The sequence below is a fragment of the Muscardinus avellanarius genome, assembly GCF_963383645.1.
Source record: "Muscardinus avellanarius genome assembly, chromosome: 1".
NCBI lineage: Eukaryota > Metazoa > Chordata > Mammalia > Rodentia > Gliridae > Muscardinus > Muscardinus avellanarius.
This window is the reverse complement of record NC_137786.1, coordinates 195,588,962-195,649,909: the sequence shown is the minus strand read 5'-3', so window position 1 is coordinate 195,649,909 and position 60,948 is coordinate 195,588,962. Positions and strand designations below refer to the sequence as shown.

The 60,948-nt window shown below is 46.0% G+C and overlaps 1 protein-coding gene across 1 annotated transcript; it reads right to left on the bottom strand.

Moving 5' to 3' along the window:
- Nucleotides 1-553: 553 nt before the first annotated feature.
- SLC6A5 (solute carrier family 6 member 5) lies at nt 554-57,502 on the bottom strand (the record flags this gene model as incomplete). Its single annotated transcript, XM_080701480.1, has 15 exons — nt 56,975-57,502; nt 54,294-54,432; nt 51,490-51,621; nt 50,993-51,166; nt 39,994-40,135; nt 36,104-36,236; nt 28,043-28,177; nt 26,051-26,154; nt 22,758-22,882; nt 16,276-16,388; nt 15,428-15,559; nt 13,974-14,073; nt 7,383-7,483; nt 3,098-3,265; nt 554-709 (listed from the first exon to the last, which is right to left on the bottom strand). The coding sequence occupies exons 1-15, from the start codon at nt 57,485-57,487 to the stop codon at nt 554-556; spliced, it is 2,367 nt and encodes a 788-aa protein (XP_080557606.1). The 5' UTR covers nt 57,488-57,502.
- Between the last annotated feature and the right edge of the window lie 3,446 nt (nt 57,503-60,948).

Sequence of the window (60,948 nt, the reverse complement as noted above, 5' to 3'; positions counted from 1 at the left end):
AATGGTGTCTGAATTTACTAACTTTGTCTTACATCCAAAACACTTTCTGGCCACTGCTGTCCATTTGTCTAATTGCACCCTGTCCTGAACATTTTGTGTCTGAATGAAATCACCACAATGCTCAGCCCAACTCTACAATGCCGACGAGTCCAAATAAACAGTCCTGAAATTCTGCCGCTCTACACATGCCTTACTGGCACCCCAATGACGACACACAGCGGATACTTCTCTACTGACCAAAGCACACATACCTGCCAGCGCTCACCTGGCTGACCTGCCCCTGGGTGGTGCGGCACAGGCTCAGGGAACAACCCTTCCAGAAACTGATGCCACAAACACAGGCAGACAGCGCTTCGAGTGGTCTGCGTAGCTCTCACTATAGCATGCGACACTATGTCCTACTTGTCTATGCAACCACCTCATGCATGGCTGTGAACCGAGATTGTGGGGAGAGAGAAGAAAAAAATGGGAGGAGAACTGGGGAAAATCTGAGAGGGAGGCAGAGAGGAAAACCAGGAGCAAATCTGGACTATCCCACCCCCATTGGACTGGACTAGCACTGGGTGCCCAGTTCCAAATCCTTTACTGGCAGTTTGAGTCCCAGGGAAGAGGTTCCCAAGGGGTCGATCATGTTCTTGTAACGCTCCCCACGGTGCTGAGCTAAGAAGGGGCCCCAGTCTGGCTGCGGCGAGCACACCAACTTCAGCCTCTGTGAAGAAATCAAAGACACACATGGTTATAAAAGTAACACTCCTTCCTCCCTGAGGGGCCACCCACCCACCTCAAAGTGCAGAGGACCTCATTTGCCAGCGTCCCTCCTTGAGAGATGGTCTGGAAGATCAGCCCCATTACTTAACGAAGACAGGGACAAATAAAGAGGAGACTCAAATTTGGTTCACTTGAAATTATTTACATCACCCTGCAAGCAATATTACAATTGCTTTGTGCTCGCCTTGAACAAGATTAATAGAGGATAAAGGGCCCAGATTTTAATTATACATTTTTTTCTTCTCCAAATGAAGAGAATCCATGAGCTTCTTTCTCCACTGCCATACACAATCTGCAAAGGGCATGCGCTCCATTACTTTTGTTCTGTCATCTCTACAGTGGGTTGCTACATCAAAATAATTGGATTTTGTTTAGCATATTTCCCAAAAGTATATAAATGACCGGGTTGGGAGGGGGGACCAACTCCAAAGATAGATGGCCAAGAGTGAGCAAAGATCTTAGTTATCTGTTGACAAAAATATATGCTTCTGACTTGGCTCAGCAGTGTGGGTTCTTGCAGGGGGATGAAACAGTAGGAGTGTCTCTACTCCTTCAACTGAAATTTTTATGGAAAACATAATTTGACTGGAACATTTTATAGAAAAAAGGGAAAGAAAACATATTTCTGACTACATAAGAGGGAATCATTATCTGTTTATTACCTATTAAAGTGAAGCTGCTTCTTATAGCTGTTAGTTTAATCTCCCCTTAATCATCGGCTTGCAACCTTTGAGTCCCAAATCAACCATAATAAATTTATATAGCCGACTCATCAGTTTAGAGAACTTCAGACTAAGACAACAGTGACAGAGGCTAAACCAGGTTCTGTTTCCAGGGAAAGAGAGTTGTGGGTGGGTCTGTGGGTAGGGAGGCTGATCTGGGCAGGATGGAGCCTCCCTGGGCATTAATGGGGCCACAGTGAAGTCACCTCGAGACAATGAAAACATTTTCTGAGCATGCAAACTGGAACACAGCTTCAATAAGGAGACTTCTTGCCTGGCCTCATCCGCTCTGCCTCCACCCAGTGAAAGCAAGAGCTGCCTCCCCACAAGGGGCATCTGTGCTGGGCACTTGCTTCATGCTTATTCCTATCAGGCTCCTGCCTTCTCAAGCCTCTTCCTTCCATCACGCTGGCTGCCCATAAGCAAAGCCCATGTAGCGGCTCCCTCCTTCCCTGTCCTGACAGGTGTTTCTTCTGCCTGGGTCTATCTAGTCCAGTGCTTCTCAAACTTGACCATGCATTTACATCTCTCAGAGGTGACCCCAGGGCTCCATTCCTTCAAGATGCTGGTTCCATGGAGCTGCCTGTGGCCTGACATTTACATTTCCAACAAGTTCCCAGGTAGTCCTCAGACCAAAACCTAAGTAGCATTGCCTAGGTCCAAAGAGCCAAATCCCTAGATCTTCAAGACTGAGGCAGGGCTGACTGTTTTCCCTGCTCACTAAGAGACTTCTCATAAAGAACAAAAACATGACTATGCTTCACAAGTTGAGCAAGTGGAACCCCCTTGCCATCCACTCTTGGTGAAGGTGGAGGCCCTGTGCATTACAACTAGGAATGGGTCCACCAAGGTATTGATTGGTAAAGCAATGCAAGTAGCTCTTCATCCTGCCATGTCCTGGAACTCTTACTACATTCTGTGAGACTAGTGACATGATCAGCTTGGACCTCTCAGTCCTTCCAACACAGAACAATAGGCAAGGGGGGGGGGTGCTTAGGGTTCAACCTAGAAGTATTCTACCTCTAAACAGTACCCCCAGCCCTTTTATTTCTTATGTTGGGACAAGGTCTCACTAAGTTGCTAAGGGTCTTGCTAAATTGCTAACACTGGCCTTAAGCCTGTGATCCCACTGTCGAAGCCTCCCGGGTGCTAGAATTATAGGCATGTGTCATGACACCAGGCTAGGTTAGTGATTTTAAGTTTAATGGTGACAGATGTTTAGAAGGGGGGAGATGTAGAACAGAACATCCAGAAAGGAAGAATCTGATGTGTGGTTAAAAACAAACATTGGGATTTCAATTGTGGATGCGGGGGAAGGAGGAGGGCGCTCCAGGAAAGAGGAAGCACTGATCATTTTTTCCCCAGAGCTGTCACCGCACTGAGGAATAGCATAATAACAGCTCAGCGCGTGGATTGGCTGAGCCCCTCCGTTTGAGGAATAATATATAATAAAAATGGGCTTAATAGAAACGGTGGCAACTGTAATCACTTAATCACCCAGTCTCCCTCTTGAATAAGTTTACTGAATCTTTTGTTTTTTAATGCACAGAGCTTTTAGGGGTATCCCTTGGGAGAGGAAGGCAGGGGAAAGGAATGAGTAGAATTACCTCAATAAATCTGCCAGGGGCCAGATGCATTTTTATCACAAACATAATTGGAATCCAGATAACGGAACAGGCGAGCATTAGCCAACCCAGCACCATGGACCAGTTAGGGTAGCGGTAAGAGCCATAGGTCATGGGCTCCCACTGGTAAAAGCTGAAGCAAAGGATAAACTAGGAAGAAAAGAGACACATATGCATTAGGGTGGAGATGTGAATTATTCATTCATTCAACAGGCATGCTCTGAGCCCATTATGAGTTAAATGCTTCTACATATCTATTATCTCATTTTATACCCAGGTCGGCTCTGAAATGGAATTTTCCAAATGAAGAAATGGAATTTCAGAGAGCTAAAAATGACACATGCTTAGCTGCTGACCTGCATTTGCTGTCCCATAGGGACTGAGCTAAGCACACGTGTGTACACACAGACAGGCTGAGACGACAGGTTGCAAGGATATTTGCCTGAATGACTAATGGATGGAGTGGGGGAAGGGCTGCCTGTACTTTCTGTAATGGTCAATCACACTTTTGTTATAAGAAAGGAACCTGTTAAATTTATATGTTTTAATTTTTTAAATTTGAAGACACTTGGCTTTCTCCTTGAGTGGGAAATGACCCACATCCAGGAGCTGCCTCTAAAGCTGGCTGAATGAGACCCGGTGTGGCCCCCAAGCAGTGGCTGAGCAGGAAACCTGATCCTATAAAAAGCTGTGGGACAGTGAGAGAGGATGCACAGCTGCCCTCTCAACCCACTTGTGAATGGGTGCATCACCAAATGGTGGTCCACAGCCCAGAGACCAACAGGATAATTTTGGCTCTACCACTAATTAGCTGAGGGACCTGTAGGTCTCAGACTTCTCTGCAATAAAATGGATATCACTCACAGTGTGTATATAGCACAGGAGTTTTCTGGGAACAACCGCCTAGTATTTATTCAATAGTCCTTTGAATTTAACACAGGTGGTGACTTATTCTCTGTCTGGTACCTCCTATCACTGCATCCCTCAGCTGGCAACAGCCATGAGATCCTGCAGGAGGCTTGGCTAGTGCAGCTGGAGAGAAACAAGGGATGCAGGTCCTGAAGACAGAGGCACCTGCAAAGGGGGAATGAGGCTTCTACCTGTGTTCCTTTCGGGAAGGCATTTCCCAAGAATCATGTGTACTCATCTTGCATCCACCTAGAATTATTTACCCACCTAAGTCCTTACCTCTTCTCCACCTTGTTCCTCCTATCCTAAGCTGAAAAAAATAACTGCCCAAAAATGACTGGAGAAAATTATGTAAGGAAAATGTTTTAGAAAAGCATGAAATACTACACAGATATAAAGCATCTATATTATCATTCCCAAGCCCAGGCTGCTGATCTCAGCGATGGCCTCGATTCAACAATAATTCAATGTATTGATTCAAAACAACATGAGCCTGAAGACAACTGTTGAAAAAAAAATGTTCCTATGGAAAGAGACATCTACTTTAGGCCCCCTTTTACACATTTGCCCCCAGAGTTATAAGCTTTATTAACCAGTCTATTGGAAATGTGGCCTAATGTAATTATGGAAAGCTGCTCCGTTTCATTTACTCTATAAATAGCAATGCATCTGCTTATGTGTGTGCATAACTCAGTAACGTGATCTGACTATGTATACAATAATTGCATGGAGAATATATATAGCTCTATAAATCCACCAAGGCACATAGAAAGATGATAAATTTTATTTCAGGGGCTCTGAAGTAATTGAAACTCATAATCTTAGCTTATTCTAGTGTACCATACAAATAGCCATTTTACAGAAGGTCAAATGTCCCCTCCAAAAAAAAAGTGTTGGACTTGGTCCTTTTCCCAGATATCACATCAAACTTGGTAGGCAAGAGCTTGTTCTTCACCAAACTCATTCCCTTTTCCAAATTAGCGTTGATAAAACCCTGTCCTGAGATGGGCCTGGCCATGAGAGATAGTGATTCAGTTACCAGGCCAGGCCCACCCTCACCTTTCCCTGATGACAGCCAAAGGAGGTGCCAGAGAGAGACTCACCCTTTGGTGATAATAGAACTGATCACTTCTAATTGCCCCTCCCTTCCAAACAACACAGATGGGGAATCTATTTCAAGATATCTTCTGGAGATGGCGTGGTGGCTCATGCTTGTAATCCCAGCATTCAGCATTCGGGAGGCTGAGACTGGAGGATCGCAGTTCACGGACAGCCTCAGCTACTTAGTGAGGCCCTCTGCAACTCAGTGAGACCTGGTTTCAAAATAAAGAATAAAATATAGGGCAGGGGGTGTAGCCCAGAGGTCAAATGCCCCTGGGTTCCATCCCCAGACCCACAAAAAAAAAAAAAAAAAAGATATCTTCTGGGACCTCGACACAACTTCCCGACATGAATTTTATAATGGTAAGCTCAGACAGCAGAACAGAGTTGAGGAACTTTCTCAAAAAATAAAGCAATCCCCAAAATTCCTCTTTCCTGACATTCTGCTCATAAGGACTAGGTTTTTTTTAATCCGAACTGGAGGAACTTCTGTCAGAAATGAGAGCCTGGCTTTTGAATAATATAGTAGACACATTCCAGATTCAGTCCTTGATTCTGCAAGCCTTGTGGCCTTGGGCCAGTTCATTCTCCTCTCTAAGCCCCATTGCACACATCTGTAAAATGGGCAGAGAATCATCCACCAGGCAGAGAGGTCATAAACTTTAGGGCAATGTTTGTAAAGTACCTGATTCATAATAGACTTCAATATATAGTAGTGCTGACTATTACTTTGTGATATGTTTCTACAAACCATAATGACATTCTCTGAAGCTCTTCTAGGACAGAAGGAAAATGGAGGGCAGAATCTAGAACAGATTCTATCTTTGACTCAGCCAAGAATAAATCATAAGGAGTAGTATCTGGGGAAATGGGGAAGCTCGACAGAGATCGGGAGCACTGATGTCCCAAGAGTCTCTGGCAGCAGAAGGCACTGTATCTAGCAGGCAACTTCCTCCCACCAATGAAAATGTACCAGCTCTTCAAACATATTTTAGTCCTAAGCCCGTGGTCGGAATCCTTTCATAATCCTTCTCACCTCTCCTGAATCACATCTAGTGGGGCTTTTCAGACTGATTACAACCTCTGAAACATGGGTATGGATGTAGGTATAATGTTTGTGTTCATGCAGAGAGAGATGTGTGCTGAATGGATGTTCCGTCTAAACCTTTCACTTTTCAGTAAGAAACTGAAACATGTCAATAAAACTCACTTTCTAGTGAAAGAAAGGAAGGGAAGGATAAAAGGAAGGAATGGGGGGAAAAAAAGAAAGGAAAGGAACATATTTTCTTTGTAGTTTTGCTTTTGTCCATCCTGTCATGGGATTCTTAGGTAAAGCTGGTATCCTGTAATACAACAGTCTTTATCTGGTTTCTACTGCCACCTACTGGGTCAAGCAAAAATTACAATTCCCTCCTGCCCAGCCAAAGGGACACCCAAAACTAGAGAAGGAAAAAGGCCAGATTCCCATTCATTACTGCGTTGAAGAGTTGAGTGAGGCAAAACTGACAGCTTACAGCACAATAACAAAGGTGGCAAGATGTGACTGTAAGTTCCTATGCAAATTTATCGACACATGAAAGGCTCTGATCTTTAAAAAGATGAATGTCAGATGATCCCAAAATGTCATCTTCACACTTGAGGTGGAAAAGATAATCCCCAATAGCAATAAAAATGAACAATAGAGGTCTAATTGATGCTTTATTATCTGTATGCTGCTGAATTGGGTAGCAGTTAGGAGTACAAGTTCTGGAGCCAGTCTGCCTGGGTTTGAATCCAGGCTGTTGTTAAGTATTAAGTGTACAACACTAGCAAGCACGTAACCTCTGGGCTTCCTTTTCCTCATCTGCAAAATGGATATAATTATAACACCTGCCTTGAAGAGCTGCCGTGAGACAAAAATGAGGCTGCACATATAACGCCTCCTGAACAGAGGCTGAAATGTGCTGGCATGTCATACATGTGGACTCTGAATTCTATCTGCTACCATGATAGAAGGCAGATAGATAGAATGAGAAATGTTCCAAGAACAAAGTGCTCCAAACACTTATGCATCAGTCCCAGCTCTGCACCTGACCAGCTAGGCACTTTTAAGAAAGTTGTTTCATCTTTCTGAACATCAATTTGTTTCACCTGAAACACTAGAATAATACCCATCCCACCAGCTTCCCAGGCTCACACAAAGACACACATTTTCAAACATAAAACATCACAGACACATGCAAGGTGCTATCTTCATGAAGAATCAGGGGATTCTTACAGTTAAGATGGTTGGTGTTACAAATGCCCAGCAGACTTTCCAGAAAATGTTGGGCTGGAATCCAATCATCATCTCTATATCTTCACAGAATCTTTGCAAACCTGCAACAGACGTGCAGAGATCAGTATGAGGTGCAGTGGCCGGAGGTGAGGAGCAGGGACAGATATCAGAGCCCTGCACCCAAGTACCACTGGCTAGGGATGTGCCAACGTAGCCTCGTGTCCACATAACCAGTGAGTCATACAAATGACTCACTGCCAGGCAGATAGGGCAAACTGAACATCTAAATAGGTATTAAATAATCTTGGCATTGAGGTTCCAAAATGTCAGCCCACCGTGACATCTAAAAAGCTCAGTTTCAGCCCACCCCAAGAGTCCTAGCACTGCCACAGACTGGCATATTTATGTGTAAGGCTGTTTTGCAAGGTGACCTTATGTGCTCAGTAACAAGTCAGGCAACACTAATTAGACTCGTGGTCAAAAAACAGAGTATACTGTGAAAGCATCAGAGTTTACAGTGAGAGTCACTGCGTATTGGCTTCTTGTCCCCCAACCTCCTGAGAGCACTCTTCCAAGGAGTCCATGTATCCTTGCTCTGTGTAAGATGGTCAGGACAGGCAAAACCCAATGTAAATTTTTAAGCCATTTCCTATTTTTTTTGGAGCTTAATTTCCATCTTCTTGGTCACTCAGTAACTTCACTGAAGTAAAACATATAGGACATAGTTATTCTGGTCCCAGAAACTACCATTCCCACACCCTCCTGATTTAGGAAGGTGTCTAAGCTACTTCTTGAAAGGAAAAGCCATCGAAGAATGTTTTAGGATTGAGCCATGCCCTGTGTTCTTTCCTGAGCTTGTCAGAAGTACAAGCTTCTCAGAACCGTGTGATCGATGCACTAAAGGGACCTGAACTAAAAGGTCCCCAAGTTTAAGTCTCTTTGTATTCAGCAGTTCTCAAAATTCATCCAGCTGTACATTCAAGATATGTGCTCCTTGTAGAGAGAAAGGAACCCTAGTATACTGTTAGTGGGAATATAAATTAGTACAGACATTATGGAAAACCTTCTGGAGGTTCCTCAGAAAAAAAATAGACCATAATATCTAAAAAATAGACTATAAGATCTAAAAGTAGACTATATGATATAAACATTAAAAATGGACCATATGATTCAGCAGTCCCACTACTGGGTATATAGCCAAAGAATCTGAAATCGGTATGTCAAAGACACAGCTGCACTTCCATGTCTATTCCCAGTAGCCAAATTGGGGCTTTTGCTGCTGGTCCAGTATAATTGTCACAGGGCTGCTCTCCCTCCAGGGACAGTTGCCTGGCCCTCCCATTGCACAGGTGCATAGTCCCTGTACTCAGATAGACACTGCCCTCGGCTTAATGCTAGGACATCACATTGATTTGTAGTTTTTGTAGTAGTAATAGTAGTAGTAGTAGTAGTAGTAGTAGTAGTAGTAGTAGTGGTGGTGGTGGTGGTGGTGGTGGTGATGGAACCCAGGGCTTTGTGCATGCGAGGCAAGTGCTTCACCACTGAGCCACATTCCCAGCCCTTTGAATTTTTATTTATTTTTTAGTAGTAGTGGGGAATGAGTCCAGGGGCATTCTACCACTGAGCTATGCCCCCATCCCTATTTATTCTTTATTTTAAAACAGGGTCTCACTAAGTTGCAGAGGGCCTTACTAAGTAAGGAGCTGAGGCTAGCCATGAACCTGAGATCCTCCTGTCTCAGATTAAAAGCATGTGCCACCACACCAGGCTCAAAATTCTTAATAATTTATTAACAACGGTCTCTGCATTTTGATTTTGTACTAAGTCCTATAAATTGTGTCTCTATCTTGCATATACCTGTGGACAAGTAAATCCTCAAGTTACTTCTTTATGGTTAATGTGAAAGACCCATCCTGGTGAGCCAAACCCTTCTATGTTGACGAAGTTTTTTCTGGTATAAATGTGAGTTCAGTTTAATACTCCCTAAGTCTCCGTGTCTGTTTCTTTTATATTATTTATCTCTAAGAATCCACCTTCTCAAGGCTTTCATGACTACTCAGGTTTTCCTTTATCTCTACACAGCAAAAGGGCTCCCAGCCAGGGGTACCCCAGCCAGGGGTATTCAGCTTAGCCCTGACCTTCTCAATATCTTAAGCATGTTTTCTTTGCCTTGGGAGCTAGTTGGCAAGTTCCATGAATGTCAGAAACTGCTCCTCCTCCCACACACATATCTTTCTGAGAGCACAGAGGGCATACAGTAAGCACTTAATAAGTACCTGTTCACTTACTCACACACATTTACTTGTGTGCGTTACTAATGGGATGAAGCCTCTCATTCTGAATAGTTGAGCTTGGAGACCCTCCATCCTGAAGTGGGAGGTGTATACAGTGTCCTTCTAGCAGAAAAACGAGTGAAAAAAGCTTAGGTAGAGGGGCCATGGAGCAGAAGACTCAGCTTGGATTTGTAGAGTTTCAGGTGGTGAGTAGGGGCTTAATTTTACTTCTTTATCTTTTATTTTGTACTTAAAAATCTTAGCTGAGTACAGTGGCACACCCCTGTAATCCCAGTATTTGGGAAATTGAAACAGGAGGATTGCAGTTTCAAGTCCAGCATGTGGTAACTTAGCAAGACCCTGTTTCAAAATAAAAAGGGCTGGGAGTATAGCTCAGTGGTAGAATGCACCTGGCTTCAATCCCTAGTGCCACACACACACACACACACACACACACACACACACACCCCTCAGCCAGGCATAGTGGCAAATACCTGTAATCCTAGTACCTGGGAGGCAGTGACAAGAGGATGGTAGGTTGGAAGTTAATGTATTGTAACTTTTTGTGTGTGTGTGGGTCTGGAGATGGAACCCAGGGGCATTCAGTCTCCAAGCTACATCCCCTGCCCTATTTTTTCTTTTTTATTCTTTATTTTGATACAGGGTCTCACTAAGTTGCAGAGGGCCTCACTAAGTAGATGAGGCAGTCCATGAACCATGATCCTTCAGTCACAGCCTCCACAATGCTGGGATTACAAGCATGCACTAGGACACCCGGCAATGTATTGTAACTTAATAAGACCTTGTTTCAAAATAAAAAAGACTGGAAGTATGGCTCAATAGGAAAACATAGAGCATCCTGGGTTCAAATCCTAGCACTGCTAGAAAAAAAATATTACTAAGCTTGGCCAATAGGACAGGTAACAAAGACTGAAGACATGGTCTTCCATCCCGAAAAAGCCACCACCAGTAGGAACCTCACATCCTCACAAGGGTGTGGCAAGGGACAGTCCAGACGTGGGATGTGAAACCACCAACTGACTCAAACAGAGAACAGATAGAGACCATTTCACAGAGAAGAAAGTGAAGAGTCACACACAGAGAAGAGTCAGGGAGCTGAGCAGTCAGTAGTCAGGACACTGTGGTGGGGGCTGGTCAATTGTCCCTCCAGCAGGATGGCCCCAGCACTGGCTCCAAGGGAGATGCAGCTCATTTCCTTCAGGGAGCCTACTTGGGTAAAGTCATTTAAGGGAATCACTTCTGCACCATCCTACTGGAGTCTCATCTTTGTGTTGTGGAGGAGGACGAACTCAACCTCTGAGCTACGTGCTCAGCCCTTTCGTTTTAAAACAGGATCTCACTAGGTTGCTAAGAGTCTTGCTACTTTGATGAGGCTATCCTCAAACCTGAGATTCTCCTGTCTCCGCCTCCCAAGTACTGGGATTACACCCACCATACCTGGCAAGAATTCTACTTTTTAATCTGGATCCTTCCAACCTGGCAGTTGGCTTTTAAGCATGTTAACTAGAAAACTTCAATTTTTTTTATTTTAACCCAATGATTAAGCTTGAACATTATACTCAACATATATCAAATGTTTAAATGGCATCATCTGCAATCTAGAGCTTATTAGAAATAAGGAGGAAGCACCAACCTGCAATTCACCTCCTTGAATTTTACTTCTGCAGCCAGGAAGGCAGCGCACCAAGCTGATCAGGTTCATGCTTCTGTGCTACTGATTTATCCTAATTGTGCCCGTCTCAGGCCTCATCATCTCTATAGTCTACTCTCCTTAGAGGTATAAATGACATATTGGTGCAGATTTTTCTTCTTCATCTCTAACAATTAGGTGAGCTTAACCCAACGATTTTTTCCTAAAATTGTGTGTGTGTGTGTGTGTGTGTGTGTGTGTGTGTGTGTGTATTACAGGGATTAAAACCAGGAACCACTGAACTACACCTCTAGCCAGCCCTTTTTTTAAAAAATTTTGAAGCAGTGTCTCACTAAGTTGTTAAGGCAAGACTCAAACCTTGGCCCTCCTATCTTCACCTCCCAAGTACTGAGATTACAGGAATGTGCCAGTGTGCCCTGCCTGGGATTTATTTCTTAAATCTTCACCTAGATCCAAATCTAACCTCAGCACAGGAGCAACCTGATTCTGAAGGCTACCCCAACACCAGCACCTCAGATACAAGGGGATTTCATGTCTTCAGTAAATTTAGCATAGCCTACAGACTAATGCCCTCGGGACTTATTTATTCCTTGAAAACCAAGATAGCTACTACCAGATTTATATGAGAGAGGGGGGAAGAAGCTATTTAATTTCTAAAACCAGAAACATTAAAAGACTTCTATTCTAATGGTGCTTTTAAACCACATGGAACAGATCTGTTTTACAGGCAAAAATTGTGCAAATGTACCTTTTGAGGCAATTAGCAGTGAGAAAACAGGTAAAGGAGGCAGTGTTGGGACAGGCACTGGGAACAAAGAGCTTTTCCTGCTTAACTGACAGACCATCTGGTAACTTTGGCTTATCTATGGACCCGCTAAGGGGTTGAGTTAGCACAGAGGGACCTCGGAGACCTCTTCTTGCCTACGTCAAGGCCTTTAGTACCTGGACAGGATGCTGAGAGTCACAGTGCTGGATTACACTGGGCGTCTGCCAGGATCTGCTTAGGTTGAAAGTACTTTGAAGCTTCGCCCTAACTCTGACATTGGATCTTCAATCACAGCATGACTGCAGGGTCCAGGCTGCCTTATCAGCCAAGTGTTGGCAACTTAGCTTCTGATCTCATCAGGACAGTTGGCAGGTCTGCCCAAAACTCTTTCCAGGAACTAAACTCTCTCTGCAGTGGGGATGTGATATCGAATCTGAGACAAATCCTCCCCCCAGCCAACACCCCAAAATGACTGCACTGCCTTCCTGTTTCTAGGGGACCTAAAATTTATATGAAAGGTTTTCTTTTTACATCTTGATTTCTTCCTGCCTCTGTTCGCCTCCATTTTCATGAGTTTTCCAGGAAAGTAAGAAGCTGTTGATCACCTGTTCGGTGGGAGGCTGACAGCTCCATTAAAATCAAGATGCTCATATCAGGAACACATGAAGATTAGGGTAGACTTTACTGGGCCCCCAGTTTAGAGGGCAGAGCTCTGCAGATTCTTGTAGCCTGGGTGCCTCTTCTTTGGGCTCCACATGGCACATTTTCTGTTAGCTTAGAGCAGATTATCTTTTGGGTGGTGTGAAATATATTTAGAGAGCCTAAATTGAAACTGTTTACCTTTCTGATATTTGCTATGGTGGCCTTATCTATATGAAAGAGGACTCTGTCTAGGGATAGTTCTGAGCCGACTTCTAAGAACAAAGAAGTTCAGAAGTGCCTCAGATCAAATAGGGCTTCCTTGTGCTGGCTGGCTGTGCACGCAAGGGACAAGGAGGCCCCGGTGAAGCCGCAAGGAAAAGCACCTTCACAGAAAGGGCAGAGGTGGCCTCTGGTGGCTCGCTGTTCCTGATAATGGCTCCACTGACTATGGGATGCAGGCTACTGTGGTGATAATAGAAAGGATAAACTGTAAGGGAACTGGAAATTCATTCCCGGGAAAATCTGAGATTGAGAAGTGGTACTATAAGCTCTCTTAATGCTAAAGAAATGTTTCTTAAATGTTTGTGGCCAAGTGGTCTCTGTTCTCACTGTTAGGGACCAGCTGCAAAGTCACCCTGCTTCTCAAGCTACATGGGCATTGTAGCCACCAAGGCCAATAAATAATTTCACACTTGCAAAGTGGCCCTTCTTCTCCCTGGTCTTTCCATGGCTATTGTCCATAGGTATTAACTGTTCACATGCCAGACCACAAAAGCAGGGCCCTGGAGTTTTGGACACAAAGATTTCTAAGTCTCCCCTCTGACCACCGTGTGTGTGTGTGTGTGTGTGTGTGTGTGTGTGTGTGTGTACTAGAGACTGAACACAGGGGCAGTCTATCCCTCATCTACAACCTCAGACCCCAGCCCTATTATTTTGAAACAAGATTTCATTAAGTTGCTGAGGGCCTCACTAAGTTGCTGAGGCTGGCCTCAAACCTCTGATCCTCTCGTCTCAATCTCTCAAGTACTGAAATTACAGGCAAGGGTCACCTTGCCCTGTACCCATCTGTCCATTTGTTTCTCTATTAGATCAGGTTGGAAGTGGTCCTGAGGCAAGTTGGACTGTAGATGTGCAATTAAGTCCTTCACTCATCTTGTTAAATGTGGAAACTTGCTTTCCACGAATGCCTTAGTGATGCTAAAGTTCCACCTGCACAGCAGACAGGGCCATTTCCTTACCATACACATAGGAGATTCCAACGAGCTCAAAAATGGCAATGATGACGAGGGCGTAGGAGGCAGCATAGGTGTCCACAAGCTGAAACATGTAAATTCCACCCTAACAGGAGAGAGAAATAACCAATATCAAATGGCCCTTGGAGTTGGTTTCTTTTTTCCCATTTCTAACAACCCATTCACTCCATCCTAGAGAGAGTCAGGTACAAAGCAAACCAGAGTTAAAGGATCTCCTCTCCTAGCCAGGCATGGTGACACATGCTTGTAATCCCAGCATTTGGAAGTCTGAGACAGGAGGATGGCTGCTCTCAGACGGCCTCAGCTACTACTCAACTACTACTTATCAAGGCCCTTTGCAGCTCAGTGAATCCCTGTTTCAAATTAAAGAATAAAAAATAGGGCTGGGGGTGTAGCTCAGAGGTGGAATGCCCCTGGGTTCCATCCCCAGTACCGCAAAAATAAAAAAATAAAAAAGAATCCCCTCCCTAGCTGGACATGGTGCTGCACAACTATAATCCCAGTACTTGTGAGGCTGAAACAGGAGGATTTCAGGTTCAAGGCCAGCTTCAACAATTTAGAAAGCCATTTTTCAAAACAAAAAATAAAAAGGGCTAGGGGTATAGCTTGGAGGAAGGATGCCCCTGGGTTCAATTCCCAGTATAAGAAAAAAAGAATTCTCCTCCTCTTAATAGCACTAACCTACAAACTGAAGACCCTGCCAGATTAGCAAAGCAGACCTTTACAGACTTCACATTAACCAATAAAGTAAGCACCAAAAAGTGTTTTAACATCTTGTTTTTCAAAGGCAAAGGGCAACATTTGAGAATAGGTGTGTGAAAACAGCTGGGGAACTTCGTTTTTTGCTTTAAGCAATCAATGATCAATTTCACTCGTGTATCTGCATTTCATTGACCTTCATATGACCTTTAGGTATCCCTGGGCAGTCCTCATCTACCTTATTCTGTAAGTCTCCCCAGGACAGAAGAGGCACAAAGATGTCCTCATTCCAATCCATCATGTTGTAGATGAAGAAACCCAGGCCTAGAGTACTAAAGTGCTCAAGGTCACAGAATTAGAAGCAATGCATAGATGAAGTGAACATCCAATTACTAAGACACTCAGGACCAGAAGAAACTCAAGCGACTGTACATTTTTATATATGATGAGTAATATCTTGGAAAGTTGTCTGGTTGGTAAATTTGGATTTTTCCATTTTCTTTAAGTAGGACACACCTGCCTTGTTGGCACAAGAAGGCTACATCTTAATTACAAAGATGCTAGAAGCATCCCTAGTAGCCAAGACAACATCCTTCCCTCTGTGGTCAGAAGCCCTAAGGAGCGGGTACCATCTACATGACAAGGGCAGTGATGTGTCTCTGGTTTAGAGGTCTGAGAGCTAAGGGTAAATGATGGACCACCACCTACCCCACCCAGTGTCCACCCAGCAGGCCTCTTACCTGAGTGATCATCGGGAAACCCATGATGAAGAAGCAAATGCAGCAGCCCAGGGTAAAGACTGGCTTGTGTGTGCGCAGATACTTGGGGAACTCATCTGAGATAGAGGTCACTATGGTCTCGATGGTGGCAAACTGCAAAAGTGCCAAGACACAGGCCTGAGTCAAACTATCTCATACAGCAGGCCCCCAAAGCCCTTCACGTGTCTATAGGGAAAGTTATGCTCAGATTAGGTGTGGGTTTTAGGGTGGCATCCCTTTGATGGGGTCTAACCCACAAGGCCAACTGGGATAACTCAGGCAGGAAGTGAACTTTAGAAGCTGTGCTCCCAGCCCCCAGAGAATGTGCTCATATTCATCCATGGAGACATTTTAAGCTTCGTTTTGTATTCATGAGATGCAAATTTCTCTCTTCCAGTTACCTCGCATGTTTGATCTTGTACTTGAGGAAAAACCCTCTCTGAGCCCAAGGACTAAACTTTGAGCGGCTGTCAGCATGATTTGTAGTAGTCTCAGCCCCACAGCAATTTCCCTAAAATTGACTTTATATTCCTCTCCCCCATTCAGCTCCATGGAATTTGCTTTGGCAAAATGATGGCATGGCAGAAAGTATGCAGGCTAAAACTTGGCACAGAGAACACCGAAAGAGAAGGAAGATGAGAGTTCTCCTTTGCTCCATCACATAAACACCTGAAGCTGCAATTCATCCTCAGCCCTAGGCTGGTACCCCACCATCCCTGCATTGCTCAGATACCCCTGCGCCTACTGCTTGCTAAAGACGTGACCCAGGACCCAAGGAAGAGGATCTTCAGAAGGATCCTGGAACAGGGATGTTAGGGGAAGGGGCTCACCATGGTGTCAAGTCCAAGAGTGAGGAGCATCAGGAAAAAGATGATGGCCCAGAATGGAGAGAGGGGCAGCCTGGTTAAGGCTTCCGGGTAAACCACAAATGCAATGCCTGGCCCTGGAAGAAACAAAGCAGATGATCACAGGCAGGCCCAGCTCAAAGCTCCACTTCCCAGGGCCCACAGCGCCTTCTTCCCACTGAGATCCTCAAGTATTACTCACTACATGCTGCTTCTGCTGTTGTTTATTTATTGTTACTATAGCTGGAACCCAGAGGCATAGTACCTCTGAGTTGCACCCAGCTCTTTTTATTTTTTATTTGGAAACAGGTTCACACCAATTTTCTGAGGATCTTTCTAAGTTACTAAGGCTGTCCTTGATCCTACAATCCTTCTGTCTCAGCCTCCCAAGTACTGGGATTACAGACATGTACCATTACTCCTATATTTTGTCTTCTTACTCATCTCCACTCATTTCTCCAATTAGACCAGGCTATCTTCCATGCAAATAATATGAGAAACTATAATTTATTTAGGATGCTTCTATTTTATTGCATTATTCTATTTTGTTGATCATAATTCCCTCTAGATCAGTGGTTCTCAACAAGGGTTGATATTCCTCCCTCAAGGGATATTCGGCAATGTGTGGAGGCATTTTTGATTCTCACAACTGGAGTGCGAAGATGAGTGGCATCCAGTGGGTTGAGCCCAGGGATGCTAACAGACATCCTCCAACAAAGGAAACAGCCTCCAGCAATGAAGAAGGACCATCCCAATGCCAGTAATGCTGAGGTTGCAAATCCCTACTCTGAGGCTAGAACGTGATGGGTATAACATTATATCCCCCTTTAACTACATGCCCTCCTTTTGAGCTCTGCAGGAGAAGTCATTTATATAAAATATGAGTCGAATATCCTTAGGATCTGCATTGCTTGGGCTAGATGGGGTTCTGTCAGTCCACTGGTAATTTGTTGGGGAAGAGGGATGGTGACACATAGCATGGGTTAAACTTGGTCTCTAAGGGTCAGACAGGTCTGGTTCACATCCAGACTCCATTACTTACCAGCTATGTAACCTCAGACAAGTGACTTCACTTCTCTAAGCCTCAATTTTGCCCATCTGTCAAATGAGGATGACAACAGTGCCTCACAGCATAGTTATCAGGAACAAATGAAAAAATGACAGTGTCTTCCATGGCGTTGACACTCAGGATATCCGCTTTTATTGTGAGTGGACAATGAATTTGGCTGTTAAGAGGCTCTGATTCAGGATTCCCCAAGAATATCACATGCTGTCCTGGTGGGAGGTGTATCAACTACGATTTTCTGAATTATCACAAAGCCCTGCCCTGCAGCTGCCCCTACCTGTCTCCTGGCCTCACTGAAGAGATCACAGTAACCAACCACAGCTAAAGATACGTAGCAGGTGTGAGCTTCCTCCTAAGTAAGAAGCCGAATGATAATGGGCAGAGACGAGTGAATGTGGATGCAAGAATAATCCACAGCCTGCACACACTGGAAACCAGAAATCCCAGAACCTGGAGGTTTTATAACTCAAGCATAATAGCATTTTTGAAGCTGAAATTTATCAGGTTGTTGGTTCCTAATGCTGCTTAGGGCCTCAGGGTATTTAAAATATAAAGCCTCCAGTGCCTAAGATACCCCCGCTTTATGCATTTATTAAACAGCCTGCAGAGCCAGATTCCAAAGGCTTCCTATGTGAACCATAAAAGAAGAGTCTGTATTAAACCACAGTCAAAACAAGTCTCAAATGCAGAGCAAGAAGGAAGCCAGGGTCATGCTGTAGAAACAGGCCTGTAAAGCTGACAAGAAGGGGTTTGTTTGTTTGTTTGTTTGTCTGTGCAGTGCTGGGGATTGAACCCAGGGGCATTCTACCTCTGAGCTATATCCCCAGCCCTATTTTTTATTCTTTATTTTGAAACAGGGTCTCACTAACTTGCAGGGAGAAAGAAGGGCCTCACTAAGTAGTTGAGACTGGCCATGAACCTGGATCCTCCTGTCTCAGCCTCCCATTCCCATGTACTGGGATTACAAGTGTGTGCCACCACGCCCGGTGACAAGAAGGGTTTGAATGGCCACTACCAGAGGACCTCAGTGGGCCAAAACCTGCTTCAATTTCAACTGTTTTCCTAAAGGATTCTAGCAAAGGCACTTTTTTCAAGATACATTACAGCAAAGTTTGATTACCCAAAGTGCCTAGGAGGCACTAGAAAATAATATTTGCATCTAGCAAATAATGTTGTGGGATATATCAAAGAGCACAGGAACTGTGGGATGGAGTCTGAGTCTTGACTCCTCCCACTGGGAGGCAGCACAGTTTAGTGGGGGGGAGGGTGAGGCGGAGGCAGGTGGTGCCCCCTAAGCCTCTTTACTAGCCCTGCGACCATAGGCCAGTCACTTGTTCTCTCTGGACAAACCTGAGTTTCCTCATCCATCCAATGAAGGAGATAATAGTATCTACCCTCCTACTTTTACATAAGAATCAAACGTATCTATATAAATAAAGGACTCGGAACATGTCTAGACATTACAGAAACTTAGAAAACATAAAACATTATTACTCTTCCCATCAGAGGAGATCAACAGGACTCTCTCTGCATGTCAGCAACTTTTTGGGATGGGGCTCTCAGAGACGATGCAGTAAGAACCTTCATTATCCCAGAGCATCACTAAAGACACAGCAAGGAGCTCTGGTCAAGGTAGTATCTAGACTCACAGCACAGCTTGGGTGGCTGTTTGCAGTGATACTGTCTCAAAAGCCATGAGTTCTGTGCGGATGCATCACCTGAACTCCTGTCCCTGGGGACAGAAGGGCTGGGATCCAGGTGATGGGCAGGCAGCTGGGTAGAGGTGGGTGTCAGTCTGAGAGTGTTTGATTTGATAGTTCAGAACAGAGTCTTTGAACTATTAGGGGTTGGGGAAACTGTGGGGCAGCACTTCCTGGATATCTGGTTAATTGTAAGTTATCAACCAATACATGGGAACTCTAAATAAAATATTTATATTTGTGTTTCTCTACTTGAGTCTAACCCAATCTTTCTGCTATTGGATAAAGCCTGTTTGTAGGGCCTCAGGTACAAATCTGAAAATGAATCACTGCTCCAAAATACAGACTCCCCTAGGAGCTGCTTTTCTGGAATAGGTCCCTAAGAAAAACATGCCCCTTTCCATGCCCATCACAAAAGTAGAGGAAATTTTGGTCCCATGACCTCAGTCCACCAAACTTTTGATGTGCTCAAGGTTTGGAGTGATAATTTTGATAGAAATGTCTCCTTTAGTAGGGAGTAGTAAATGAAACAGAATAGCTTTACATCATTAAGGAGAATCTGGTTGGTTGGTTGGTTGGTTGGTTGGTTGATTGTTTATTATTGTTTGTTTGTTTGTTTGTTTTGGTACTAGGGATTGAACCTACTGACATTCTACCTCTGAACCATATCCCCAGCCCTAATTTATTTTTTATTTTCAGTCAGGGAGGGTCTCACTAAATTTATGCCAATTCCACTAAGCTGCTGAGGCTGGCTGCAAACCTGAGATCCTCCTGTCTTAATCTCCCAAGTACCGGGGTTAGAGATGTGTACCACCATGCCTGGCTAGGAAAGCCTATTTCTTACTAATGGCCAAAACTTAGTTACAAATGTTGGCTCAGCAAAAATATCCTGAATGAGATGAATTCATCCGAAACAGCCCCCCATGCCACTCCTAAATGGCATGGAGCTGTAACTGTCTTCTATATTTCTATCTTTTTAATAAACTCCTTTAAAAAAAAATATCCTGAATGCATGCTGGAGGCAGTGGTACATGCCTATAAATCCAGTGCTTGGGAAGCTGAAACAAAAGAATTGCAAGTTCGAGGCCAGCCTCAACAATTTAGCAAAACCCTGTCTCAAAAATAAAAGATGAGAAGACCTGAGAGTGTATCTCAGTGGTAGTCTGCCCCTGGGTTCAAACTCTAGTGTCAATACATATCCTGAATGTCTAGGTGCTTTCAAAGTTGTCCCACTAGGAAGGAGTGAGGCCTGACCGCAAGTATCTGCCCTGGGTTCTGCAGAGCCTTGTTTAAAACACGAGAAATAAGATAAGCTTGTAAAGCATGTGTAAGAATATGTGAGAGTTCAGCCAGGTGTGGTGGCGCATGCTTGTAATCCCAGCATTCTGGAGGCTGAGACCAGAGGATCGTGGTTTGTGGACAGCCTCAGCCACTTAGTGAGGCCGTCCACAACTTAGTGAGACCCTGTTTCAAAAATAAAGAATAAAAAAAATAGGGCAGGGGGTGTAGCTCGGAGGTCGAATACCCCTGGGTTCCATCCCCAGACCCACACACACAAAAAAAAAAAGAATATGTGAGAGTTCAGATGAGCAGGAATCACTTCTCTAAAGGGTCTGAGAGAAGTTCTCATGCTCCCTCTCCAGTAGAGAATGAAACTCACTGTCCCTGAACTGAAGAATAAGTAGGCTAGAACCTTTTAAAAAATGCTCTTCGAAGGGTTATATGTTTTCTCTAATATGCCCAAACTAGGGAGTATTAGGGATACCAGAGGGACTCCGGATAATGGAGAGGAAACCTCAGCAAAGCTAGAATGGAAGGGTAGGAGAGGAAGAAAGTTGAGGTTGATTAATAGAGGAGCTACATTCAAATATATGTAAAAGCATGAATATAGCATGGTTAACCTGGACACTCATTGTTGGGAGAGAAGACAGGGGAAGGGGAAGTGAGGGGGCACCAAGCACTGTCTGAATGTATGCCATTTTCAGTATGATCTGCATAAAAATAAATAAATAAGTAAATAAAAGCTAAAAAATAAAAATAAATAAAAAATGCTCTTCTCCCGATTAAATCGCAGTAACTGAAATGCACTGGGAAGGAAAAATTTCAGAGAGAAACCATGTCTACTGCTTTTTACATGAAAGATAAAAAAAATATTCTATTTGAAGTTTAACAACATCTCCTCCCTGCTGAGTCCCTTTCCTAGAACAGGGAAGAACAGGGAAAAACTCAGAACAGTTAACTTATGTGGCCCATATCTCAAGAACCACTATTTCTGGCAGGTTGGTCACTGATCCCCAACAAGTTCTGTAATGTAACAAAAAATAGCAAAGTGTCTTGGATCTGCTGGAAAGTGGGGCAGAACCTATCTGCTTCAGCAACTCCACTAGGAGAAAATGAGGTTAGAGGACAGCTGGGGGTGCTCAGACACATCTGAGGACAAAGCCTTCTCACCTTCTCCCCCTGCTTCCCAGGGAGTTTGAGAATTCTCAACCAGGAAAAAGCATTTGCTCAGCTCCCAAGGCCCCTCTAATTTTGTGCACTGCTGCAGAACCCAACACCCCTCAGGGTTTCACACTGTCTCCAGAGAGAGCAAGTATACTCCTGGGATATGGTGGCTCTTTAACTCCTTGAGGCCCTACTGCATAAGTGGAAGCCTAATTAATTATCCTAGAGGAGCCAGAAAAAATCAGTCAGCTCACCAAAACGGTGACATTTCTAAAGCCTTGTTCTCTCAGATTCCCTTGCTGGAATCTGAGAACTGCAGTATGCTCTTTGTTGCAAGATGACCGCCAAAATAAGCCCAGTTCAGGTCACCTGAGGATGGCCCAGGATCTGTGGCCCTGCCCCTCAACACCTGGCACAGTCCCCACACACCCAGGCATCCCATAGGAACCCGATTAGCGAGCAAGACCACAGTGATGAGCAGTAGCCGCGATGAGGCCTCTTCATTGCCTTCTAAGGCTGGGTAGAAATAAAGGGCTAAATAAAATCCTTAAACATTTTCTCTGCAAATGTTGTTCTAGAAAGATGGATTAAATGAGATAAAAATGAAAGCCCTCTGTGAACTTGAAAGCACCACACAAACGTGAGCCATTAAAGTAAGGGTCATTCGGGCAGAGAGTAAACAATTATTCCACATGCATCCCCTCCTGCCACCCCACCACCATCCACCCTGTCCACTCACTGCGAGAGAGAGGCAGGGCTGCACTGCTAACTAAGCAGAAGGCCTTGAGAACACATTTGACCTAACAATTGGGAGAGTGCTTTGTAAGGAAAACGCTTATCAGAAGTCAGAGCTCATTATGCGTTCCTGTTGGGCTTCCAGGGGCCCTCAGAAGGGATTGTCATCCTGTGCAGGCTGTGCCCACGCCACCTCCAGGGGCACTGGTTTGCCTAATGAGTCCTCCACTTGTATCTAAGTTACTTGGACTAGGGAGGAATTAAGAGGATCAAGGGAAGACAGAGGAGAGGAGAGGGAAAGGGGGAAGTGGGGCTTTTAAAGCAACATCTCTCCTAAGGGCATGCAGGTTTGAACTCTGCAGGGAGCTTCCTGCTGGCACCTCTTGACCTCCTCAGAACACCTGTGCTGCCCCCCCACACCTGTTCCAGAAGGTCAACTTTCCAGCACAGCATAAACTAGGAGTGAGCTCATAAGGGAGCCTGGAACTGCCTGCAATACAAGGGTGACACCTGTCATGTACCTTGGTCTGCCACGTTCTCAATGTTGACTTTGCGTTCATTGGCCATGAAGCCAATAACTGAGAAGATGACGAAGCCGGCAAAGATGCTCGTGGCACTGTTGGTACAAGTGACGATGAGGGTGTCCCTAGAAGGAGAGACCAGAATTTGCCATTAGATGTGCTTTGTGAGTGGGAGAGGACCAGAGGAAGAACAAATAAAGGCGTGCCATGTGTTTGTCTGTGTGTGTATGTGTGAATCCATGTCATTTCTAGACACATATCCACCCAAGGAAAAAAAACAGCCAGTCTGACCACAGATTCCCTTAAGCTTATTTTATGTGTGTGGTGCTGGAGATTGAACCTATGAGCAAGGATATGTCTTGCCCATGCCTGGAATTTTAGTAAACGATGTAGTCGTAACCAAATGTATTCTGGCTGACTCTGGTTATCTTTCACTCTATCATGCTGCTGCCTTTTCTATAGGTTCTCTACCTCAGAGCTACACCCCCCCCACACACACCTCTTTTTATTGTTTTTGTTTGTTTGTTTTGTTTTGTTAGTTGGTGGTACTGGAGTTCCTGGAAGCCCTTCTACCCCCGGGATATACTCCCAAACCTATTTTAATTTTGGAAACAGGGTCTCTTAAGCCAGCCACTGGCTATGAACCTGCGGGATCCTCCTGTCTCTGCCTCCCAAGCTCAAGGATTACAAGCGTGTGCCACCACGCCCAGCTTTATTGTTTATTTTTAAACAAGATCTAAGTTACTGAGGGCCTCACTAAATTGCTAAGGTTGGCAACAAACCTGTGATCCTCCTATCTCAACTTCCTAAGTACTAGGGTTACAAGCATGCACCACTTCACCTAGCTTAGAACCCAGGGGCATTCTACCTCCGAGGGATACCCCCAGCCCTATTTTTTTTTTTATTCTTTATTTTGAAACAGGGTCTCACGGAGTTGCAAAGAGCCTCACTAACTAGCTGAGGCTGTCTGTGAACCTGGATCCTCCTGTTTCAGCCTCCCAAATGCTGGGATTACAAGCATGCACCACCACACCCAGCTTATTTTAAAAGCACCAAAAGAGCCGGGCATGGTGGTGCACGCTAGTAATACCCGCGCTTGGGAGGCTGAGACAGGAGGATGGTACATGTTCAAAGACAGCCTCTCTGGCTTAAGAGACAGTTTCCAAATAAAAATATAAAATAGGTCTGGGAGTGTACCCTGGAGGTAGAAGGCCCCTGGGTTCCATCCCCAGTATCACCAAAAATATAAAAAATAAAAATAAATAAAAGCACCAAAAGATTAGATAGATAGATAGATAGATCCCACCTTCCTGGGAGAACGATCTGGCTCCACATGCTCATATTTGGATTCCTAGTCATCTGCTATGTTCTGAATGGTTGCCCCCCCATTCATGTACTAAAACGTAATTCTCAATGTGATAGTTTAAGAGGTGGGCCTCTGGGGAAGCTGATTAAGTCATGAGGCCTCTGCCTCATTTGTACCTTCATAGAAGAGGCTTCAGGGAGCGTGTTGCCCTCCTGTCATTGCCTATGCAGCGAGGCACCACCTCTAGAACTGAGGCCAAGCCCTCCCTCCATAGACACTGAATCTTCTGGCTACTTAATCTTAAGCTTCTCTCCACTCCCACTTAGCTTTCCTTCCCCACACCCCATCCCACTCATTCCTACTCATTTCTGCCCCAGGCTGCTTCTGCCATCTAAAATGCATTAGCTTAGCTCCCCCTCTGTGCCTGCTGAAATCAGCCAAGAACAATCTCACCTCATGAGGCCAGACATCCCAAGCCACGGCTTACCTGCATCTGCTCCCTCTCGTTTTGGAGATGCTGGAGTAAAGTTCACCCAGTGAGTTAATGGATTCCTGTGGTGGCTACTGTGAACTTATCCATTCAAGCATGACCCTCAGATCACCATACCGGATCTCTAGGATTGCTGTGTGCATGACTTGGAATGTGTGAGCTGAAGCTACCCTACAAATAGGAGCAAGGCTGCAACCCTCCAGGCCCAGGGACAAGAGGTATTTATGGCAAGGACACTCCCTGCTCTGATGTGACCAGCACTCACATGGCTTCCACACCATCCTTGACTCTCAAAGGCACGGCGTGAAAAGTACCTGGGACCTTGGAAGCTAGAATGGGTGCTGGAGTTCTCCATGGTCCTGTCATTCTGTGTGGTGCTATGCTGCCTGTGGCATATCCTTTCTTGAAATCAAATAAACTTGTGTTCAATAAGCCTTCTGTCTTGTGAGTGTGTTTGACAAGCTGAACCTGAAAACACACCTGTGATTTTATAGCTCTTCACCTAGATTCTAAGCTATTTGAGGACAGGGTCATATTTTCTTTCTTTCTTTCTTTTTTTTTTTGTTTTTGTTTTTGTGTGTGTGTATGTGTGTGTGTTACTGGCGGTAGAACCCATAGTTGTTTTTTCTACCTCTGGGTTACACTCCCAGAGCTATTTTATACTTTATTTGGAAACAAGGTCTCACTAAGTTGCTGAGAGCCTCACTAAGTAGCTGAGGCTGGCTTTGAACCTGTGCAATCTTCCTGTCTCAGCCTCCCAAGCTCTGGGTTACAAGCATATGCCACCATGCCTGGCAGGGGACATATTTTTGAAGCTTTCCATCTCTTTCTTGATTCACAAAATAGTTCATACATTTTAAATTATAATAACAATAATAATGGCATCTGCCATTTATTGATTACCTACTAAGGGTAAAAAATATTTCTCTAAGCAAATTTCACACATCGTCTCTTACCCCTCAACAGAATATTCATTTGTGTTTGATAGATGAGAAAGAGAAGGATATATCTTGCTCATGCCTTGGGGTTTTAGTAATGCTGAAAATGATAACCAAACGCATTCTGTCCGACTTTGGTGATCTTTTCACTCTACCACACCGCCTTTTCTATGGGGTTTCTAAAAATTATTTGCCCAGTGACTGATGACCATATATTGTGATTACTGATGATTTTACATATGGACAGGGTGGCTCACACATGACTATCGCAAAACACTGGCTACACAGCAACCCCTAACCTCCAGAGGGGCTCAGTTCTATCCCATAAATATCCACAGAGGCCTTACCACATTCAGTTTATAGTGTAAGCTGGGATCCAGGTTCACAGCTAGGCCCTGGCAGGTGGTTTCTTCTAGGCCAGAGGTAAATCTCCAGCTCTACTTTAGGTGAAATGCAAGGATGTGGTCCCAGGTATCTGATAACTCTGTCCCTTGTTCTGACCCCTCACCCTATTTTCACTCACCAGGTACATCTGGCTCTTGGAAGAGCCTCCACATACCTGTAGCAGTTGTTGTGGAATTTGTTGTAAGACGAAAGAGTGATCAGACCTCCCCATGCAGCAGATAAAGAGAAGAAAATCTGAGTAGCAGCATCTTTCCACACCTAGGAGGAAAAAAGGAGAGAAGACCAAGGTCGCCAAAGGAGACTGGCCTCGAGGGAAGGAAGCCCCCCCTGCCCAGTGCCACATCATCTTCCTGGGGAAAGGCAGGCAAGGATAAGATGACTTTGGACACCAACATAAATGAGAAATCTACCTCACTTATGCCTGAAGCCAAAAGACAGTAATTACCTGGGAGATTTTAATTCCCTCTAATCAAAGGTGAGGAACTCAACAAACAATATACACATTTCAGAGTTACATTACCTACCATGTTAAACCAGATGGAAGGGAAAAGCCCTTTCTTTAGGTTGATACGCTCACAAATAACAACTTAAAACAGCCAAATATGGTCATAGATAAAATCAAAATCCTTTTAGATATAAATAAATCTAATTTATTTAATTTATAAAGATAAAAACATATAAAATTAATAATAAAATATAAAATGTATAATAATTTTATATCTAAAATCCTTTTAGATATAAAATAAAAATTATTTTAGATTGCTATTACTATAGATTCTAACAATTGCTATTAAAACCCTGAAATTCTGCAGCCCCTTATGATCCCCAAGTAAAGCAACTTAGGTATCACAGAACAGTGGCACAGTGGCATAGCCTTCTGCACCCTGGCTGATAACACATCTTGGTTCTATTGAGTAATTTCTCTTGATGGTTCTTATAAAACTCCAGGTCACTCAAGAGTTTGACCTGTAGATTTATAAGTTTTATATGATAAGACTTCCTATCATCTTTATAAATTGAATCCTGTTTTTAAATTGTGTTTATAGGCAAAGAGAAAGTTCAAGTGTGTGCTGGCAAAGTCTATACCTACCCCAACATCCATTCCCTATCCCCCCTTAGATACAAAACTGTGATTTTACTTAAGGGGAGAAATAAATAGGTCCACCTTCCCCATCTAGGGGAAGATAATCCTATGGCTTAGTTTCTGACCATATGTGTGAAAATAAGGTGTGATGTGAGACTTCTGGGGGTTTTCCTCTTTAAAAGAGAGGTAACATGCTTATCTCTGCCCCTATCCTCACCGCTTTGTTCTACCTGGAATGCTGATAAGATGGCAGAGCTCTAGCAGGTATATGGAAGCTGTTACCTCAGGGTGATGGGGCAGAAAGAGAGGAACCTAGTCTATGATGGCATCATGTGGTCACTTGACTGGTCTTTGACTAGTTACCATGGTGAAAAGAGTAAAATAAATCTTTATTTTGTTGGAGCTGTCATTACCTGGAGATTTTCAATTATACTCAGCCCAATCCAATTATAGCTATGTGTTCTTAACATAACTCGGCAAAAGCAGAATTTCTTTAAGGTGAGAAAATTCATCTCTCATTAAATAATCACCCCCTCGTTTGGAGTTTTTTTGGATTGGGAATTTAGAGTAATATGTGCCTGCACAGAATCTGCAATGACAAAATCCAGCATGTGCTGGCCCTGTGTGGATCTGCAAGAATTATGCAAATGTGTTTGAAGCCTTTAAAATGACAGCATTGCTTGCGGCTTACCTAAGTGGTGTTATTTTCCAACTAGCAAAACTCTACTTCCAACACACTATAATTAGTAACAGATAAGTGGTGAGCTGAGGCTTGAAGCTATTAAAGGATTTCCGTCTTCATTTCCAGCCTCCACCGTAACTCCAGCTATAGCACAACTAGGCCAGGAATCTGAAAGCCCCAGCTACTCACTCCCTTTCTCATTTAATATTTCCTGAATGCAGAATGTAGTGAGATCATCTAGACCCTGGAGAGGTGAACAGTGAGAGTCTTGGGGAAGGAAATGGGACCCCTCCTGCCAAACAGCCTCCCAGAGCCTGAGCCGTCCCCGAAGGCCGCCCGTCCCAAGGGCCCGCTGGAAATGAAACCTTGAGCTAGCTCACCGTGGCATCTGTGAGCTTCTCCCATTTGGGTGTGATGAAGTACCAGATCCCAGCTCCAGCTCCAGGCAGGGTGACTCCTCGGATGAGGAGGATGACCAGCACGACATACGGGAATGTGGCTGTGAAGTACACCACCTACGAGAGCCATCGCCAGAGACAGCATGAGCATCCCCCAGGTGAGGGGACCTGCCACCCAGGTGCAGGCAGCTGATAGTGAGTTCTCCCCAGATCTTGTCAGGGCTGGGGACACGGGAGAGCACTCAGACCACAGGAGAGTCAGAGAAAGAGCTGGACATAAAGTCTTCAGCAGGGAGGCCCCAGGCTGCAAGGAGATGCCACCCCGCTTGGCTGCCAGCGAGTGAGCAGCTCCTTGAAGAACCTCAAGGGAGAGCAGAAAGTTTCATGCCTCCTTCCCTTAAACTCCTCCCTCACCCCTGAGTGGAGTGAGGGAGGAGTTTAAGATTAAGAGGGAGGAGATTTACCTCTGGCCTAGAAGAAACCACCTGCCAGGGCCTAGCTGCGAACCTGGATCCCAGCTTACACTATAAAGTGAACGTGGTAAGGCCTCTGCGGATATTTATGGGATAGAACTGAGCCCCTCTGAAGGTTGGAGGTTGCTGTGTAGCCAGTGTCCTGTGATAGTCATGTATCAGAGATTAATCATTTTAGCTTACGTTTTCTATCCCCACTTGTCCAGACTCCCTAAGTGAGGCAACCTGGTAAGGATCAAAGACCGTGGTCTTGGACACATTTTGGGTGCAAATGAAATCAAACCTCTGGCACCAGCTGATACACTGGCTGACAGACCCCAGTGCTGGCCAGGGGGCTCCAGCCTGGCAGTGAGTGGCAGACACTGGGACATCAGGGGATGAGGACTAAGACAGGGACTGGTAAGAGAGCAGGTTGGGAAGAGTCAGAGTTGAGGTTAAGATATAGCTCCTGGGGTCGTTTCATTTACTCAACATATTCAGAGTTATGCATCTGGGGCATATTAATAAACAAAAACAAATGATACATGCCCTGGGGAAAAAAAAGAAAAAGTGAAGCAGGGTGAGGGGCTGGGGCAAGCTGGAGAGGGTGGTTGGGGAGGTGGCTATATTCCAATGGGTGGCCTCGGGCTGGGGGTGGAGCTCAGTAGCAGAGCACTGGCCTCACACGCACAAGATCCTGGTTTCCATCCTCAGCACCACCAAAAAAAATAACGTGGATGGCCAGGAAAGGGCTTACTGGGAAGTTGGCTTGAGACTTGAAGGAAGCAAGTGTGAGTTAATTGGATACCGGAGAGAACATGCCAGATAGAGGGAAGAGCTGGAAGAATGGTGTTAAGAAGGGCAGATGTCTGACCCCTGGGGACAGAAAGGAGGCCAACACAGCTGCATAGGGGAGCACAGGGAGGAGGAGGAAGTCTGAGGTGGGAGGAGGAGCAGGTTGCACAAAGCCAGGTGGGCATTGCAAGGACCTGGCTATTCTGAAAAATGGGAGGGGAGGAGTAACATGGTTGTGTGTGTGTGTGTGTGTGTGTGTGTGTGTGTGTGTGTATTATAACTGGGGATTGGACCAAGGGGCATATCTACCTCTGAGCTATACCTCCATCCCCAGTTTATATTATATTTTGAACAGGGTCTCATTAAGTTGGTGAGGCTGTCCCTGAACCTGTGATTCTCTGGCTCAGCCTCCTAAGTACTAGACTTACAAGCGTGCACCACCATGCCCGGCTACAGTCTCATATTTTAACAGCATTGCTCAGTTGCTGTGTTGCCAGCTCTGCAGAGAGCAAGGGAGAAGTGATGGCCCCAAGGAAGCCTGGGCAGCAAGCTGAGCAAGGATGGTGATGGGTTATTGGTGGAACTGGTGAGAGGCTGTCAGCTACCAGGTATGTTTTCAAGGCGAGCCAAAAGAATTCCAGTCGCATTTAATGTGGAGTGTGAGAAAGAGTCAAGCGTGGCCCCAAAGCTTTTGGCCTCAGCAACTGAAAAGGCAGACCTGCCATTCACTGAAAAAGGGAAGTTATTTTTGTTACTAACCTCAGTTACTCAAGGAGGAGCTCTTTTTTTTTTTTTTTTTTTTTTGGTGGTACTGGGGTTCCTGAAAGCCCTTCTACCGCCAGGCTACACTCCCAGACCTATTTTTTAATATTTTTTTAATTTGGAATCAGGGTCTCTTAAGCCAGTGAGGCTGGCTCCAAACCAGCGCGATCCTCCTGTCTCTGCCTCCCAAGCGCAGGGATTACAAGTGTGTGCCACCATGCCTGGCTAAGGAGGAGCTCTTAATTTCTGGCTATAGACCAGAGGATGAGCTGGCCTCTCCTTCTCTCCACCACTACCACCACTGGCCAAAATGGCCACAGAACTGCCATCTCCTTTCCCTCCTAGTCTCAAAGATCTTGCAGTGCTAGAGATGGCAGGGAGGAGGTGGCAGCCAGCTCCCATCAATACTGCAGACCTGTTTCTCTCCTCCCCTTAAAAGGTAATGGGAAAGGCAAGCCTGTGCATACAGAGACATTGGGAAACCCAAGGATACCTGGCATCCTAGGAGAACACTGCCCACCCAGTTGGCCCAGCCTGACCTCCAGCTGTCAGACGAGGCTCAGGAAGGAGATGGTACAAGGCAAGATGCAGTCTGACTTCCCACCCCACCAAGACAATGGTTGGTGTTGAGAGTAGCCTGACCTGGGGCTGGTGGGAAGTGATGGAAGAAGCAAAGAGCCTGCAGGCAGAACCCTCTAAAACTCCTCCCTTTAAGGTTCATATTAGCCTAATCAGCTGAGGCCCCTGCTCCCATTTGACTGGGGATGACTGTTCCCATACTGCCACCCCTATGGGCCAGGTGCATTAGTCCCATTTTGCAGAGAAGGAAGCTGAGGCTCAAGCGGAGCATCTTACAAGAGATTAAATGGAATACCTCCTCCAAGGTCTCCCGGCTGCAGCCAAGAACCAACCTGAAGCTTTCTCCTCCTAAAGCCACTCTTTTCACTAATACATTCCTTGGGTCACATCATCAGAAAAGCACGGAGACCAAGGTGAGGCAGCTACTCGCAGTGCCGCCCCTGCTCTTGCAGAAACTCGGGAGTGAACATACATCCTGGAGTTTTGCACCCTGGACACTTGCTTGCCTCTCCTGGTCCTGGCCCCAGCTGCTGCTGCTGTGTTCGCTTTGTAGGTGGTGATCTTGGTGAACTGACAAGGACTTATGGTCCAGCTGATAAATCCTGAGAATGCATCAAACGTGAGAGAAGTGTCGGCAGAGGCTTTCTGCACAGCTAGCTCCAAGTGTCGGACATGGACAGGCTTCAGGATGTACCTGTTTCAACATGTACTGTCAGAGGAATTAAACTTGAACAGTAATGAATTATTCTTGGCAGGAGTGACAGTGACTAGTTGAAATGAGCCTGTTGGCCTGACACCTCCAGGCATCCTCCTCACAACAGGAGCCCTGGACAGGTGGTAAGGCCCCAGCAGCTTGTGCTAGCTAATTAGGTTAGTTTTGTTCTTCTGCCATAACTTTCAGGCAGAGCAGCCCCTGAGGTCAGATGGACCACACTTGACCTTCAGGCTACTTGCTTGTCGCTCTTGCCCCTGGAGTTTTAGCTTCTCAACAGCTTCTGTTTCAGAAGAAGCAACCAACCATTTTTGTGTCCCCAGGTCTGAAATGGGAGGAACAGAGCTGCAGGAAAAGGGGGGGGGGAGATCTTTGTGGCCAAGAAACAGCAGCACTCGTGGAATTTCAATCATAAAGGAGCTCCTTATAACAAGCACCTTCCACCATGTGTTCACCTTGTCTCTCAAATAATTTTCCATGACTAATGTTTGTACAATGCAGGGCAGGATGATAAATTGTGATTCATTATTTTTGGTGGTATTCTTCATTTTCTTTTCTTTTCGGTATTCCTCATTTTAAAAAATTCTCATTGATCTTAGGTTGAAAACCTTTCTCAATAAAGCAGGGAGATAATTTGGCAGATCTAAAAGAAAAACATACCTTCAGGACCTCTTAAAACTTCCTCTCTACAAAGCATACAAAATCTAGCATCAAAGATGACATTCTAGCCAGGCAGGTGGCGCACGCTTGTAATCCCTGCGCTTGGGAGGCAGAGACAGGAGGATCGTGCAGGTTCGAAGCCAGCCTTGATGGCTTAAGAGGCCCTGTTTCCAAATTTAAAAAAAGTATAAAAATAGGTCTGGGAGTGTAGCCCGGAGGTAGAAGGGCTTCCAGGAACCCCAGTACCACCAAAAAATAAAAATAAAAATAAAAAGATTAAATTCTAAATCTGTTGAATGAACCAGCTACATTGCCTTTCCCAAAAAGCACCAAAGAGAGCTTAAAAGAATCTTGGAGCCATGCATGGCGGCGCATGCCTATAATCCCAGTACTTGGAAGGCTGGGACAGGAGGTTTACAGGTTTGAAGCCAGCCTCAGCAACCTAGCAAGACCCTTTTCAAAAATATGTTTAAAGGGCTTTGGGTATAGCTCAGGGATAGAATGCCCCTGGTTTTAATCCCCAGCACCAAAAGGAAAGATCTTAGAGAATAGTTACTCTAGACCTGATTCTGCAAATGAGGAAATCGAGGCCCCTGGTGCATCCTTGAACTTAAAGCCACTCAGCAAAACAGGAGAGGCTGGGTAGAGTTCAGGGGTCCTGAGCCACAGGGGTACTTTTATGCTGACTGGATAGAAATGATGATTCCACAGTCCTCATTTCCTGTCTATTTTCCTTCTCCCCTCCTCAGGAGAGAACATAGTGTAGATTCTAGGCTTCACAGAAAGATAAACCTGGATTCAAATCCTACCCCCACTTAAAAACTGCGTGACCTCAGGCAACTTTCTCTCCCTTGATGGGCCTCAGCATCTCTCTCTCTCTCTCTCTCTCCCTCCCTCCCTCTCTCTCTCTCTCTCTCTCTCTCTCTCTCTCTCTCCCTCCCTCCCGCTCGCGCTCTCTCTCTCGCTCGCTCTCTCTCTCTCTCTCTCTCTCTCTCTGCCATGGGAATCGATGCTCTCGCCCTGGCCAGGGGTGGTGAACACTGAACAAACTAACGCCTGTGAAGCCGGCAGCACAGTGCCTGCCCGCGTTCCCACCGCTGCCCTTCTAGTCCATTTCCCAGCAAAGCCGCGGCCTTTGAGATGCTAAAATGGCACAAACCCACTCATACATGGGCATTCACAGGAATAAAAATGAAAGAATATACGCCGGGCGTGGTGGCGCACGCTTGTAATCCCCGCGCTTGGGAGGCGGAGACAGGAGGATCGCGCAGGTTCGAAGCCAGCCGTGCTGGCGTAAGAGACCCTGTTTCAAAAATATAAAATAGGTCTGGGAGTGTAGCCCGGAGGAAGAAGGGCTTCCAGGAACCCCAGTACCACAAAAAAAAAGAAAGGATATTAATGCTAATGAAGAACTGATCACATACCAACTTTTTTTAATATATACTCTCTCACTTATTCCTTATAGCAATCCAATATGGTATGCGCTATTATCCCCAGCTTACAGATCAGGAAACAGGTTCCAAAGGTTAAAAAGTTTGTCCAGAGTTCTATAACCAGGCAGCAATACAGTCAGGGTTTAGTCGGGGGCCGTCCTTCCTCAGGCTGCCAAGAAGGCTGCGCTCTCACCCTCCTCACTCTTCCCCTCTTCTCCTAGCAGCCACACCTTCTAGGCTGCCCACTTGTTATAGTTAGATATAAAATGGCCCCTTGAAGAGCTCATACACTGGTGTTTGGAGTTGATATAATTGAGTCTTGAGTGTTGTAATCCCATTGTAATGGATTTGTCTGGCTGGTGGCCAGGGCTGGTAGGGGGTGGCTAGAGAAGTGAGTTCCTGGAGTGGCCTTAGGGATACATAGGGTTCCTCCTCCCCTCACTCTTTCTCTCTCAATTGCTTCTGGCCTCCATGATGTGAGAGCGTAGCCTTGTACGTCTCTCTGCTTCCTGCCTCCTGGCCTGAGATCCATGGTCCCTGGCCTCACATGGACTGAATCAAAAACCATGAGCAAATAAATCTTTCTTCCTTGAAATTACATGGTCAGGTCTTTGTATTAGCAGTGAGAATGCTAATGAATATACCCCTAGACGGTGATTAAGGTCACCCTTAGCCATGAGAGACAGTCTTGCTGGTGGGATATTGGCTGAGTGAATACTTCACTAATCTCACTGACCAATCCCTTGTATGGATCCTTTGAAAATAGTAGGATGTCCAGCTGAGCTCAGTGTGAAGCCTCAGAAGGCTAGGACTCCAGGAACCCACAGGTCTCTTTAACATCCCCCATCTTCCTACGGCCGTAGAGAAATTGCCCTTCTAGTCTCAGTTCTCATTCCCTACCAGCAGGGTCATCAGGCGTCACTTAATCCCAGCCTTCATTTTACAGAAGGGGAAACTGAGGTCACACAGTAAACGTGGCCCTCTAGCTCACTCATCAAGTGTTCAGATAAAATAATGTTAGAACACAACCTTAGGCAGTACTCAGTCCAATGGCCTTCATCTTGGAAATGAGGAAGATGAAACCCTACATACCAAACATCTTGAGAAGTTTCTCAGGTCAAAAGCTCATGGCCTCTCCTTGCAGTCTGGTTCTTTCTTATGACTTGACTCTCCCTATATTATATAATTTGAGCTCCACCACCTGCCTCAGCTCATCCTGACAGACCTGCCAGTGCCCACATCATGTTCTTGTGGCACTAGATTACTGGATTATCTGGAAGGCACCAGAAAGGGCTGTAACTAAAAGGTACCATGAGTATGTCATTGTGCCCAGAGAAAACACAGATAAGACGAAGGCTCAGGGGTGCCAGGTAGGGGTGCCTGGTAGGGGGTGTGAAGCATGCCGGGTGGTGGGGAGAAGACACACCAGCCTCCCATGAGGGCTGATCCTTCCAAGGTCAGCTGATTATAATGTAAACACAGAATGTCCTAGGCTGGACACCTGGACCAATCTCAACTCCATGACCTGTGGTCTCAGAGTCCACCATTACATCTTCATTCCAGGAACCTTAAAGACATCTTTGTTTTCATCCTGAAACATGCAAGTGCCTCTTGAGGTAACTAGGTATTATTGGCTGTTTTATAATACAAAAATGACTGGTTATTCCTTCACTGATGTGTGTGTGCATGCGTGTGCACGTGTGTGTGCATGTATGTGTGTGCATGTGTGTGTGTGTGTGTGTGTGTGTGTGTGTTACCAGAGATTGAACCCAGTAGCATTCTACCTCCCAACCACACCCCAGAGATTTTGATTTTTCTGTTCTGAAGCAGGGTCTCCCTAGAAAGCTGAGAGTCTCATGACTTGTTGAGGCTCTCCTTGAACCTGCAATCCTTCTATCTCAGACTCTCAAGTACTGGGATTACAGATGCATGCCACTAAGTTTGGCTTCAATTGGGGCTTTTCTAAGACAGCAGGAAGATGGAGATATATGAATGTGACCTATAACAATTACTAGTGTAGCCAGAGGTTGCCTGGACTCCAGGCCTTCTGTGGCTTGGGACTGAGCTAGAAAGGGAGTTCCATCCTCTCCAAAGGGCCCAGCCAAGAGACTGCACAACAAGACTAGGCAAGTGCTTGCTCGGCCAAATCCCACCAGCAGGACTGTGCTCCTTTAGTGCTGGGGACAGTGGGTTGGAAGAGTGCTGGGCTGGGGGCTGGAGAACAGCAAAAAAGGCTAAGAACATGACGATGCAGGTGGAAGGAACCCACTGCACAGTTTTGATCTTCATCCGGCTGCTTGGCAGAAGCAATAACTGACTTTGCAGCCAGACCAAGAGGCAGAAAGTCAGCAGCACAAATTCTAGAGGTTGAAGAAGTGATGACATCGTACCAGGGAGGTTCCATCTGCACAATGCAGGAATCTAATCCCAGGACCCTCACCACACCTCGAGAGCCCTGTACACATCTGTCCCATTGGTCCTTGAAACAGCCCTGCAGGAAACCCTGTTACCCCCCATTTACAGACAGAAGTGAAGTTACTTGCCGCAGCCCCATGGCTTCTGTGTGGGGAATCAGAGTGAGAGACATGGGCACAACCCACCCCCAGGTGTTCCAAGACTCTCTTTTACTTAGATGAATGAAAGTTCTTACTTTTCCTGAAGACTTGATTCCTTTAGCCAGGGATGCATACACAATTACCCAAGCCAGGAAGAGGCAGAAGGCTAGTGGCCACCTAATCTCACCAGGATATTCAATCCCAGCAGAAATCTTCAGCACGAAGTACCTAGGATTAGAAAGAGAAAGGAAAGGGAGTGGAAGAAAAGAAGAGATGGAGGTAGCTGTCTCCAGACTTGAAACCTCCCAGCAGAACTGAGAGACTGGAACAGACCCCAGTCTCCTCCCCCAGCCTCCCCACCACAATGACCTAATCACATCAACCTGAGAGGACTTTACAGGTCTGAGCTCTCACACACAGCTGTCTTCAGAGAGAACAAGTGGATCTACTCCACACTTAATGATATGCCAGGAGGCCATGCACATGCTCAGCAGGATTCTGAGCAAGATGGTCAGCCCACCAGTATACGGAACTGACTCAAAAGTGCAATCAAAATCGTGTGTGTGTGTGTGTGTGTGTGTGTGTGTGTGTGTGTTGATGAGAATTGAACCCAGGGACATTCTACCTCTGAGTTACACTCCCAGCCCTTTTTATTGTTTTATTTTGTTTTGAAATTGGGTATTACTAGGTTGCTGAGAGTCTAAGTTGCTGATGCTGGTCTCAAACCTGCAATCCTCCTATCTCAGGCTCTCAAGTTCTACGAATTCAGGAATGTATCATCATTTTAAATAGAGAATTCTAAATACAAAATTCTAAATACAAAATTCTAAAGACAAGGATGAAAGTGGGAGGGGAACTAATCAAATGTTATATGCATGTATGTCCCTATCACCCTGAACTTTATGTTTGCAATGCACCAATATACAATTTTAAAGAGAAATTCTAAGCCGGGCGTGGTGGCACGCGTTTGTAATCCCCGCACTTGGGAGACAGAGACAGGAGGATCACACAGGTTCGAAGCCAGCCTCAGCTACTTAGTGAGGGTTTTAGTAACTTAGTGAGACCCTGTTTCCAAAAATAGGTCTGGGAGTATAGCCCGGAGGTAGAAAGCCTCTGGGTTCCACCCCCAGTACCACACACACACACAAAAAAAAAAAAGTAAAGAGAAATTCTAAACTGTCAAGAATGATTTCTGTGTATTTTCTAAATTGTTGTACTCTTTTAAGACAACATATCCAGATGGTGCTTTTATATAATATAGAAAGAGACCTGTAGACTAGTAGAAAAAGGAATTGGGGGAAATGGAAGAGGACAAGAAAGAAAATAGTTCAAACAATACTCTGACAATATATAACAATTTCACTAACATGTATAAGGAGAGAGAAAGGAGAGTAGGGTGAGATGTAAAAGAAAATATGTGTGTTTGTATCACACTGAACCTCACGAGGAGGTATAATTGTAATACATTAATAAATTATTTAACAATAAAAATAATAAATTTTTAAAATGTTAAATTACTAAAAATGCTGCTCTGCATTTTGGTTCGAGGTACCCTGGGCAGATCCTGAAATAGAAGTTGACTAGAAGTTTCAGGACCAGCCATACCCTATTCAAAGATCTTATTCAAAGACAGATCAGCAAGCCAGGCATGGTGGCACAACCTGTAATCCCAGTCTTTGGGATGCTGAAACAGGAGGATCTCAGGTTTGAGGCCAACCTCAACAATTTATCAAGGCCCTCAGCAACTTAGTGAGATCCAGTTCCAAAATAAAAAATAAAACAGGGCTGGGAGTATAGCTCAGAGGTAGAATGCCCATGGTTCAATCCTTCGTACCAAAAAAGAAACAGATAAGCAAGTGCCAACAGAAGCAGCTGCTGGCCACCTGCAGCGGCTGCGGGCCACCTGAGATGGTGATGAAGAAGTCATGGCCTGGGAGTTGGCCTCTCTCAACTTCCTGGCAGGCCTCGCTCCTGAAGACAGGAGGCAGCTTCGAGGAGACTGAGTCCAGATAGCAGACAATCCCTTCAACTTGGCAACAATCTAGCCAGCATCCTTCAAAATCCAGGCTCTATAGAATGGTATGAGATCTAGCCTACTGAGGAAACGGGGTGGCAGCTCCCGGCTCCAGTTGCACTGTTCTCCAGCCCGCAGCTAGCACCACCTGAGAGGCTGTTCTATAGCGCAGAATCATACCGCGCAGCAAGGGACGGCCTGGCTTTGCAGGGACAGAGCCTCAGTCCCAAACCTTGCAGCAGTATGGGCTCAAGAGTTGAGTGGAACTGACCAAGAGTAAAACTGAACCTGGCTCCAAGGCAAAATCTTGGGAACTATATTTCTCAAGCTAAGAAAGGATCTCCCAGCCCCATCTTTCATGCAGGTGTACCACTTTGTCATCAATTGCGCAGCACCTTGACTATCTCAACTACTCTGTTTCAATAAGAGAGCTTGGGCAAGTCCCTAATAACACTTCCCCCTCTTCTGAGAAAATTAAGACTAGTCCCACGGGGTTTGTAAAGCCTCCAAAAGCAAGTTTGCAAGTCATTTTCCAAATAATCTAATCACACAAATGATGTGGTCAGATCCTGCCCAGTCCAGTTCAGACTCGGTTTATCATTGCTCAGAGAGAGTTCAAGGTCAGCCCAGGAGCCTTATGATAGTCATATTCCCTTCTGTCTCGCTGGGTACAACCATGGACCTGCTGAGTCCATACATGAGAAAAACCTCAAAATAGGAATTAATAGCAATTTGGCAAAAGCATGAGGTATTAGTGACCATTTCTTATTAACTAAGTAAAGGTTACAAACTGGGGGCCAATTATATATATGTCTTATTTGGCTCCAGTGTTTTATTTGAATTATTTTTATTAACATTTAAAATGGCAGAGATCTCATAAAAAGTCTAGGTTTTATTTCCAACTTCTGTTAAGCTGGAACTCTGCACTAGAGCATGTTCCCACAAGGCAGTGATTGCCTGAGCTGGGCCTCGGTGGCCACCTTTACGCATGGCTGACATTCCCTTCGGTTTGCCACAGTCCCTACCGTTCTCTACAGTCTTAGTTGTTTGCATTTCATTCATTTATATTCTCTAGCAAGATCCTGAGTGCATTAAGTTATCACGGCTGACTTAAAGCTTAGCTGGAAAACATTATTTTATATACCCTTGGTTGAATTGCCTACATTTGCCTCCACTGAAAAATGATTTCATGAAATTTACTAAATCTGTCTAAGGTAGCTGAGGACAGTTCTAGTGTCCTTGAACACCAATCTTCAATGTAGAACAAAACTAAGGTAAAACTGTAAAAAAAAATAACAAAGCACTGAAAATAATTATTATTTACACTAAAACTTTGACCATGACCTGTTTTCTTTGTTTTTTTTTTTTTTCTTCTCTTCCCTGAAAGTCAAGGACAGTGTGAAGAAAATGAGGCTCACTGAAGGTTGCATAGATCACATTGGATCAAGGTTATAAAATGGTTTGCTCCATCAGCATGATGAATTACAACAGCTTTAATTTTATTCCCACTAGCCATCATTCAGCCAACTCTTGTTCCCAGGCCTGCAATGTACAACCATCTGCATTTGGGAAGCCAACCAGACCAAAAAAAAAAAAAAAAAAAAATACCTGATCACTTAAGTAGAGCAGGAAGATGCAGAGGGAGGTAACCCATCCCTCCAGCCAACTCAGATCAGTTGTTCTTTATTTTTTCTTTTCTTTTTTGGTACTGGGGAACCCAGTGGCACTCTACCTCTGAGCAACCTATACTCCCAGTTCTACTTCATTATTTTTTTTTTAAACAGGGTTTCATTAAGTTGCTAAGACTGGTATCAACCCTACAATGCTCCTGTCTGCCTCCCAAGTATTGGCATTTCAAGCATGTGCCACCAATACCCAGATGCAAGTTGGATGTTTATTAATTCACTGGGCTTCTCTTAAGAAGTTAAAAACAACAACAATAAAATTAATTTTTAAAAACAGCCCTCTTACTTGAAGTACTCTTCACTCCCACTGACAAACGTCTTGTTGACCTGGCTGGTGAAGTTCACCATTGTTAAGTTGGGATATGCAGTCATGCAGAAAGTCGAGTTCTTGATCTGTATTTTGGGATGCTCACTGACAACACAGGAATCTGTTTAGGAGGAAGAGATGGAATAGAAAGACAGTGAAATCTGTAGAGAAAACACCTCTTTTCTCTCTCTCTCTCTCTCTCTCTCTCTCTCTCTCTCTCTCTCTCTCTCTCTCTCTTCCCAACAATAAAAACAAAAGCAACAGACATTCAGCCAGTACTGGGCAGTCACTTTGGGGTGGTATTAACTGAGCAGAGCCAGAGAAAGGACACAGAATTATGTTTTGTTCATGGAAGGTCCCTGGTATACACACTACAATATCTAGTGCTTATGATAACAAAGACTTGCAAATACGGAGCATCATTAATGGGCCAAGGACTTTGCAAGCATTGTCTCATTTAATCTTTATGACAACCTAGGCAAGAGGTACAATTATCGTGTGTGTGTGTGTGTGTGTGTGTGTGTGTGTGTGTGTGCTGGGGTTGAACACACACTGGGGGTTGAACCCAGGGGCATTCTACCTCTGAGCTATACCCTAGCCCTATTTTATATTTTATTTCCAAACAGGGTCTCACTAAGTTCCTGAAGCTATCCTTGAACCTGCAATCCTCCTGTATCAACCTCCCAAATACTGGTGTGACAGGCATGTACCACCATGCCTGGTTTATCTCCACTTTTAAAATAAGAAGATGGGCTTAAAGAGGTTAAAGAACTCAATGGAAGCCACACAGTTAATGAGGAAGAGAACGAGAATTCAACTCCAGATCTTTATGACTCCTTAGAAGACAAATGAATTATAGACATGAATTGAATCAGCGACAAGCAAGCTTCCAAAGTCTACTGCTGTAGAAGACTCCTTAACAAGCTGACCTGGGACCCACTGCCGTCACCACAGCCGCGACACCGAAGGTCCCTCAAGATGTGTGTGCTTGTGCTCTTCCTACCTCCCGTGGGTCAGTGGAGGCAGCAGCCACACTGTGTGCTGGTAAACCTGTGACACGACCTAACGCAATGCTTCTCAGGGAATCCGATCCCTGTAGGATGTTTGGTGATGGCTGGAGACCTTTTTAACTTTCCCATTTCGGGGATGGACTACTACTGGCAACTGGTGGGTCGAGGCCAGGAATGCTGCTAAATATCCTGCAATGCACGAGTCAGTCCCACACACAGAGAGAATCATCCAGTAGAAAACGGTAACAGGGTGAGGTTGAGAAGACCGAGGATAAGCAGAGGGGATTACCCTGGTGAGCCCTCGTGCACCAGCCATCGCGCTGGCCTTTTAACAATCATTAGTTCATAAGCTATTAGAGACCCGGGAGGTGCATGTTATTATCTTAATTTTAAGTAGGAAGAAGCTGGAGTCTTTCTCGCCCTATTACAGCGCCTAAAAGCTCTATAAATACAGATTAAATGGACATATTTTAAGTAAAGAGTCCACCAGGACTAATCCTAAAAGATATTATTTTGTAAAGGAGCAAATAGCAATAACAACTAACACTTGCATGGCACTTACATGGCTCAAGCACTGTTTCAAGTGCTTTATAAGCACTGAGCAATTTAAGCTTCATGCCACCCCTGTGAGAGAAGGACTGTAACTACCTCTGTGTGGCAGAGAAAGAAAACAGGGGCACGGAAAGATACTGTTGCCTATCAAGACAAGAAGACTCCAAGTCAAGAAGCACATGAGCACTCTCTTTGATGCCCATGCTTTTAACTACCCTACTATAAAATAGAGAGCAGGAATCATGAACTCAAACACCTACAGGTGCCAGGACAGTGCCACAAAAGAGGGAGGCATAACACAGAGGGTGGTAGGGAGAGGTGGGGACTGTGGCAGAGTAATCTAGCCAATGAGTGGCATGCTTTTCTGGATGAACTGGAAAGAGACCAAAATTTTGGATATTTACATTGAAATATTTTCATTTTAAAATGTTGGGAACTGGGCTGTATTCATTTCTAGTCACCCCTCCATGCCAGTCTGGTATGGAGCTGTATTTAAACAAAAAAAAATGTTGGGAACTGGTATCTGTCTCTTAGAAAAAAAAATTTTTGCATTACTGGGCATGGACCCCAGAGGCATTCTACCTCCAAGCTACACCCCCAGCCCTATTTTTTATTCTTTACTTGCAAACAAGGTGTCACTGAGTTGCAAAGGGCCTCACTAAGTAGTCGCTGAGACTGTGCACAAACCACAATCCTTCTGTCTCAGCCTTCCAAGTGCTGCGATTACAAGCATGAGCCACCACACCTGGCTAAAAAAAATTTTTTTTAAATGTTGGGGGCTGGGAGCATAGTTCAGTGATACAGTGCTTATCTAGCATACACAAGGCCTTGGGTTTGATCCCCAGCATCACATACTAAATAAATAAATGTTAAAAGTGAATTTAAATTGCTTTAAAATATATGACTACAATGCACCAATAAAAAATTAAAAAAAAAATAAATTGCCTTAAACTATTATGGAGAGGAGCATATGCAGTGGAAATCTGGTGTTTGTGCTCCCAATTGATGCCCTCTGTGGAGCAGCAAGTTGAGCCCAATAGCAGGTTCAGGAATCCCACCGGCCCTGACAGCACAGATGAGTTCTTTTATTTGTTCATGTCTCCATCTTCTGGTAATAGTTGTGTCTAGTTCATGGGGTTGCTGTTGCAAGAATCAAGTTAAATGAGATCGTAAATTAAAAAAAAAAAATTCCAACCAGCCATGATGATGTACACCTGTAATCTCAGCTACTCAGGAGGTTGAGGCAAGAGAATCGTAAGTTTGAGAGCAGCCTTGGCAATTTAGCAAGACCCTGCCTCAAAATAAAAGAAATTAAAAGCCCTGAGGCTGTGGCTCATTGATAAAGCACCTCTAGATTCAATCTCCATAATCTCCCCCCAAAAATAAATCCACACAATGCCTGGCACACACTTGGCTAGCACTCACTAAATTTTAGCTCTAACTGAATCAGCACTGTTATACCTTTACATGGAGTGGCATCACCTCCCCCCAGGCCCACAAGCCCACCACAAGTTACCTACCACATTCCACACTTCTCTCAGAATATCCCAGAATACTGGGTAAAGACTGAAACAACAAGCATAAGAATCCCTTCCCTTTTATTAATTCTTTAGGATTTTTCAACAGCACTTCTAATGCCATCTGGGGTCAGATAACCACTGCGGGAAGCAATCCTGTGCATGGCAGGACACTTATCAGCAGCCTGGCCTCTGCCCACTGAAAGTCAGAAGAATACACACACACTCCAACTGCAACAACCAAAAAATGTCTCTGAACAGTGCCAAATGTCCCTTATGAAAATCTTAGGCTGAGCAGGGCGTGGTGGCGTACGCTTATAATCCCAGCATTTGAAAGGCTGAGACAGGAGGATAGCGGTTCACGAACAGCCTCAGCTACCACTCAGTGAGGCCCCCTGCAACTCAGTGAGACCCTGTTTCAAAATAAAGAATAAAAAAATAGGGCAGGGGGTATAGCTCGGAGGCAAAATGCCTCTGGGTTCCATCCCCAGTACTGCAAATATAAATAAAATCTTAGACTGAGAAACCGCTTTTAGATGTCCCTATGTACCTTCCTATTCAATATTAACTTCTTCAGTTTCATCAAATACAGAGTTTCAGGAGGATTCCCAGCTAATCATCTAATATTTATTGGAGAAAATCTTGCTTCCCTCGGCAGCAATCTGAATGAAACAATTAAAGCGCCATCCATCTCCCTTTTCAGAAAATAAGCGTCCAGGAGTTATTTCTTGGCCTCCTGCCAAAAAGTATGTCCATCCCCGAGGACCAAAAAGATCACTAACACTTGGGCGAACATTAAGTCACTTGCTTCCAAAATTGCCAGTGTGCAGCGCGCGGCCAGCTTCCCTGGAGAAGTCTCTGGTTGTCTGCGGATCACAGCCCGCCCGCGGCAGCTTTTCAAGGTCGCTGTTCCTGCGGCAATGCAGCTGGGCAAACCTCCTCCCCTCGCTCCCTGCAGCCTCCTGCTCCTGCATTATCCCTTCCCACCACTGGGCGGCAGGAGCGTGCTTCCCAGCGCACAGTCTGCAATTGAAGAACCAACCGGCTCTCATCCCCAGCTCTGCGGCCCAGCAACCCCGAACAAAGAACAGCTGTAATGATCGCGCTAAATTGGAAAGCAGTTGGAATGGGATTCTCTTTACTCGGGCAATTATTAAAAAATGAAAGGCTAGAGAGAAAAGGCATCATTTAATTAAAGTTCTAATGAAAATTAGCCGTTCCAGAAATAGAAATGGTATTTATGTTTGTTCCCATTTGGAGTGACCTGGCTAGCTCCTATTTTCACAAAACAGTTGCTGGTCTCACTTGGCAGGGCACAGATTAGTCGTTCTCCATTACATATACCTGGGTTGGGGGGGGGGGTGAGTCAGCCTAAAGAACACAAGTGTCTCCTTCAAACTGCACCTTAGAAAATACAGAGCAAACCCCAGTTCTACTCATGGTCGACCTGGGGCTTCTCTCTGGGGCTGAAATGCATGTCGGGGTGAGGTAGAACTCCCAGGTAGCCTGTCTCTTGGCAGCACCGAGACGGGTGTGGGACAAACATCTGCCAACTGAGACTGAAGGTCACAATGGTGGGCCATTTATTTTCTGTCTCAGGACAGGGGCCGACTGCCACAGGGGTAGGTAGTTATGGGGTTGAGAGAGAGAAGGTGGGCCTGGGAGGTCATTGGAGAGACACTGTTGAGGAAAGATCTTCCATCTCCTAAGTAAGCTTTGCTTAATAGCTTAATATGTGCGTTTGAGAGACAGCCTGGGAATATCCATTGCTGGAGTCCTGATTATCCAGCAGTCTCTAAAAGCCACCATCACTTTTTTTTTTTTTTTTTTCCAGTACTGGGGATAGAACCCAGGGACATTCTACCTCTGAGCTATACCTCCAGCCTTTTATTCTTTATATTGAAACAGGGTCTCACTGAGTTGCAGAGGGCCTCCCTAAGCAGCTGAGGCTGGCCACAAACCATGATCCTCCTGTCTCAGCCTCCCAAATGCTGGGATTACAAGCGTGCACCACCACGCCCAGCTTATTCTTTATTTGGAAACAGAGTCTCACTGAGTTGCAGAGGGCCTTACTAAGTAGCTGAGGCTATCCAAGAACCACAATCCTCCTGTCTCAGCCTCCCAAATGGTGAGATTACAAGCTTGCACCACCACACACAGTTCACCATCACCTTTTCTAAATTACACCAGAATCCACAGGATCAATACTCCTCCAAGGGAAAGCCTGACCCCAGGAATGAACACGCCCAAGTGCAGATAACACAGAGAATTACAGATGGAGGGGCTGTACAGAGACAGCGTGGGGGTTGACACCTTGTTCTTTTAACAAAAAAAAATAAAAATTAAAGCACTGGCTGAGAATGAGATAGGATCTGCTCAGCCTGTCTGCAGGTTCTCAAGGAATAATCAGAGTGAAAAATGCCCATTGTCTTTGTCCTCGGAGCTTGTGTGGCTTTTGTGGTTTGCACCAGCTGACTGGAAGCTTAGCTGTGCTATGTCCACTCTGTCTTGCTTGTTTCCTGTGAGAAAACCAAACCAGGGCCTCTTAGGCCACAGTCATGCACCTGGCACCATCAACACTCAGCTTGCTTTAAAACACACACACACACACACACACACACACACACACACACACACATACAGATTGTAAAGTATGTATCCATGATAGAAAATGTAGAAATGAATGGTCCCAACCCACCACTGTTAATAGTCTTTGAATAACCTTTCTTTGTTTCCCATCCATATATATATTTCCCACCAATGAATATTGGTATAAATAAAATATACTAAAACCTGTATTTTGCTCTTACCTTTAACATGATAAGATTCCTTCATATTTTATGAATATTCATCCTAATGACTATAGAATGCTTTAGCCTATGAATGGAGCATAATTTATTCAAACTATAGAATTACTTAACAATTACATGGCTTTTTGTCACACATCTAAGTGTCTCTACTGTTTTCTAATATTGTAATTATGGCTACAATGAACAATCTTGGATAGTCTTTACCTGTCTCTAATTTCCTCCTGAAAATAGATTTCCAGGCATGAAAATCTAAGTTAAGCTACCATTCACCAAAGCTTTTTTTTAAAAAAATCCCCAGAGAATTTCAATGACAAACATTAGTTAGGGAACACCCGGACGGGCGTCCCTTTGCTGGGACTCATGGGATAGGAGCTCTGGAACAGAGAGTCTTCAAGAATCCTGGACAAGCAGAGAACTGGGGGTCAGGAAATGCAAGTTCTAGTGCTGTTTCTACCATGCAACTTACAGCTGGAGCCGTGGAATCTGCTTTGTCACCTGCAAAATAGTGATTATGTCACTGCTATCTGGAACTCATAGGGTTCCTTAAGGAATAATGAAAATATTACTCATAAAGCTGTTTTGTAGATGAGAAAGCATTTTGCATAATGGCTAGGCCCATGACTTTGGGAGGCAGGAAAGCTAGGATTCAAAACCCAGGTCTATCACACACTAACCCCACGGACTTGAGCTCAAGTTTGTTTACTTGTAAAATATAAAATAGAACTCGTATGCTAACTTTGTCCATCTTAACATTAATAATAAAAGTGTTAAACATATCATGTATCAAATAATGCTAGTTAGTATTATTAAGGATTAAGGGAGCCAGGCATAATAGTGCATGCCTGTAATTCCAGTATTTGGAAGGCTGAGATGGGATTGCAAGTTTGACACCAGCCTTAGCAACTTCATGAGGCCCTCAGAAAGTTACTGAGATCCTGTTTCAAAATAAAAAATAAAAGCAGGGCTGGAGTAGCTCAGAGGTAGAATGCCTCTGGGTTCAATTTCCAATATCCCCCCCCCACACACACACACAAATGTATAAGCATACTACACAAATATTAGTGGATAGTGTTAGTGGAGGAGAATGGTATTTCTGAACTACTCTCCCTCCTGGAGGACAGCTGCAGGACAGTGACCATGATGACTCTCATGTTTCCAAGGCAAATCCCCAGGGAATCATCCCATGGAGCCTGAATCTACCCAGGAGCCCCTCTACAGTGGGCACTGTCTTGGAAAGTGACTTTCTTCCCAGGAACAGTCTGAAAAGGACAAGCAGGAATCTGTGATGATCTCTGATCATGCCAGGTATTTCTTCATGCCAGACCCCATGCCCTGAAAAACACCTTTTACCTAGCTTGGCAACTGTTTGGGAAGCTATTCTAGTAGCTGACTGTGGGTTGTGACTCTGTAATAGCAACCAAGTAGGATTCTCCTAAAAGACAGCTGGGTAGGGCAAAAAAGGGGTCCATTTCAAGACTGGGAAAGGGAAGCTTAAAGGATATGGAGGGGTAGGGAGTAGGGTTCAGTGATGGGGTGCATGCTTAGCTTACACAAGGCCAGGACCAAAACACAAGCAAAAAATGATGTAGATAGCAGCCGGGCGTGGTGGCGCACGCTTGTAATCCCTGCGCTTGGGAGGCTGAGACAGGAGGATCGCATGGGTTCGAAGCCAGCCTCAGCTACTTAGTGAGGCTCTCGGCAACTCAGTGAAACCCTGTTTCCAAATAATATATAAAATAGGTCTGGGAGTGTAGCCTGGAGGTAGAAAGCCTCTGGGTTCCATTCCCAGGACCATCAAAAAAAAAAAAAAATGATGTAGACAACGTCAAATCTACCCACCCTTGGTTGCCTGGAGAACTTTATTTATTTATTTATTTATTTATTTATTTACTTATTTATTTTGCAGGTCTTGGGATGGAACCCAGGGGCATTTGAACTCTAAGCTACACCCCCTGCTCTATTTTTTAGTCTTTTTTTTTTTTTTTTTTTTTGGTGGTACTGGGGTTCCTGGAAGCCCTTCTACCTCCGGGCTACACTCCCAGACCTATTTTATATTTTTGAAACAGGGTCTCTTACGCCAGCGCGGCTGGCTTCGAACCTGCGCGATCCTCCTGTCTCCGCCTCCCAAGCGCGGGGATTACAAGCGTGCGCCACCAAGCCCGGCTAGTCTTTTTTTTAGAAACAGGGTCTCACTAAATTACGGAGGGCCTCACTAAGTAGTTGAGGCTGTCCGCGAACAATGATCCTCCAATCTCAACCTCCCGAATGTTGGGATTACAAGCGTACACCACTATGCCCAGCTCACCTGGGGAACTTTAAAAAGGCAGATTCCTAGCCTCTGTCCCCAGGTAATCTTATTTTTGTTGGTCTGGGATAGAATTAAGTGATGTTTCGAGTTTTGTTTCCTGGGTGGCTCTAACATGTAGTAGCTGGGCTTGAGAACCGCTTTTGTAACCTAAGAAATAAACAGGCAAATTGCAAAGGTGAGAACACCAAGGCCCGGGAGGCTCAGGAACACTGATTCTCAGTCAAACAACTGAAAACCACACATCTGGGGTCCTTTCCACTCCCAGGTGCAGAGGGGTTGGATTTAATGGGAAAGCATTCTAATTTCAGTTCTTCAGTCTTATTCAAAGTTTCCCCAGCTGGAGACTGGACATGGTGTGTATACACATGCACATATGTTGTATATGTAGAAATACTCTGGAATGAATTATTGTCTTTTGGTATGCATGTCTGTCTTGGGTTTGAAGGAAGAGAGAATTCGTCATTTGCTCCTACACGCAAAGGACCAAATTATGCCCAATTTCTGTGCTATGCAGACTATAAAGGGGAAAAGCTAGTTTGGGAAGTCACCATTAAAAACCAATTACATAGCAAGGATAGACAACTGGCCTCAGCACACACCCAGCTTAAGAAGAACAGGACCAGGTATGGTGGCACATGCCTGTAAGCCCAGTATTTGGGAGGCTAAGATGGTAGGATCACAGGTCTGAGGTCAGTCTCATGCTACTTAGGGGGACTCTCAGCAACCTAATGAGACCCTGTTTCAAAACAAAAGGACTATGATGATAGCTCAAAAGTAAGAATGCCTCTGAGTTCAATCCACAGTACCAGAAGGAAGAGGAGGAGAGAAGGAAGAGAACAGATCTACCAGGGAAAGAAGAAACCCCCTGCTTATGGATCCTCACTAAAATGACCAGAAAGTGACTGATACCAGTTTTTCTCTTTGTAGTTTTATACCCTGTAACTGCTCTCATAGCCCTCATGCCTTTTCTCTGTACAGCAGTCCATGCAGTAAGTAGGATGCAGAACATCATTACTGTTTCTCAAGTGATGAAAAACCCAGATGCAGAGAGAAGCTATCTGACCCAGACCCATGCACAGCCAACAGCAGAGACAGCTTCTAGACCAGAAAGCCTTTCTCATGTATCTGCCCTGATCCCCTCTTACTCATTCTTATCTTCCACCCGAGAAGCTGACAGTTCCACCAAGTCGTCAAGTGCCTATGGGTTTCACACCTGAAACAGTCTTCAAGAGCCTCTCCCTGACTCTCCAGACGACTTGCTTCCTCTAGGTACCATTATGCACCTGTCTATCAGCGGTCTAGGCCTGTGTCTGCTCTCATATTTACCATGTGCAGGGAGCAAGATTTTGGGACATGTGGCCCTGGGATGGCTTGCATACCTCTCCTAGACTCTAGGACCTATAACATCACTTTTCAAATGGTACAGTGCTTACCCTTGGTAAAAGGCAGCTTCCCTCAAATGGTACAGTGCTTACCCTTGGTAAAAGGCAGCTTCCCATTCAGAGAGGCTAGAGAGGGTTTCCTATCACGTCCAGCTGACCTGCTACCTTCTACTTTGATAAACAATGAATGAAAGGAAAGAAGGTTCTGGCCAGCTTTGAAAAATGCACAGCCGGGTGTGGTGGCACACACTTGTAATCCTAGCATTCGGGAGGCTGAGACCGGAGGATCGCGCTTCACGGACAGCCTCAGCTACTTAGTGAGGCCCTCTGCAACTCAGTGAGACCCGGTTTCAAAATAAAGAATAAAGAATAGGGCAGGGGGTGTAGCTTGGAGGTTTAATGCCCCTGGGTTCCATCCCCAGACCCACAAAAAAAAAAAAAAAGAAAAATGCAAATGCATGGCCCCACCCAATCTAATAAAGCCAGCTACATTCCAGATAAAGACTGAGGCTATGAATCTTTTTTGTTTGTTTGTGGTGGTGGTGGTGGTAGTGGTACTGGGATTGAACCCATCTGCATTCTACCTCTGCACTACACTTCCAGCCCCTCTTTTTTTGTGGTACTGGGGATGGAACCCAAGGGCATAATACCTCCAAGCTACATCCCCAGCCCTATCTTTTAGTCTTTTTTATTTTATTTATTTATTTACTTTTTGGTGGTACTGGGGTTCCTGGAAACCCTTCTACTTCCGAGCTACAATCCCAGACCCATTTTTTAAAATATATTTTTATTTGGAAACAGGGTCTCTTAAGCCAGCAAGGCTGGCTTCAAAACTTCACAATCTTCCTGTCTCCGCCTCCCAAGCCCAGAGATTACAAGCGTGCACCACCACATCCGGCCTATTCTTTTTTATTTTTGAAACAGGGTCTCACTGAGTTGCGAAGGGCCTCACTAAGTAGTTGAGGCTGTCTGTGTACCATGATACTCCAGTCTCAGCCTCCCAAATGCTGAGTCCAGGCCTATTTTTATTTTTTGTTTTGAAACAGAGTCTCACTAAGTTGCTGAGAGTCTCACTAAATTGCTGAGGCTAGCTTTGCACCTGCAATCCTCCTGTCTCAGCTTCTCAACTACTGGGATGAATCTCCATTTTAAACAAACACTCCAGCTATTTATGAACAAACAAAAATTTGATCACCCTTCCTCAGAGCCATGAGCTTCTTCTGGTTGCTTGAGTTCATCTTTGTGCCTCCAGAACCTAGTTTAGGGCTGGCATATATAGTATGTGTCCAATGAATAAATAACTCGAAACACACACACACACACACACACACACACACACACACACGCACACGCACACGCACACGCACACGCGCGCGCGTTAAAGCATGTCCAAACTTACCTAATAAGAGTCTGGTTTTATCTTTGCATTCTGGCGTGTTCCAAGGGTTGTTGCAAGACCCCCAGGGTAACACAGATACAAAGGAGGCAAACAGGTAGAAAAGTGTGTAGCAAATAATCACATTGTAGTATATGGCTATTAGGACAGAGATGATCAGCATTGCAATGCCACAGCCTGAAAAAGCAAAAACCAGGGATTCATTCTACCCAGAATCCTGTGGAATTCTTACAGTTGGGTGCAGAGTGGGGCCCTAGGTCTCGACTCTGGTGCAGATGCACCTAGTAATAGTAGAGTGGATGCTACATTCACCTGGGGCACTGAAGCCTTCTGCCAGGAACTTAGCAATGGCAGAGACGATCATGGGCCACTTAAGAGGATCAAGTAAAGGAAGGAAGAAGTGGGTCTCACCCATCACAAAAGCAGATCTTCCTCCCTGGGCCTGTGTGGTGGCAGAGAGGGAAGGCAGGGAGAGAAGGGTCAGGACAGGCTAGACTTACCTTGCAGAGCTGGGATGGCCTTCCACACAGAAACCGGCCCCTGGCTGGCGAACTGGCCCAGGGACACCTCGAGGAAGAAGATAGGCAGCCCGGCAAGTGCCAGCATCATCAGGTAAGGGATGAGGAAAGCACCTTGGGAAGAGAGAGTGGGCAGTGAGAGGCCTGGGTGGCAAAGGCGCGCTCTGGCCCAGGAAGCCTCTGGTGGGGCTGGGGCTGGGCTCCCTCTCCGCACGCTACAGGACAGTTCAGCTCCTTTTCTGAAGGTGCTTTTCTTATTCCTAGCTCAACCAGAGGTACCCACAGGACATTTTAGAACCTCCCCCAAAGTCATAAGGCTAGGCATGCAAACATCCTCCTTGTTGCAATTTCCCACCAGAAAGGACCCTAGGTGTTTTTATGTTAGTGGACTTGAAATTTTTTTTACAGCATTTCAATTTCCCAAAATTAAGCCCTCGCAAGGTCCAACAGATCCATGCTTTTGACTCACTTGTGGAGGCAGATCTGGTGAAACCTCATGAGAGGGGAGGTCCTCCAAGGACCTCAGAACTGCTAAACTAGGTTCCCAGAGGCCCTCCTCTATAGTGCCCCAAGAATCTGCACACCTGCCAACCAGGGTTGGGCCTGCTCTGGGCCTGCTCAGCCCAGATGCCTCCTAGGCCCCCAACCTCACCACCACCACCAGCACACACTTCTTAATGTCTTCACAAGTCCCTTCCAGCCTTCAGGTTTAGCTCAAATGCACCTTCCACGAAGCCTCCCTTCCATGTCCTCCCACGGTAGCTTGGCCTGGGCACTGATTCCTTGCTAGAACTTGTGTGGGTGTCCTGTCTAGACTGCGAGCTTCCGAAGCCATTTGTCCTTAATTTCCTTATTCTGCAGAAGGCCCAGCCCAGGCCATTTGTATCTTGGAAGGCCTCCAGAGGCTTGCTGGGTTCTCTAGTGTTCTGTCCTTTCAGGGGTTTCTTTGAGGTTGTCCAGATTTTGACCAGAAAGTACTGCTGTATGGGTCTGGGTCAATTCTGGGGCTAGAGATACAGAACTCAGAACATTGTGCTCCACAGAGGAAATCTGATCCTTCTCTCCTCAGGAGCTTTATGCTTACCCTTCTCCCAAATCCTTGTCCTGTCCCACAGAAGGGCCTTTCCTGCCAGGGCATCTCCCAGGAGAGAAAGGCCCAGCAGCAGCATTTGGGCTGCTGGGGAGTAAAACCAAGGATCCTGATTAGTTGTCTCTGTCTCTGGGTGGGGTTTGGGGAAAAGGAGGACTTCGTGACCCTTTTGCTCTTGAGTAGGAAAGGGGGAGCTCTGTATCCAGCAGTGAAGGCTTTGGTCCCTGAGCCTGAGCTGCAGTGCAGAAAAGGCTGCCTCCACACTGCCCCTCTTCCAGGTACCAGACTCCTCTTAGAGCCCCCCAGAATGGCTCTGCTGTGTGTGTGCACCACCGTGCTTTGTGGTTAACCCAAGAGCAAAACCTGGGCACAGCTCCCTTTGTTGGAACACCCTCCCTGCCTCCATCTCTCTTTCAGTCTCTGCAAGGCCTATTTTAGGGCCTCTTCTCCATTTTCTGCCCTGGGACAGATGACTTCCCAGGGGAAAACCAAACAGAAACCTAGTAGGGATGTCTATGTTGGTGTGGTCAGAACTGTCCCTTGGCTTCCAGGGCACCCCTGATTGCAAACACTCTGAAGTCCTCCTAAGTACTTGTCGATGTGTCCTAATTAGGATTGGGGGAGGGGCTCTATCTTTCCATTGTAACCATCTCCTGGTACAGAACCTGTTCCTCCCATGCACCGAACTCAGCCTGGAAGGGCCCGAAGACAAATCAAAGAAAAAGAAAGAGAAGATCTTTGGGGCAAAGAGGCGTATTTCCTGTCCCTTCAGTCCAGTTGTGAAAGTGCCCTGTGCAGCTCTAGGTGCAAATTTTTATACTGGAGGGTGACTTGTCAGCTGCCCTGAGGGGTCAGAGGCTGGCTCAGCCTCAGGCAAGCACACCAAGGGGGTCCTGACTATGTTGGAGCTCTTCTCCCTCTGTACAAAGGAGGTATGGTGGATTCCAGTGGCCTTGCAGCTGAAAATGGTTTTCATTCAAAAGCAGCATCTTTCACTCAGTTTTGGACAAATGGAAGGAAAACCATTTTTGCTAATGCTCAGTGAGTTTAGTAAAACCAAAATATGCCCTGTTTCTACCCAAGAAGGAGTGTGTTGGGGTAGGTTGCTTCTGAAAAGATCTCCAAGTGTACACATAACCTCCAGCCCCTATTCCCTGGGACCTCCTGGCTCACCTACATTCTGCATTCCAAAGGCCCTGATGGCCCTTTCTCAAAGTCTCCTATGGAGGGTCAGGTTTCCAGGACATTTTTTTTTTCTTTGCAATACTGGGTTGAACCCAGGGACTTGCACCAGCTCTCCACTACTAAACTACAACCCTAGCCCTCCAAGTTATAATCTTAAAGCATTCTCAACTCGGGCCTCCAGGACTGAACAGCTACTGGATCTAAAGGCAATTTGGGTGGGGGAAGTGCCACTTCTGGAACACTTGTCAGCTAGAGTCTGTTGTCCACTTGGCCCCTTCCCCCAAACTTGGGGCCCCATGCCCGGTCTCCAGACAAAAGCTTCCAGGACCTCCTGCCAACCAACGGGTTAGGCTGGCTCCGCCTTCCAGCTTTGCACTCCAGCCCGTGGGGGATGGGACTAGAGTGTGAGGAGGCTAAGTCCCCTCCCCGGCCCTGTAGGGGGCTCTGGGTCCCCTCCAACCCTCCAGTGCCCGCCCTCCAGCCGCAGGCGGAAAAAGCTGAAAAGCCATACCTCCCCCGTTCTGGAAGGCCAGGTAGGGAAACCTCCAGACATTGCCCAGCCCCACTGCATACCCCACCATGGACAGGATGAAGTCCAGTTTGCTGGACCAGTTCCCTCGGGCCTTATTCTCATCCCCTTGCTCGTCCTCCTGGGGGCGGAAAAGCACATTGTAGGATCACAGCCTGGGTAGGTAGGTCCGCAAGCAGGCCCCATTCAGCCCCCACACCCCAATTGAGGGCCCTTCCCAGCAAGCAGGTGCCCATTTTTCAACCAAGGATGCATCGGCAAGCAGGACCCCAATTCTGAAGAAAGGATGCATCTACAAGCAAGGTCCTCACCCCTCGCCGCTGCTGCACTGAGTATTTCAGCAAGCAGGTCCCCAATTTTGATATGAACATCCATTTTAAACAGACCCCACAACCCCTCTTCCCCAAATCCACAGTCAGGGCACACCAGCAAGCAACTTGCCCCAAATTGTAAACCTATAAGGTTGATTGCAAGCAAGTCCCTTCAATCCAACCCCTCACAGAGAGAACATTTTGCAAGCAGGCCCCCCAACATCATGCCTAGAGTTCCCAGCAAGCAGGTTCCTAATCAACTTCTCATCTTTCTCCAAAGACCCCCATTGCACCCCTTCCTCGACGCACTCTTCCACTGTAGTGTATACTAAAGCCAGCAAGAGAGCTGCAATGCTTAATGCCAGCCAGAGCCCCTGCCTCAGTTTCTCCACCAAACCCAGCAGGCAGAAGAACCTGACTGGAAAGGTAACTTAAGGGAAGCATCTTTCATACCTGGGGCAAGGGAGATGGGCAAGATGGAGATTTGGAGATGAAACAAGAGAGAAAACAAAGAAGGTAGATATGGCATGAAACAGGCCACCTGTCTACAGATAAATGTTCTGTTCTACAGATAAATAATCCCCAGCACTACAAAATAAATAACCCTAGGCAAGCCACTTGCTCTCTCTGAGCCTCTGTGCCCCCATATGTTAAGTGAGAGGCTTAGAATAACTGTCCCCCGGGGCACCTGCCAGCTCCAGCAGTCTATGAGTCTTTGGGCTCCCTTCTCACATAAGACTATTAAAGCTGGAGGTGAGGCCACCTCTGATGAACTCTGCCTGTGCGCAGGGCACCTGGGCACTGCACAAAACTTTCAGGGACACAGGTCACTGCACCACTCCTACCTCCTCCATCACTCTCCATGTCCCTGTTGTAACAACCTAGGGTGCCCCGCATTGTTCTACAGGCCATGGAAGATAAAGCAGCAGCTGTCTGGAGAAGAGGAGGTCTTGGGGAGGTAGAAGGAGGGGCAGGGGAGGTATCAGGCACAATCAGAAAGATGAGCAGGGCTAAAAAATAAATACTCTGAAGAACTTGGACATCTTTAACATCCTCCTCATACTATCTCCGCCCCTAGTCCCACCCTCCAATCCTTGGGGCTGAAAGGGTGGGAGTCCCAGCTTCTTTTGCCGCAGTGCGGAGGTTAAGCAAGGCAGGAGAAACGAGAATTCTTCTCTACCTGGGTCGCACTGTTTGGTCCACACTGTTGAAGGCAGCTAATACACCAACACCAAAGCTCTAGCAATAGAACTCAAACCCAAGGGTGAGTGGGAATGTCTAAATTTATGTTTGTGTATAGTTATTTTAACAGCTGAGCCCCTGCTGGCTGGGCTTGCGTGTGTGTGTGTGTGTGTGTGTGTGTGTGTGTGTGCGCGCGCGTGCACAAAAGCTAGTGTGGCTAAGGACACAAGGGCTATATAAACTATATCTCACACAGGCAGATAGATACTCTAGTGGAGTCGGCTTCCCCGAGGATCCCCTCCACACATGCCTAGACCCTGAGCCCAGGCAGGATAGGAGACAGAAGAAAGGCAGGCAATGGAAAGAGGAGTGCTGAAGTGGGCAGAATAGAAGAGATCAAAAAAGGAGAGAGAACAGCTGGAAGGAAATGAAAACAAACAAAAGCCTATGATTGGGGTCTTTATCCCTGACCCTGGGATCTATGGGCTTTTCATGCCTCTGGCTGAGTGGTAAAGGACGAAATATTGGAGTAGGTCCAGGTAAGTGGGGCCCAAAGCTTAGACAACTGAGGGGTGCACTTTAGAAAAATTGAAGATTATGATGGAAAATTAGATGCCAGGTTTTGGAAGGATGCTTGGGAAAGACAGCCCCTAAACCTTAAGCTTTAGATGCCTCATGGAAACCTGCCTCTGCCCTCAAATGAGTTCACAGGTGATAAGCCACCTCGCAATTGATAGAACACCTACTTACTACCCACCACCCCTTCCCCCAGGGCTTTTCTCTGCATGTCTTTTAAGTTAAAATTTTAAAAACACACACACACACACAAAAAAAAAAAAAAAACTGAAAAGATTGTTTTGGCAGGAGTGGGAGTCGCGCCTGCATGAAGGGGGAGAATATATGGGTTTCAACTACTTCACGGAGCCGCACCAGGATTCCCGCTACCATGGAGGCCGGGAAGCCCCAGTGGCAGGGAGTGGCAGGGGCACTGCAGCGCTCCAGCCCTGAACTGACGACCCCAGCGCAGTGCGAGCTTCCGAAGCCCCAAAGCTGCCTACGGCATCCACCACCTGGCACTGCCAACCGGTCTCCCCATAAGCACACGTGCACCCACCGCCCACAGCGCGGCTGGAGAGCAGGAGGCGGCGCCGCCGAGGGCGACCTGCTTACCTGCGTGGCGGTGGTGTCCACGCTGCCCGGGAGCACCGACGCGATGCCATCCGTGCCCAGCACCACGGTGCTCTGGCTCATGTTCACCCAGCCCACCGCGGGGGTGTTGTTCCTCTCCAGCGTGCCCTTGCCCACACTCACGTTTTCGTCCCCTTCTGGACCGCGCAGCGCCGGGATCTTACAGTGCAGCGCGTTGCCGGGCCCCGCGCCCCCGGGAGGCGCCGAAGCCTGCGCGCCTTGGGCTTCGCTTAAGTCTCGGAGGGCCGCTGAGGCAGCCTGCGCCCGCGAGCTACTGAGTTGGCAAAACCCTGCTCCAAGCCGCTGGGCCTCACAAGCTCGAGCATCCTCGGACTGGAAAGTTTGGGCGCCGGTGGAAGCGGACCTGGGAACACGTGGAGAAGACGCGGCGGCCGCCGCGGGAAGCTCCTGCTCCGGGCTGCTCCTGGGCGCGCACGGGCTATCCCGGTGGCCCGGGGCCGCCGCCTCCAGGCTGTTGGCTGGTGGTTTATTCATTTCCTTGGAAGCACTGCAATCCTGCAAACACAACGTCAAGTTCGGGCGGAAAAAAAAAAAGTCACGGCAGCTTTAAAAGGTACCTATATCTACGTATGGAGACACTAATTACGCAGGTCCAGACACAATACCCGGGGAGCAAATTAAATCTGGAGTTTATTTTTCTCTTGCCACCGCAATCGGCAGTTTTCAATTTGTCAATCTCTTCAATAAACAGACGACACAACGTAGCTAATATTCGCTTTCTGGGGGAAGATGAACCAAGAAAAGAGGCAGAAATGGTTTTTGGAGGGTGATGGGGAAGGATGGGAATAGCCCTACAGCCATGAGCTCCCTGCCCTCTTTGGATTTCAAATCACGGCTGTGGGGTGCCAGCGTCCCCATCACCATTGTAGAAAGATTCTTTAATTTTCCGCCCCATTTCCTTTGTCATTCAACAATGCACATTGCCTTTTTTTTTTTTTTTTTTTTTTTTTGCGTTAGACAAGCTGCGATCGCAAAGCTGATGCCCTGGCACCAACCAGCAAGCACTTGAGGCCACTTGGGTTGCAGGAATCACAGCACTCCAAAACCCTACCCGCCACCCAGCCGGGTAGCAAAGGCAAAAAATAAGTACCTCGATCAAAATAACAGCAGTAGCAACAAAACCCAACAACAAAGACAGTAAGCCAGACTCAAAACACAAAGTAGCGACCAGGTTTATCTTACACAACACACAGCACCTCCAATTTTCCAGAAATGTAAAGGAACCACGCAAAGTTTTTGTGTTTTGTTATCTTCTCTTCCCACCCCCAGAAGACTAACATCCTTCACGTCCCTATTCTTGACTGGGAACCAAAACTCACAAAAGAATTTTCACCTGCTTCCTCCCAATTGAATTTTAAGTGAAAGGAATTGTCAGCACTGGTGTTTCCATTTGCTTTCTCCCCTCCAGTTATCTCTGCTTCCTACACATCAGCAATACTAGTTATTATAATGTGAGAACAATCATATTACTTTCACTTCAACTGCACCGTTCGTAGCTAACCCCCTTTTCACAAATACACGGATAAGGACTCCTTAATTTGCACAAATTCTAAGTACCTCGACTTCAGCCAGCATCCCTGTCTCAATAACCTTTAGGACCCAGAGCGAGTCGCCTGTGTAACGGCATCTGGCTTTTCAGCACCGCGGACAGTGCCTGGGATCCTGTCCTGCGGAACCACTCACCTCAATCTCAGCTCCACAGCCCAGGGAGCCTCTTTCCGACCTCAGGTAATGCTCACAAGTACAAACACAGTACCCACGGCTGTGAGAATTGTCTTCCTTGCTCCCTACCACCCAATGCACAGATATTTCAAAATGAAATATCCAAAACGAACCTGTCCTCCCTACCCCCTTAACACCCTTTCCTCTTAAAAGAACAAAAGCAAACACTTACCATGTCTGACACAGGTAACAGATCGAGCCAGTAGGGTGAAACCCGCTATTGACAAGACTGGGTTTGGCTCTGCAGGAGAGGCGCTTTCTATATCTCCATGGGAAGGGCCGGGTTTGCGTCAGTGCAAAGCAAGGTGCCCTTCGGTGGACATCTTCTTGATAATACAAGTTTGATAAATCATTACCCCTTTGGATTCCAGTTTTAAAGGGACAAGCGCCTAGAGTTTGTCACTCCAGCAGGAGGGGGCTGCGTGTTTGGCGTGACTCATGTGGGTCTGATTACTAAACCAAAGCCGGTGGGAGGGAACGACAAAAGTTTGCCTCCTCCTAATTAAGGGAAACATGAGAGGGGCACGTCCCACTGCACCTAAGTCGGGGCGCAGCCGCCAACAGAATGGATTGGGCTATCGCTTTGGAGCGGGGGAGAGGGTTAAATTACTATCGTGACTCCATTTTCCACTACATTCTGTCTCCTCAAATCCTCAGCGGATCCCAAAATGTGATTCCGAAAGCTGCTGAGGGTCTGTCAGCACGTAGCCCCACAGCTCTGCAATGGCTGGTGTAGACACCAGTCTGCAGTCCTTCGTTTTCGATCGTGTGCCCACCCTGCCTGTGCGTGGACTTTGGAGCCTCGTGGCCTTACTCTCCCACACAACCAATCATGGAGGGATTCTAGATTTTTGGTTAAAGATTGAGATCTAGTCTTTGCATTTGTATTTTTATCTCTGTTGCCACACACACACACAAAAAACTCCTGAGTATAATTGTATTTTTTTTTTGCTTTTCTGAAAATATTTTAGAGAAATAAGGAAATTATTTTATACTGACCTGCTTCTCAGGCCCCCTTTGAAAGTCAAAGAAACCCATTCTTTCCTAATAGCCCTTCTAAAGATAACCCAGCAGAATCAGACCTGATTTGGAAAAGGGGGGTCTTAAAGACCCTCAAAATCAAAATCCCCAGCAACCAGGGAGCAGGGCTATCCATCTGGGAATTCACCAAGAGGACAGAGCAACCGTCTTGCAGCGGTCCGGTGCCAGACAATCGAAAGATGGACTATGGACTTCCTTTGGGGCACAAAGCAATGGCTATCAACATTAAAATGAAGGAAACGCCTTTACAAAGACGGTTCAATTTGAGAACTAGAAAGGAATTTGTGGTAAAATACGTCCCCCTCCTTCTTTGGATGCGGGCCTAGCTCAGGGAACCCCGGCCTCGGGCTGAGAATCTACGGGAAGCATTTCATCTCTTTCCCTGCCCGCAGCCCGGCCCATCGCCTCCGGGTCGTCTTCGCACTCCACTGGGCAGTCTCAAAGGTGGGAGCGGAGCACAATGCCCCGTGGGCCGCAGGCGGAGGCTGCCGTGGCAGATTGCAGCGGGCGCCGGGGGCACTGTGTCGCCCCCTCCAGCCCCCTCCTTGGCCCTCCCGAGATGCCTGAGAGTTCTGGATGCCTCGGCAGCGTGCCGGCTCGCCGGCCTGCCCCTCCCGAGGGCAGCCAGCTGGGGACCCATTGTCTGCACTATTTGAGGCAGGGGGGAGGGGACCATTCTTTGGAGTCACCTGGCAGTTTTCAGGCCCCTTTTTATTACAGTTTTGTGCTAGCGTTTACGGAGATCTCAGTATTGAACCAGTGTGCAAGGGCTTTCCGTAAAATCATTGCATGTAATCTTTGAGTAACTATTCCAAGTTTAAAGTTAAGGAAACCGAGGCTCGGAAGGTCTCTTTCCAACCCCGTAGAAGCCCCTAACCATATTCAGCTGTCCCGGGAGCTAGTCGCGCTCCCTCCAAGGGCCAGCTCCGAAAGAAACCAACAGGGAGAGAGAAGCGGTTAGGGTGGGGTCGAGGTAGGCTGTGGCTGGAGAAGGTTCTGCTTGAACCAAATCCGGGAGGAGCAAATGCTTCTGGTCTAGTTGGGGTTGGGAAACACCCACACCCTCTTGGCGCAAGGGGTAGGGGGTCTGTGGGACGCTTCTTCCGAAACAGACCCCGATTTCCAAGCAGGAGTAAAAGTGGGATTTGCGCCTGGCAGGCCCTGGCTTTTGG